The sequence below is a fragment of the Staurois parvus genome, unplaced genomic scaffold (assembly GCF_062004578.1).
Source record: "Staurois parvus isolate SC_StPar_1 unplaced genomic scaffold, SC_StPar_1.0 ptg000303l, whole genome shotgun sequence".
Taxonomy (NCBI): domain Eukaryota; kingdom Metazoa; phylum Chordata; class Amphibia; order Anura; family Ranidae; genus Staurois; species Staurois parvus.
In genome coordinates this window covers 13,663,065-13,735,153 of record NW_028318099.1, presented here as the reverse complement: position 1 = coordinate 13,735,153, position 72,089 = coordinate 13,663,065, and the positions used below count along the sequence as shown (strand labels likewise).

Genomic DNA, 72,089 nt, shown 5'->3' with positions numbered 1-72,089 from the left:
GCAGGACTCTGCTGAAATGGGGAATCTGATAGTGACTGTTATGTAAAGGGCACACTGATGGGCATTCTGATGTAAGGAGGGGCTCTGATGGGGAACCTGATGAAAGGAGAGCCTCTGATGAGAACTCTGATATGAGGGGGGATTCCAAAGGGGACCCTGATGTAAGGTTGGATTCTGATGGAGACTCTAATGGGGACCCTGATGTAAGGAGGGCTCTCATGTTAGGGGGGACTCTGATGTCAGGGGGCACTCTGATGGGGACTCTCATGTAAGGAGAGACTCTGATGGGGACTCTTGTGTAAGGGGGACCTCTAATGGGGACTCTTGAGTAAGGGGGGATTCTGATGGGGACTCTGCTGAAATGGGGGAATCTGTTAGAGACTCTGATGTAAAGGGGACTCTGATGTGAGGAAATTTTGATAAGCTCAAGTTTATTTGGAATGGCTTTGCTTTGTTTTGCTAAAGTCCTTTCTCTATTGCTCTGAATCATATAATGCTGATTATGAAAAAGCTCCAATTAAAATGTATTTGTTCATTTAGATTTGATTCATTCATTTGTAAAACTGATTTTTTTCGGCCCCTGAATATTTGTACAATAGTGGCCCTCATACGGAGAGGTTCAGGGAGTCCTACTTTACAGGGATGGGTGGAGATCGGTGTAACAGGTTCTCAGGTCGCACTGAAGATGGATCTGCTGATGGATTGAATCCGGCTTGTCTCCACCTAATAGGGAGCAAACACATTCTAAAAGGTATTGGATCAAAGACTTTACATGTCCCAACTTAGGAAGGCTTTAAGGAGCCCAGTTATGGAGGGGTTACACCAGTCCCTTACCCCCCGCACTCTGCATAACAATCAATCTGTAAATACAGCGCAGGTTATTACAAATACCAAATGAATTGTCTGAAAACATAGCAGCAGTTGCTCAGAGCCTCTGATTCATATTAGCACCATGTCAGCAAAGCAAATAGCCCTCTGAGCTACAAATACAAAGAAATGCTTCATGTTGTTTTGGCCTCACATATATCAAGTGTCAGCCGAATCCATTGTTACTCTGGGATGGTTCACCAGTCTCCTGGCTCCCTCTGCTGGCTATTCTATAGAAATCAGGGCGACAAAATAAAGTGTATCTCTACTTCTTTTGCAGCCAATAAACTACCAGCCAAAAATAAATACAGGAAGGTAGAGATTCCTGACAATAGTGCATACCAATGAACCTGAAGGGCTCTTTAACATTGGCGGCAGTGCTTACATTATGGCTAAGGCCTTAAGGTTGGGGCAAAAATGCAGCAATTCTTTGATCTGATGGATTCTATTATGTCTTGATGGATAGTGAAATAAGCTTGAACTATTTTATCATCAGCCAAGTCAGTGTCAACTTTTCTAATTTTCTGGTGGCAGTGCATACATTCCTCTAAAAAGTGATCCACAGTGGGCAAGATAGCAGCAGCTGGAAAACATTCAGGAGGTGATCCTACCACCTCCTAACTCTGCTCTTTTTTGTAATCTCAAGAAGATTTTGTATTAAATACTACACAATAAGTTAAGTGTTTGGCTCACAGTTGCAGCACATTCCTATTGACCTCAATGGGCAAGTTTGAAAGGTGGTGCCAAAATTGCTGCAGCAGCAAAGCATCCTGGCTGCAGCATGTGTACAGTCTGAGTAAGTAGGGAATCTCATTTAGTATTTGGGTTGATGGTAAGCTGAAGTTAAAGAATAAGTTCATCTTTGAGAAAAATAATAAATGGACATCTTTTTTCAGGTAAGAGATATGTGCATTTATTATTTTTTTATGAGGAGCCTGTAAAGTATTGCACCCGCGATCAGCAGATCCTGCAGATGGTCAGTGCAGCTGTCTGTCCATACTTCGTACGGGCAGGCAGTTACTGAATGACAGGAAGGATCAATGAATGACCTAGAATGCTCACCTGTGCCCTGAAAGTTCATTGAGAATTAAAACACAGCAAATTTGTACGCCTGCACTTCGGGATGGACTCGGCTAGGGTTATGGTAACATCTAAGATATCCTGGAAAATGCACTCCTTGCTGCCCTCAATGGACCGTGGTAGTCCAATGTCACTGGAGACAAAGAAAAAGAAACAGAGCGCGCACCGGCCTAATGCATTAGCGTAAAAAATGTATTGGAAGGATAAAAAGTAAGTATCGTACTCACAATAGGCAAACAGGTCAATGGCACATCACACTAAACAGCGGTATCCAATCCACATTGCATATAAGTCCAAAAAAAGGAACCCTGGACTTCCAACAAGCTAACACGTTTCAAGGTCTCAACCTCTTCCTCAGAGGCTCTGAGGAAGAGGTTGAGACCTCGAAACCCGTTAGTCTGTTGGAATGTGATGGTAGTTGAAGTTCTTCCATTCACAGAACTTTGGGGGTACCATGTAAGGAAAAGTGAAATTATCATTTAAAACCATGACTCAGCCACCTGCTTTTACCACCTTCCGGCCATTCATGTGATAAAACCCTAAAGTTCAGAAATGCAGAGGGTGCTATTCAGAACACCTACTGAGTTCACACTTGCCCTATGCTACCACAGGCATCTTACTATTAGCCCATCACCATAATGGGTGGTCACACTGACCAATAATGAGGTGTGGGAAAGGTCTGACTCACCAGTTCCTGAAGGCACTATATCAATAATAGAGCATTCTGGGTTTTTATAGCTAACTGCACACAGAGCAGTGCCACTAATGAAGCCCATTGGAGGCAAAGTTGGGCATCAAACCAGCCACTTTGTCCACACACTGAGCATGGAAAAACCATGGGTTCAGCTTTACTGAACTCCCAGCATGGCAAACAAGCAGGCGCAGCGGGCAAGCCTCTTCAGTGATGTAGAGCCTGTTCAGGGGCGGACTGACCATTTGGAAACTCTGGCACTGCTCGAGGGCCCGGGGTCAGTAGGGGGCCCCATGAGATGCCCCTGGTACCTTTTTCATAGGCTTTTTTGAGTTTGGGCAAGGACACAGGGGCCCCATGATCCCCTATTGCCCGGGGGCCCCATGAGTTGTCAATTCGTCCCTGCTCTAAGCACTTGTTCCAGCACTATAGAAGTCTTAGGTAGTAGAGCCAGTGATCTCGTAGTTACTCCTCTGAATGACAATGTGGAAATATCTTTGCCCACTATCACTGAGCGCAAACAGATTCCAAACACCAAAGAGGAGATCCCTACTCCTGAAGCTGCTTTTCACCATTCTCACTTAAAGCACATAGCCAACCAAATACCAGCCCTCAGTGAAAGTGCTGATATCCTGCTGGTACTCAGTCGAGACATCCTAAGGGTGCACAAAGTTCGTCATCAAATCAACGGTCCACACAATCCACCATATGCTCAGTGTCTGGATCTAAGATGGGTCATCATAGGCAATGTCTGCCTAGACAAGGACAGGAGGTCCTACTCAGTCTCTTCCTTTAAAACACATGTCCTGTCAAATGGACGAACAACTGGTTCTGCACAATGACCACATAAATATATCGTGAAAGAAAGACTGTTTGAAAAAGGTGCACAACAGCCCATCATACAAGACAATAAGAAAGCTCTTAATCTCTGGGATGACAACATCATCAACACAGTGCTCGAGGTAACCACTAAAGACAATGAGTTGGCAGCTACCATAGAAGACAAAAAATTATTGCAAACCATGAGTAAAGAGTTCTACCAAGATGATTCCAACAGTTGGGTAACACCGCTACCATTTCTTACCCCAAGAAAGAGACTACCAAACAATAGGGTACACATAGAATCACGGTTTGTTTCTTTAAATCGAAGTTTGAACCAGAAGCCTGAGATGAAAAAGCACTTTGTGGACTTTATGCAGAAGGTGTTTGAGAGAGATCATGCCGAGCCTGAAACTCCTCGTATGGAAGGAGAAGAATATTGGCACCTACCATGCTTTGGTGTCTACCATCCTCACAAGCCTGATCAGATTAGGGTGGTCTTTGACTCAAGCGCTCGTCATGAAGGCGTCTCCCTTACTGACAATCTTTTCACTGGGTCTAATCTGAACAACAATCTCATATGAGTCTTTCTTCGCTTCAGACAAGAGCCAATTGCTGTTATGGCTGACATTCAGCAGATGTTCCACTGTTTCGTCATCCGTGAAGACTACAGAAACTTCCTCAGGTTCAGATGGTACCGCAATAATGATGTCAACAATGAAGTCTTAGACTACCAAATGAAGGTACATATTTTCGGTAACAGTCCTCCTGCAGTAGCAATTTATGGACTCAGGAAAACAGCTCAAGAGGGTGAGAAAGAATTTGGTTCTGATGCAAGACGGTTCATCGAAAGGAATTTCTATGTAGATGACTGACTCAAATCTCTGCCCAATGAAGAAGAAGCTATTGACCTCCTTACTAGAACCCAGAACATGCTTGCCACTGCAAACCTCAGACCTCACAAAATCATCTCTAACAGCGACAGGGTCATGATAGCCTTTCCTTCAGATGACCATGCTGTCAGTGTGAAGAAATTCCAACTAGGATCTGACCTTTCTGTTACACAATGCAGTCTTGGATTGCTTTGGAATGTTAAACAAGACACATTCACATTTCAAGCATCAGCCTGTGACAAGCCCTTCACAAAGCAAGTTTTGTCTACAGTGACCAGCAGTTATGATCCCTTAGGTTTCATTACATCTCTCACCATTCAGGGTAAGATACTGCTGAGACAACTTACTTCTGAAAGCTCAGACTGGGATACCCTCTTACACAAGAAAAAACAACAAAGGTGGGAATCCTGGAAACAGTTTCTAAAAGCATTAGAACAACTCCAGATACCACGCTCTTACACCCAAGCATCCTTAAGGAATGCCACCAGAAGAGAGATGTCTTCTCCAATGCATCAACCGAAGCCATTTCTGTGGTAGCTTAACTTCGAGCTACGGATCTCAGCGGTGAAGTGGATGTAGGATTTATCATGGGCAAGACCAAGCTCACACCAAAACCTGCACATACTATTCCAAAACTTGAACTTTGTGCAGCTGTGTTAGCTGTGGAAATTTCTGAGCTTATAGAACTTGAAACAGATGTTGAAATAGACTCCTTTGACTTTTATACAGACAGCAAAATAGTGGTAGGATATATACCCAATCGCACAAGATAGTTCTTTGTGTATGTCGGCAACAGAGTGGAACGCATACGGAAGTTCTCTACGCCTGAACAATAGCACTATGTTCCCACTAGCCTCAACCCTGCTGACCGTGGCAGTCGTGCAGTACCTACTACTGCATTTTGGGACACATTTTGGCTATATCCTCCATGAAAGAAGGTTCTGCACACTTTTACTTCAGGCCTATAAAGGAACTAATACTTCTTTTGCCCAAAGAGGAAGACAAGTCATCAACTTAATTTACAGGGAGTTAAGAAGGAATGGTGCATGTTGCTATGTTCCCCACTGAATATGGATTTCCATGTCTCAGCCAGGAGTTTCAAGATCAACATCTGCAAGTATTATGCTAAATGTTTGCATTGTTTTCCTTTTTTCTTCCTTTCCCTCTTGTTTTGCAAAAATTGCCTGGAAAGAATCTTCATTATTTATATTGGACTTGGACTAAAATTTGTTATAATAGAAATCATAGATTTTGACGGGGAGTGTCACGTTTCACATGACTGTCATATGCCTTTAAGTGTTCTTTGTATTTTGTCTCTGCTCCTCCTTTTCCTTTGGTTTAGTTCTTGCTGTATAGATAGCCCACCCTTTTTCCCAGTAATGCATTTCAGCTTCAAGCCTCGTGTCTTATTGAAGCAGATCACATTATGATCTTTTGACCTATCCGATGTTCATTGTTGTAAGATTCTCTCAGTTTATGGAATAAACTTCACAAGATCTACAAAGTGTCGTCTGGATTGAGTTAGTGCCTATGTTATTCATCTAAGATTGGAGTTATCGCCTTCTCATCACAACTGTAAGTTACAGAGATCACACTTTCAATGCTTAGATTGGAGAGACAGAACAGGGCAATTTCTAGTCTTTCCTAGTTGGTCCTAACAGGAAATGTGCTATTTAACTAGCAAAAGTGTTCAACTTAGACTAAACTTTCCATCCAACCACTAAATTATTAAGTTTGTTATTTTGAAAAGGGCAATATAAAAGAAAAGATGGTGAGGAAACATTTTTGGCTTTTGCCAATCATTTTTTGTATATTAATCCTTTGAGATCCAAATAGGGGCATGGCAGGGGCATCTTTGGACAGTAGCATTGTGAGTCTGGAAGAGGGGGATGTTAGATTTGGATACACTAACAAATTAAAGCTGAACTCCAGCTAATACTTTATAAGCAGTTACAGTTCTTTTCCTTTTGGAATAAGGTTTTACATAAATAGTGATATTGTAAGCATCCTTGTCAGTAGTGAATGGTTTGTTTAATGAAAAACAACACTCTTACTGGCCGGATCAATAGGGGAAAATAAAAGAAAGAAAGCCTAAAAAGAAAACTAATTCAGCCACCATATCTAAGCATCGGTAGGGTGAAATATAATGTGCACCCGCTTTTTGGTTTAATACGCAAATAGAGGAACTGTAGTTTTAGCCTGGGTTCACACTGATGCAGTGCGGAATTTGCAGCGTTTTCTGTGCGAATCCTGCTTCGCATCACAATCACACCCCGTTCATGCGAACCGCAGCGGGTGTGTGTGTTAAGTTAACAACACCCTGAAATCAGTCTGCAAAATGGGATCGCATGGGTGTGATTACCCATGCAATCCGATTCTAGTGCGGACCAAATAAAGGGTCCTGCACCTTTTTGGTGTAGATGCGGTGCAAATTGAGCCATATAAAATGTATGCCTCCAATCGAGTCGCACACAATTTGCATGTGATTTGCACACAAATGCGGTACTGTTCCTGTGCGAATCACATGCAATATACCGCACCACACAAGTGTGAACCCAGCCTGAAGCAAGTTAGCGAAGTCCAGAAAGATTGAAGTTTTATCTCAGTGCAGGACTGTAACTGTTAAGGGTGTTGGTTTATTTTCCTTTTCTATGGTTATTGTTAATTGTACTATGTTTTGTTAGTACCTATTCTTGCATTATGTCAATGAAAAGAAAACTGAATATGTGTGAGACATTGAACTAACACTGCACTGTGATGATACATAGTTACCATAGTCTTTGTTGGATAATATTTTTACTATTGATATCCCAAGTCTTATTATACAGAAAATACTTTGTTATCCATTTTTCAATATTAACACAGTAAAGACGTATATGTTTAAATAAAGGCAGAAGAAGATTTGCTGTCAACCATAACAACCAAACAGAAATCATCTCTTAAAAGAGCCAACTTTAAAAATATATATAAAAATGTGAACTGACTGTAGTCTGATGGTTGGTTTGAGAGCAATGTATAGATTTTTGGTTTTTTTTTAATGAAATATTAAAAAATAAAATGAATATTTTGTTTTTTTCAGGCAAATATGAAATGCTGCATATATACTAACTAACTAACTAACTAACTAACTATATATATATATATATATATATATATATATATATATATTCATATTCACTATATTGACAAAAGTGTTGGAACACCCATCCAAATCATTGGATTCAGGTGTTCCAATCACCTCCACGGCCACAGGTGTATAAATTCAAGCACCTAGGCATGCAGACCGCTTCTACAAACATTTGTGAAAGAATGGGTCACCCTCAGGAGCTCAGTGAATTTGAGTGTGGTACCATGATAGGTTGCTACCTGTGCAAGAAGTCCATCTGTGAAATGTCCTTGCTACTAAATATTCCACTGTCAACTGTTATATGTATTATAACAAAGTGGAAGCAACTGGGAACAACAGCAACTCAGCCACGAAATGGTAGGCCAAGTAAAATGACAGAGCGGGGTCAGCGCATCTTAAAGCACATAGTCGCCAACTGTCTGCAGAGTCAATAGCTAAAGACCTCCAAACTTCCTGTGGCCTTCAGATTAGCACAACAAGAGTGTATAAAGAGCTTCATGGAATAGGGTTCCATGGCCAAGCAGCTGCATCCAAGCCTTACATCACCAAGTGCAATGCAAAGCGTCAGATTCAGTGGTGTAAAGCACTCCACCACTGGACTCTAGAGCAGAGGAGACGTGTTTTCTGGAGTGATGAATCCCACTTTTCTGTCTGGCAGTCTGATGGACATGTCTAGGTTTGGCAGTTGCCATGAGAATGGTACTTACCTGACTGCATTGTGCCAAGTGTAAAGTTTGGTGGAGGGGAAATTATGGTGTGGGGTTGTTTTTCAGGGGTTGGGCTTGGACCCTTAGTTTCAGTGAAGGGAACTCTTAAGGCGTCAGCATACCAAGATATTTGGACAATTTCATGCTGGGAACAGTTTGGGGATGACCCCTTCCTGTTCAAACATGACTGGGCAACAGTGCACAAATACTTTTTTACATCACAGCACAAGCAAGCAAGAAGGAAGGTAACTTGCACCCCAATTAAAAAGAATAGGACTCATTCACAGTAGGCTAATAGTTAAGCCACTAGGTCAAAGGCTCTGCTGGATAAGCTTGATGTCTGTCTCCTTTACATAGGGAGTGAAGGTGAAGACTGTTTTGCCTTTCCTCCACATAAAAAAAGCCTCCACATAAACAATAGCTTTGGACAATGTTTTGTCATTTTACTTGGTCACATTATTTGAATCACCATACTTGAATAGAAAAAAGCACAATCATAACGGGCCATTAGTTTACCCACAAGACCACATGAACATATTATTTGTTTCATGTAGAGTAAAATTAATTTGTGTAACTAAAAGAGATATGAAAAATTAGGCAGTTGGTATGGAGCTATGGTAAAAGAAGCATACAGTATCACTAAACCATTACTCTCTTTACCGAACCTTCTATCTACCCTTTTTCTTGCAACTGTAGCTCACAGGTTATGTACTCCAAAAGTAAGCATACCCATTATGAGACTTCCTGAAAGACCTGAGTTCTAATCCTATTGCTGGCTCCATGTGGTCCTCAGCAAGCCATTTATTTTCCACCTGGTCCAGCTTCCATGTCCTATGTTTTAGAAAATATAAGACATTAGTAGAAATATTTTATCCAATGGCTGGTGATTAAAAAAAATGTGTTTGTGCTAATGCTGTTTATTAGAGACATATTTTGCCGTCTTAATCTATATGTCTTGAACATACATTCAAAACATTGTCCTCTGGCTATTCTCTACTGACTGGGTGAGATTGTATATTACACAACATGGCCAGGATAGGAATTTACCACCAGTAGCCAGAAATATTGCTAACATCATGTAAAAATAGGCAGAGCATTTAGAGCCAACACCATTTATGAGGGTAACAACTACTTGCTCAGTATAATTGAAATAGTAATAACTATCCTGGCATTGTTCTTAGGTAAAGCTGTGATCACACTATTGGGAAAGAGGTACTGTAAATGGATCTACATTAGTGCTAAGAACATGCAAGGAAAGATTCAAATTTGCAACAAGTAAAGGTTTTGTGGGTTCTCTAATGAAGGTGCCATAACGTGTAGGTCGTTGCGACCATTACAAGATTTTCCAAGAGACCTGGGTTCAAATCCTGGGGGTCAGCTCTTTGTGACTTTTGCAGAGGCCTCTAATCTCCAACTGATTCAGTTTCTGTAACCTGGATTACAGTGGCTATAACAAAGTTGATAGAATTGTCTAAGCCAGGGGTGTCCAAACTTTTTTCAAAGAGGGCCAGATTGGATGAAGTGAACATGGTGGAGGGCCGAACATTTTTCCGAACATTCTTTGAACATTTTCTTTGAAAATAAATTTAAAAAAAACTTACCTGCACTAATGTGAAGGGTGAAAAAGGTAGCTGGAGCTGAAGTCTCTGCTGCAGCCGGGAGGGGAAGAGAAACACACTTCACGCTGGAAGCCCGGCCCTGACGTCACCGCCCTCTGTCGCTCCCAGCGCGGCGCAGTCATGCATGCGCACTGCTCTCAAGCAGAAGACTGTCTGCCACAGAAGGGAGGGCCGTGCGATAGCCGCATTTACACAGACCATGAAGAATGTGCCGCAGTCAGGCATGCGCATTGCCCTCTGCTCTCAAGCAGAAGACTGTCTGCCATAGAAGGAGAGCCGTGGGAGGGCCACATTACACAGAGCAGGGAGGGCTGTTGGAGGGCCGTATTAAACCGACCCCCGGGCCGTAAATGGCCCACGGGCCGGACTTTGGACATGCCTGGTCTTCAGTTGATATTTATAAGAATTGTCTTAACAATGCAGCTTTCCAACTAAGACATCTATTCTCTAATACCTTCTTGAACACCACTGCAAGACACGGTACTCTGCTTAATTGCATCTGACTGATTTTAATTCCCAACCCAGTCAGGACCATATTCAAATGCCAGTACTCATAAAGTTTTATATGTCACAGAAATAGCAGAACATTTAAGATCAGCACTCACTATGAGGGCGATGACTAGCTGTTCAGCTGGCCTTACTCTCAGGAATAATTCAAACTGAAACCACTCTTAAACAGAAAACACATAATGGGCTGGTAGGTTAAAAAGGCTAAGGCAAAGTAAAATAATGTCATATCACTGCAAGAGGTATCAGAGATAAGGTGAAAAGTTTGGTGGGTTCTCTTAAGAAGAAGCTCATAGCTCACATACTTGATTAAATGAACTAAAAGTCTAAGATCACATGGTGGATCTCTTTTCAGAGGGAGGCTAAGCTTCAGCTTTCAGGCATTCATGAAGCGATCGTGTCAACTTCTAAGTCCCTGTTGTTTTATCTTTTTTCCTTAATGCAATTATGAATGGAACTAAGATGCTACAACCATGGGCCAACTAAGAGATCCACCATGTGATCTTAGCCTTTTAGTTCATTTAATCGAGCATACAGTATGTGAGCTATGAGTTTCTTCCTAAGAGAACCCACCAAACTTTTTGCCTTATCTCTGATACCTCTTGCAGTGATATGACATTATTTTACTTTACTTTAGCCTTGTTAACTTACCAGCCCATTATGTGTTTTCTGTTTAAGAGTGGTTTTAGTTTGAATTCCTGAGAGTAAGGCTTGCAGTTACAATGCAGTCCCATGGACTTGAATGGGTGAGTCTTACAGGCAGTGCCACCTGTCAACTTGGCAAGCCCCATTAAATTTGTTATGATGCAAAGCATTGCAAATTTAATATGTGTACAGTCCCCTCCATATGTATTCTATGTTTTTGATGGGTGGTAAACCTACAGCTTGACTGCCTCTTTTGACCAGCCGTGTGAAAGCAGCCTAATAAAGTAATCATAGAGATTGCTGCTCCAGTTGCTGGCATTTATAAGAATTTTACTATTAAAAAAATGTCTGTTAAAGACAACTGTCTTCTAAAACATTCTTGGCTAGTCTTTGCCAAACACCTAATTGCCATGTTATTCTTCTAGTTTACCTGGGTTTATCTAAACAGCTTTTAAGCAATGGAAGCTAACTGGCTAACTTCTGACACAATCTTCATAACTGGATATAAAATACAGTTATAAAATGACATTGAAATATGCTAAAGCAAAATCTGTGCATTCACTGAAAATATGTTGTCATAGACATAAGAATATGATTGTATGATAAAAACAGGTATAATAGGGTAGACTGGAGAGAGAGATTGAGAAACAACTTCTGGATTGAATCACTTTAGGAAACGAGATACAGACTCCCTGTCACTGTAACACCTTTAATGCATATACAGGATTTACCAGGGATCACTACATAAATATTGTTCCTTCTGGAACCTTCATATGACATGTTGAATGCTATTCAAAGTTTTTAAGAATACTATTGTACTACCATTATGCTGTTCTAAATACTTAAAGTGTTACTAAACCCAGGACCCTGCATTCACTATATCTGGTCTCCCACAGTACACAGAACATGGAAATTCAATTATCTAAGTAAACATAAACTGCTAAATACCTTTTCTCAGCAGCAGTTAGAGCAGTCTTGTGACTTCTATCAGTGTTCAGCTTAGTACTGGTTAAAGCTTGTAGGAGGAGTCTTCTTTCTGCTGTAGGAGGGTGCAAAACCCCTGGCCCTCTGTCTGGACAGTGCTGATTGGTCCTGTGCTGATCACATGAACTCCCCCCCCCCCAAAAGAAAAACCTCTCTAGCAATATATACCAAACTGAGCATGTGCAGAATGTCTCCACACGATATGTCTTATGAGGAGATAAGAGGGGGACACTGGACACTTAGGTTTCACAGTTAGTATAACAAGCATGCTTTACTGCATATACAGACTGATTTTACTGTCGTGGGTTTAGTAACACTCTAAATCTGTATTTCTCCTGAATAAGTGGATTGTTGGTCTGGGAAACCCATAGAGAAGTTTCTTCATCAACCACTTAGCAATGAATATGAAAGTTATTATGTGAACTATATTCTGATTATGTAATGATATGTACAAAGAAGGTTGGATGAGTAGGGACATGGATACTAGAGCTTCTATGATATCTAAATATATGGACTATACAGTATATAACTGAACAACAAGAATATTCTATGTACATTGTTTTATACATTTTAATAAGAAATGCTACAATAGCAAGAATTACATTTTTTATAGTTTTTGATGGTGTAGGTAAGTTGGTGGTTGTAAAACCTTACATATACCCAGTGACATGACTGGTTTCAGGTGATGCACAGAGATGAAACAAATCCCCCTACATAAGCTGTACCTGTTTATCTACACCCGTCTTTCCCTACATCCATTCAAGTGCAGAATTTACTCAGAATCTCTCAGCTCTGAAAAGCAGGGGGCTGGGAGCTGAAGTCACATCAATGAGGAGAGTTCTGAGAGCTGATTGGATGGAAGAGACAATCCCCCTTCACAGAGCACACAGGAACAGAGCTGAAGCTGTCAATCTGCTAGAGATCCCTTCCTGTCACCATTTTTCTCTTGGTGTCAGGAAAATTTGTCAGAAGTGATTCATGCTTATAGCAGAGGAATGAGGCAACAGACAGAAATGAAACTTAATACTCTGGATTGAGACAAGCACACACTATGGAGGGATATGCTTTGTTCATATGTCATGTCTTATGTTTATAACCACTTTAATACCTAAAAAGTCCCAAGGACAAAAAGGTTTAAAAGCAGGTTTGGTTCATAAACATGAACATTAGGGTAATCCCAATATGGAGTATTATGCTATAACATGTATGTACAATTCCCCTCCTATTATATCTATGACCACCTGAAAGCTTACTTTTAAAACTTTAAAAGGCTTGTGTTGACAGTAATTGGGCTTTTGTCAATGACATCAGTTTAGGATGCTTTGAAATTATTCACAATTCATTGACATGTGCATTGCTCTGAAGCTTACCTCCTGCTGACCTGCATTTCACCTGCCTCAAGAAGGGTTTGCACCCCATAGACCTCTATGTGACTGCAAAAACCCCGTTGAGATGAATAAAAGCCCACTGACACAGGCTGAATGGGTGCCAACACAAGTGCAGATTATCTCTAGAGAAGGCTCAGAGTAGAGAATCTCTGCAAAAAATATAAACTATGGGTGACTCACTTTCTAAAGGTTAATCCCCCTAGATAGTGTTCAGGCAGGATGGAAATGCTATAATTCAAAGGCTCTTCTACATTTTTCTATAAAATATCGTAAAGCCTTTAAAGCTTTCACCTCAGGAATAGCTCCATAGATGGAGTCTAACCGGACTGTATCCTAAATTAAAGATAGAATCTGTGTCAGTTTGGCCGTTGCTTATTGATGTGACTGGTTTGGTTGCACTTATTTAATTATAAACAACATCCTCTCCCCCCCCCCTTTTTTTTTTCTCCTCTTCCCTATACATTTGTCTTTTGTCTCCCCCCGCCCCATTATGATGTTACTTTTTATATTTCTCCATTTACGCGCTCTTCTCTTTTCTTTCTTTCTCTCACACCTTTTTCATACTCTAACTAATCATATATTTCATAAGGAACATGTACAGGTGTGACGGTTATTTACAAAACTAACCTACATTTTTTGGATACGGATACATAGGACATACATGCCTTTAGATGGCACTTCTGCCTTACGCTTCACGGTCCTGTTATCTGAGATCTCCCTACACAGTGGATTAGTGTCCATCATACTTCTCTAAATCACATACTGTTATCATTATTTCTACTGTTATATATTATGCATCTGCTATACTGTAGGACTTTGTCTCAAGATGATCCACAATTTAACCAAATGTCTTGGTCCCGTCTGCGTTACGGCAGAACATGTAAGAGGTACATGCGCGGACTGCGATCCGTATCTGTATATGACTTGTTATGCCTTTCATATTTCAATAAAACTTTTTTGGAAAAAATAAAAATAAAATATAGCTGGTCAGCCTCAGACTGAACTTTCCATATCTATCAGATTTTGCGAAGACTCATTTTATCTAGGGGACTGATGGCCTACTGTGAGTACAGAGCATCATGAACCTGCCACTCAAGGTGGCGTCATCACACTGCAATGCATTCATTGTGTAATTGTCTAGAGAGCGGTAACAACATCAGTGCTGCTTTCTTCATCAATGAGGACTAACTATGGAAAGGGTGGGCCTCTGAAAAAGAGAAGTAGAAAATAGAAAACCAACATTTTAATGCTGAGGCTCCAAGTGGGAAAGGGGAGCCTGGAATTGGGCTTTTACTTTACAATATAACTATCCATACAATTGAACCTAAAGAGATTATACAGAAAACACTTATGATTTTATAATGTAATGTATTATAGGGATGCTACAATCACAATATAAGTTTGCATTTTAATTGTTTCAAATGATAATCAACACCATGTTTGAATCAGCTCCTTTTATTTTTCTATTCACAAACTTCACGAAAAGATTAAAAATGCTGTGATTTTACAGGAAATATTGGCTATATAGCTTACCTTGGCAAATTGATATAAATCAGAAAAAAGTAATCAATAGAAACAGCAGTTCATTAAACAAAAAGAGACATCACTGGCCACAAAAAGCTAATGGCGGCAGATTCATTGGAAAAGTAATTTAAATTAAATCCTAAATTTAATAAGAGAAAAACAAAACTATTTACCTTCCTGTTGTGATATTAATAGAAAATTCTGTTATATACTAGGAAATAAAAAATGAGATAATTAGGTATCACTTGCTACTATGTTAGTATTATATAAGAGCACATTCAAGGACTTATTAAAATGATTCATGTTCTAGTAATTCTGCTCTTTCAAAAAGGCAAAACACATCTGTTAAAAGGAAAACCCTACACAGAAAAGTTATCCCTTATTTTTCAGAAGGAAATCTACCATGTTAGGTACTCAGTAGCAGGGGCAGACTGACAACTCATGGGGCCCCCCGGGGAATAGGGGATCATGGAGCCCCTGTGTCCTCACCCGCACTCAAACCACACCCAAAAAAGCCTATGAAGGGTACCAGGGGCATCTCATGGTGCCCCCTACTGACCCCGGGCCCTCGGGCAGTGCCCGAGATCCCCAAATGGTCAATCCGCCCCTGCTCTGTAGTCTTCCTTAGTGTGCTAATTTCCAGCTGAGCATGCCAGTGCATTTTGGCTATGTGCTGCAAAGTGCCCATAATAAATAAAAGGGCTCCAGTAATAAGCAAAATATCAATGAGCATCAGTACTGGGACAAGGTCATCCAGCGTCCTAGGCAAAGATGCCAAACTGTAAGCCTTGTAACAGAAGGAAGGTTCCCCCATCCTTACAGTAAACCATTGCACCCAGGGCAGCCGTCCCTCCCGCCCACCCCTTGTCCTGGCCCTGATGAGCATAGATACCATCGTCAAAACTCATCATTAGCTAGGCGCTTCATGCATGTTACTGGCTTAATTTGAAACATATGTGAGCCCAGGTTAAAGATCATTCTAGTGGGCTCCTAGCTCCTAAAAAAAAATAGTTTAATATTTTACCTACCAAAAGATTTATAATTTCGGATAGCCATGCTTGTGATACACATATGTCAGTCAGTAATATGACTTTGTTACTTCAATATTTAACATTACTGATACATGGACAGAGGGGGTTATGCTGATTATACTGTCTTATAAGAAGGCTGGAGGTGACATAGGAAGCTGAATTGCTGAACCAGGAAAGCAAAATTGCTTAATCGGGAAATACTTGTGTCACCTGCCTGGCTGAGCAGTGTGGAAAATCTATGTAAATTTGATAGAAATGTCCTTTGATAGAAAAAAGCTAAACACATACAGTTGTGTTCAAAATAATAGCAGTGTGTTGAAAACAGTGAATAAAGCTCAAAATCCTTCTAATGGCTTTTATTTCCATACACACAAATGCATTGGGAACATTACACATTCTATTCCAAATCAAAACATGAAGAAAAATATATCACATTTGTGTTGTTCCTCTAAAAAAATTGAAGAAAAGTGAATATTAGACTGTTCAAAAAATAGCAGTGTTTGTATTCTTCTTTACAAACTCAAACATTCACTATATAAACTGAAAAATGTTTGAAGATTTTGCTTTCCTTTGAATCACTTAATTAATATTTAGTTGTATAAGCACTGTTTCTGAGAACTGCTGTACATCTGTGTTGCATGGAGTCAACCAACTTCTGGCACCTGTGAACAGGTATTCCAGCCCAGGGTGATTGGACTACATTCCACAGGTCTCTATTTCTGTGTTTTGGCTCAGAAACTGCATTTTTGATGTCATCCCGCAAGTTTTCTATTGGATTAAAATCCGGGGATTGGGCTGGCCACTCCATAACATCAATCTTGTTGGTCTGGAACCAAGATGTTGCACGTTTACTGGTGTGTCTGGGGTCGTTGTCTTGTTGGAACACCCATTTAAAGAGCAAGCATTTCCTCTTCAGCATAAGGCAGCATGACCTCTTCAAGTATTCTGATGTATTCAAAGTGATCCATGATCCCTGGTATGCGATAAATAGGCCCAACAACGTAGTATGAGAAACATCCCCATATCATGATGCTTGTGCAACCATGCTTCACTGTCTTCACAGTGTACTGTGGCTTGAATTCAGTGTTTGGGGGTCGTCTGACAAACTGTCTCCGGCCACTAGACCCAAAAAGAACAATCTTACTTTCATCAGTCCACAAAATGTTGCGCCATTTCTCTTTAGGTCAGTCAATGTGCTCTTTGGCAAATTGTAACCTCTTCAGCACGTCTTTTTTTCAACAGTGGGACTTTGTGGGGGCTTCTTGCAGATAGCTTGGCTTCACATAGGCATCTTCTAATTGTAACAGTACTCACAGGTAACTTTAGACCTTCTTTGATCTTCCTGGAGCTGATTGTTGGCTGAGTCCTTGCCATTTTGGCTATTTTTCTATCCATTCGAATGGTAGTTTTTCGCTTTCTTCCACGTCTTTCAGGTTTTGTTTGCCATTTTAAAGCATTTGCGATCATTTTAGCTAAGCAGTCTATCATTTTCTGCACTTCTTTATATGTTTTCCCCTCTCCAATCAACTTTTTAATCAAGGTATGCTATTCTTCTGAACAATGTCTGGAACGACCCATTTTCCTCAGAATTTCAGAGAGAAATGCACTGTAACCAGCATGTACAACATTTGCTGCCTTCCTTCCTTAAATAAGGGCAATAATTGCCACCTGTTTTTCAAAGAATGAATGACCTCACTAATAGAACTCCACACTGCTATTATTTTGAACATGCCCCTGTTGGATTTCTATTACTCTACTACACCTGCTAGTAAATTATTTGCCATGTAGAAATATCATTTCTACCAAAAACAGTGATTGATCAGGTTAGTGATGTCTGACTGCTATTATTTTGAACACAACTGTATGTTATTCAACTATAATATTTAACTGTTTCTCTTCAGTGTGACTTTAATGCTTTTTTTGTTTTTGAAAAATATATAGCAGCTCTGTTCAGAATCAAACGTAAAATTGGTTGGTTTATAGGTAAAGTACTGTATATGTAAACCCAAATACATAAATCTCAAAGACATTTTACGATGTTAATGTAATTTCAAGATGTTTAATATTATTTAAAACTGGTGATGCTACCATGAAGGCCCATGTGTCAGGCACTTCCTGTTATATGGTGACAACACTTTTCCCCTATCTTTCAATGGTTCTCCTTCCTCGTCACTCTGTCACATGGGTATCCAATGGTGACATAAAAGTGGCTGTTTCAACAAACATTTTGCAGCTATGGGCTATTGTTGTCACCATCAGGAAACCTGCCCTGAGAAATGCCATACAGCCATAGCTGTGACAGCATGTAGACTGGAACTGGATGCAGGGGATCAGCATCACTTGGACTAACAGAGGATGAAAAAATTGGTGAAAACAAGTATTTTATTATAAAAAGGGCAGTCAGAAACACAGAAAATTAAAAATCATCCTTTTTAGGGTTTATATCTACTTTAAACAGTATGCTGTATGTCTTTGTGCAAATAATAGGGAGTATCTAGGATATCATTGATATAAGGGATTTATCCATCAACAGCAAGAGCTCTCTTTGCTGCTTAGAGGACCACCTAATTCATATTTGGAATAAACAGATAGGAAAATGGGATGTTTCTTGGTTTGATAAGAATAATAAATTTGCTTGACGTATTTGATCTTCCTCCAAAAGAGGGCATGCCATGCTAAGCAAGGTTTGTAGTATGAACGCCTGCACAGAAAACCCCTCTAAGGTAGCCTATTTTGACCTGGTAGCTTCAGGTGAACTAAGAACAAATGCTCCATTGGCACCTTGTTAAATTGATCTTTATTGCCCCAAGCAGCATTTTCTTTACCATAGGCATACAAAATACCTACAGTGATTTAAATGGAGAAGCTCTGTTTGTAGAGCCTGTCCTATTCTGCCTCACTATTTTGTACACAGCTAGCAACCATGGTTTGGGTAAATGAGATTGGAGCATCAAGTCTAAATAGGACTCGGACTGCTAGGAGAGCCCTGTATACACTTGCAACACTATAAGGTAATAATGTATTAGAAGAAATCCTCCCTATTGCATAGAGGCTTCCCAATGGAAGCTATTCCATACTGAGGTCTAGATTTTAATTATATTCCACAGGGACAGTGTTATTGTGCCAGTGTCGCTCGTATTATATTTTGTGTGTTGCCTGTGTCCATCACACATAACAAAAGTTCAGGTACAGCAAGCAATAATGACACATTTCACACCAGATTTTTCTTAGTCATATCATGAAATAAAAGATATTGGTATTGGTAAGTTATGAGCTAGAGTGCTGGACTATTTTGGATAATTGTATTGTGCTACTCTCTATTACTCTACTCAGATCTTACATCTTGTATATTGTAAGCAATATTGTGTGGTGACATTTTCATTTTACATTTTTTTTTTCCTGAAGGCTTAGATAAAGAAAAAGTGATAACAATGAAAGAAGCAATATACTGCCACCCCCGAAACTCTGCTGTCTTTCTACTTATCTTCAAGACGTGATATAGACAAATACAATTACATTCTAGTCATATTACATGGACATCCCAAATGATAGTTAAATTACAACAAAGGACCCCACTGGCCTCCTTATTTCTCTGAATCTATACACATTGTACTTAGATGTTCCACTACAAGCTATATTGTACAAAATCGAAAAGCATAACAGTAACTATAATCTTCAGGTGATTCTTCAAATGTTCTTCTGAACTAGATTGTTAACCACCTAATTCATATTTGGAAGAGATGGAAAGGAAAATGGGAAGGGTCCTTGGTGAGATGTGATTAAAAAAATTGCTTGATGTATCTGGTCTTCCTCCAGAAGATGGTTTGCAATGCTAAGCAAGGCCTCTAACCATGGTTCTGATTCCTGACAATGCAAAAGAAATATTTTAAATGCTAAACAAATGTTTGATGCATAATGTTCTTTTTACAGATACTTAAATGCTTAGTCAATGAAGAGGCACACTTTTTCTAGTCCATGCAATACATACAATACTTTTTAGTACCTACCACTAAATGTAGAAAATGTACCAGCTTTGGAGAAACACGAGAGTAGGAGGAGAAACATCCATAATACTTCAATCCATGAATTCAAACAAAATAGTCTGAACTCTGGATTGAAAGTGTCACTTCATACAGGCATACAATTGGAAATGAAGACAAGCTGCTAAAAGCCAATGCTTACTGTTAAAACATAACTTTTATTCAGGCTTCATTGAGTGGTAAGAAGCAATGTGTGCACAGTCCTTAATGTGGGGAAAATAACAGAGACATCAAATCAGATAAAGCCATGGGCCAAGTGCAGCTGGTTAAAATTGCCTAAGGAGGGGCCTGCTTGCTCCTGTTCCAATTCTTACAGAGAAATCAGCCCATACACCTGGTATGCTAAACTGTTTGCCTGTACCTGCGTACCTTAAAAGACAACTCTTTTTTCATGTAAGAAAATAAAGGACAGCTTAAAAATGTTTTGGAAAATACGGTATGGTAGGTCTTTGATTATTTTCTCTTGTCTGAGTAAAAGTTAAAAAAATATTTCCAAACTTTACTCCAGGGGTGGTGTACACATACCTGTTCTTCCCTGCATAGAAAAAGCGATAGATAAGCTTTCAGACATTTTCGAAGCTCATAGAGGTCATCATTGTTATCAAGGCTGCTGGGGTCAAAGCATATACCCTAAAAAATAAAAATAAAAATAGGTTGTTTGGATTTCAAACTACCCATCCATCCCATAAAAAAAAATTATTTAATCATTGTGTTATATACGAACCAACTAAAATCAATCTTGTATGTAAAAATCTCATTATTTTTTTTTTATTTTTGTTAAAATCATTAAAGGAAGATCCCTTCTGACTGGGAGAAGCTGCGGGGGAGCCACGGCCCACCTCTTCAAGGTGGCGAACCAGGTTCTTCTTGGCCACCACAGGGCCAGCAAGATCAGTCTGCAGCCTGATCGGCCCAGTTTCTGAAGTGTCCATGAGATCAATGCCAGAGGGGGAAATGCATAGGCCAACTGGAAATCCCATTCCTGTGCAACACGTCCAGGCCTTTGGATCCCTGCTCCCAAGCCAGGGAAAAATACAGTCTCACCTTCCTGTTTTTCCTGAAGGCTAAAAGGTCTATCTCCGGGCTGCCAAAAACCTGACTTGTCTGAAGAAAGACCTCAAGCTTGAGTTCCCACTCTCCCTGGTGAACTGTCAGCTGAGAAAATATGTTTTCATGTTGACCGGCCGTTTTATGTGGGCCACCGACACCAAAAGGACTCTCTCTGCCCATCCTAGAATCTCCTGAGCTACTATAGGTCCAGGAGATTCCAGGATCTGGTGTCCCCTGATGATTCAGGTTTGCCACTGTCAATATATTGCCTGACGGAATTTGGATTTCTTTTCCTCCGATCCTGACTGCAAAGGCCTTCAAGGCCTGACCCACTGCCAACAGCTCTCTGCAATTGGGCGTGGCTCCCACAGACCCTGGGCTTGCTGGTCCTCTAGATGAGCTCCCCAGATCTACTTGCTTGTGTCCATGGCTACCCGAACTCGGTCCCAATGTGCCCATGGTCTCCCTTCCACCAGATTCTGGGGCCTGAGCCACCATCCCAGTGAGGTCTTTATACTCTCCGAAGGGGAAACCCTCTTGTCCAGTGACTCCACTTCCCAGTTTCAAGAGGATAGTAGGAAGAACTGAAGCTCCCTGGAGTGTAAGTGTGCCCACTCCATAGCCAGAATGCAGGCTTTCATGAGTCCTGGAACTCTCATGATGTGCCTCCATGAGCAATCTGAAACTGCTAACAATGCGGAGAACAATCTCACTACCTTTTCGGTCTTCTCTTGGGGTAAAAAGAGTTTCTGGACTCTGGAATCCACTACATACCCCAGGAAAACCTTAGTTTGGGGGGGGGGGTTGTCAATGAGGACTTCTCCCAATTGACAATCCGTCTCAAAGATTCCAAGGTGAGGATCACTTTTTTCAGGTCTCTCAGGACTTGGTGCCGTGAGACTCGGTAGATCATCAGATCGTCTAGGTAAGGGATGAGGGAAATTCCCTTAAGGTGTAAATAGGCTACTACCTTGGCCAAAAGGGAGGGCTCGAAACTGCCAATGACTGACCCCCTGTTCCATGAAGATGGTAAAAGGTAAGAAGGCTTGGTATTTTGGGGCGATGGAAACGTGAAAGTAGGTGTCCCTGAGATCCAAAGTGGCCATGAAGACTCTTTTGAGCAGATGTTTCTGTACACTATAGATACTTTCCATACGGAACTTCTTGTACTGCACATTATGATAACAGAATAAATAGATGGATTGAAAAGTAGATCATTTATACAATGTTCCAAAACTGTATAATGCATAGAATATATAATTTCCATATCTCAGAGGAAACCCAGGACATTCAGAAGATGACCTGGGGCACATGCCCTGGGTGCCAGGGTCCAACAAAACCCCTGTATCTTTTTATATGCCCTGCATATTTCTTTTGTGAATATGTTACAGTCATACTAGACATATGTGATTCGGTTTGTTCAGATTTGTTTTTCAGATGAAAATTTCATTTTTGGAGATTCAGATGTGTCCAAATTTGTAAATAGGCATACTAATTAATCTGAACGAATACAAAAATAAAAATTTCTGATTCATTCAGATCATATGTATTCATTGAGAAGCAGGTTGTTAAGAATCGGGTGGCTGCCTCATCCTTAACAGCCATGACTCATCTGCTGTCATTGGAATTTCCCACTGTCAGCAGAATGTAAACAAAAGAAATTCCAGTTAAATTTAAAAAAAAAAACCAGTGTGGGGGTCCCCCCCAATTTATACCATGCCCTTTGAGTCTGGTATGGATTTTGAGGTGAACTCCACACCAAAATTAAAAAAAAAGGATGTGGGGTTACACCCAAAATACATACCAGACCCTTAGGTCTGTTATGGATTTTAAGGAGAACCTCATGCCAAATTTGTTTGAAAAATTATGTGTGGTCCCCCCCTTCAAAATGCATACCAGACCCATGCAGCCCGGCAAGCCACGAAAGAGGGGGTGGGGGGGAGCAAGCACCCTCCCCCTTCTGAACCATACCAGGCCACATGCCCTCAACATGGGGGGGTGCTCTGGGGGAGGGCCCTCCAACTTCCCCATAACTTTGGTTGGTAGTTGTGGTGGTCTGTGAGTGGGAGGTTATAGGAATCTTACAGGACCCCAGATCCCAGCCCATCACCCATGTGAATGAGTATGGGGTACAAAGTACCTCTACTCATTTACCAAAAAAAGTGTTAAAAGTTTAAAAAAAAGACAATTTTTGATAAGTTCTTTATTAAAAATAAAAAAAAAATGTCCCCCAAAGTAGATTCAATGTCAGTCACGATGAACAGTGACTTCACCGGGTGACTCCCCACCCCCATGTTTACCTGTCATTCGGCTTTTTTTTGTATTAACAATTTTTATTGGTTTTCATGAAATACAAAAACAGTATATTTCAAAAGGTTAAGAAGAGAAAATAAACATAACAGAAAGATACATCGATGGCAAAATTAAATAGTGTCAGGACCAGCGGAGTCATAAATATCAATGTAAAGGATATCAGGGCCTTGCAACATGGACCGGCATAGAAGAGGTGAAAGTATCCCATGGGAGCCAAATCATCTCAAATACAGCAAACGAACAACTATGTAGTGCAGTCAAATATTCCATCTGTCTCACATCAGCAATGAGTTTGTACAAAATTGACATTGAAGGAGGAGTAGAGGATAACCAACACATAGGAATGCTTCTCCTGGCCGCGGTCAGCACATGGACAGCGAGTTTCCTGGATAATTTAGGTAATCCTGGGAATGGTAGACCCAGTAAAAAATGTAAGGGATCAAATGGGAGAGAGACATGCAGCATTGAATTCAACAAGGAAAGAACATCCTGCCAGAAAGGGGTAATGGAGCTGCATGTCCAAAAAATATGATAGAGAGAACCAGGGTCTCTACTACAGCGCCAGCAATCAGGAGAAGCACTCGGATTATAAGCATGCAGAACCTCAGGTGTTTTATACCATAACATCATAATCTTGTAAATATTTTCCTTAAAAACCACACAGACAGAAGATCTAGATGCATTTTCCCAAATTTTCTTCCATGTTAATAAATCAATGTCACGTTGTATGAATTGAGACCACCTACGCATGTAAAGGTGAGTATCATTGGATAAGGAGGGGGCTTCCATAAGAAGTTTATAAGTATTAGAGATTATACCCCTATGGTGAGGACCCTGCATACATAAACTTTCAAAGGGAGTAGGTTTCCCCAGAGTCAATGAGGGAGATAAAGTGGAAAAAAAGTGGCGTATTTGAAGATAAATATATAGGTGTTGAGGAGGTAAAAGGGCTTTTTTCTGGAGGACTGGGAATGAGTGTAACTTACGAGTCACCGGATGTACCAAGTGACGCAGTTGAAAAAGGTTAGCTACAACCCAATGCGACATCCGGGACATGGCCATATTGTCTGGGAGATTAGGGTTATAGAGGACATTTGTCAGTGGGGAGCAATCAGAGGCCAATGTAAATTTAGCCCTACATTTCCGCCAAACAGTCAGAGAAAAGTACATAGGTCCCAGAAATAAATGGCGAAAGGAGGAGACATCCACTGCTGAGGTCGACCAAAGGAGAGAGCATGGATGAGCTGGGAACAATTGCAAAGATTCGATCTCAGTCCATGTGTTGGGAGGATGATGGGAAGACCATGACATGAGAAAACGAAGATGAGTTGCGTAGTAATATGTTATAATATCCGGGGCCCCCAAGCCCCCCCTAGATCTTGGGGAAAGCAAAACGGAACGTGCAATCCTGTGCCGCCTATTGTGCCAAATAAAATGCAGGAAAGATTTCTGAAGAGAGTGAAGTTTGGACATAGGAATGGGAACGGGGAGGGTCGCAAACAGGTACAAAGTTTAGGCAACACTGTCATTTTTAATACGTTAATGCGTCCTAGGAAAGAAATGGGCAAGGCATCCCATCGTTTCAGAGAGCGAGAAATTGCTATGAATAGTGGAGGGTAATTGGCCTCGTATATGGATTGGTAAGAGGAAGTAAGATTAGTACCTAAATATTTTAAAGAATGGGTACACCACCGATAGGGAAAGGCTTCCTGAAGCGAGGATAATGTGACAGGTGGGACGTGAATTGGGAGTGCCTCAGTTTTAGACGTATTAACTTTGTAACCTGAAATAGCCCCAAATCGGTTCAAGATCTGATGCAAAATCGGTAAAGAAGTATAGGGACTCGTGAGTGTGAGGAGGATGTCGTCTGCAAACAGCAATAATTTGTACTCATGGGTATGGGAATGTATCCCGCGAATATCCGGATTCGACCTAATGGCTGTGGCCAGTGGCTCCAGGCAAAGAATAAACAGCAGAGGGGAGAGTGGACAACCCTGACGTGTGCCATTTGACATCTGAAAAGGGAGTGAAAGAAAAGATGCTAATCTGACCTGCGAAAATGGGGAAGAATAAAGGGCTTTCAAGGCTGCTACAAATGAACCCCGGAAACCAAACTTCTCCAAAACCAGAAACATCTAGGGCCAACTTAACCGGTCGAAAGCTTTTTGAGCGTCCAAGCTCAGCAACACAGCAGGGGTGGAGGATCGATTAACCAGATCAACCAGATCAATAGTTCTCCTGGTGTTATCCGCAGCATGTCTGGAAGGCACAAAGCCCACTTGGTCCCTATGTATGAGTTTGAAAATAATTCCGGACAGTCGGTTGGCTAAAATTTTTGTGAAAATCTTGTAATCGGAATTATGTAGGGCAATCGGACGGTAGTTGTCTACAATAGAGGGATCCTTATCGGGTTTAGGGATAACCGAGATATAGGCTCGTGAAAATTCAGTCTGGGGTGTGACCCCCTTAAAAAGATCTCTGTAAAGAGAAAGGAGATGGAGAGCCAGGATACCAATAAAGGATTTATAATAGGTGTAGGGTAAACCATCCGGACCCGGGGCCTTACGAGAAGGGAGATGTTTAATTGTATCAAGTAATTCCTCTATCGTAATGTCAGCATTAAGAATGGCAATGTCTGAGGGAGATAGTCTCGGAAATGACAAGGAATCAAAAAAATTGTCAAAGGATAACTGTGTGAGAGGCGGGTGGAGGTCTGGGATCAAACAGTTATACAGTTTCTCATAGTAGGAGCCAAAAAGGGTTGCCATGACCTGAGGATCATAGGTAGGACTGCCGTTTGGTTGGATTAAAAGATCAGGCATCGTGGAAGGAGACTGAGCTTTAAGTCGATTGACTAACATAAGATGGGGTTTGTTGGAAAATTCATAAAATTTCTGTTTAACCCACAGCAGGGATTGTGCAGCCTTACTGGAGTCGAGGGCTTTAATTCGGTCACGTAAAAATGTTACCTTCCGGAGCCCAGAAATGGAAGGCTTTGCCATCAACCGTCGTTCCGCCGAAAATAGTTGATGAACAAGAGAGGCCTTAGCACGTGCCGCAGATTTCTTTAAACGAGAACCCATAGAAATACAGAGTCCCCGAAATACCGCCTTATGGGCCTCCCATAAAATAGAGGAAGAGGCTACGGAGCCAACATTGAGGGTAAAATAGGTATCAAGTCCCCGAGACAATTCATCCCTAAGATGATCTGTGGAGAGGAAGGTCTCATTAAGGCGCCAATGACATGGTTTGGGTAGAGCGGGAGGAAAGAAAAGGTTTAAATTCAGAGAGGCCTGGTCAGACCAGGTAATGGGGTTAATTTCAGAAGAGACCAAGAGTGAAAGCAATGGGGCAGAGATGAAAAAATGATCTAAGCGGGAGCAGCTACGGTGGGGGGTGGAGTAGAAAGTAAATTGTTTATGGGTGGAGTGTTTAATCCGCCAAGCATCGAAGAGACGATGCTCCCTTATCAGTCTACGAAAGGATTTTGAAGCGGAGCATTGCCGCTTTGAGGGTGTGGACTCAAAAAGAACTTTCCTGTCCTTATGGGGGGATAAAATCAAATTAAAATCACCCCCAACAATCACATGTGAAGTGGAAAAAGAGTCTAAAGCGGCGAGTGTTTGGGAAAGAAATTGCAATTGACCCGTATTGGGGGCGTATAAATTCAGCAGAACAAGGGGAGTGTTACCCAGCATACATTCCAGAATAATGAAACAACCTTTTTGGTCAACTCTGGAGGAAACAATCCGAAGGGAGCAGTGCGACCCAATCAAAACTGCCACCCCAGCCTTCCCGGAGGGATCAAAGGCCGAATAGGCTTGGGGAAAAAATCTTGAGGCAAAACGAAAGGAGCCAGCTGATTTGAAATGGGTCTCTTGAACAAAAATAATGTCTGCTCCTGAGGATCGAAATTCCCTCAAAGCCATCCACCTTTTTTGAATGGAGTTGAGGCCCTTGACATTATATGACATAAACCGCAAAGCCATTATAAAATAACAAAAATTGAAGCAAATGTGTTAGCCTAAAAAAGAAATGAAATACCATCGATGCAATAGAAAAAAAAACAAAAAACAATAAAGTAACACAGAAAAGTGTAAACATAGAAATTGACATAAGTATCCATGAGGATATAAACTCGGGAACAACCAATTGGCCCAAGTCGTCTAGGCCTATGGCTAGACAAATTCGGGAGCAGCACGACAACCAAGACATCAGAAAAATCGTCATGCCCGGCCAGATAAAACAGAAGTGAGAAAATGCACCCAACAATGGTTCGGCCGGACATAAAAGAGAAACCCAAAAAGAAAAAAATATTATGTAAAAAAAACCCAGGAAGGAAGGATCATCACCGGAAACACATCGGAAGGGCACCCCAGAGAAGCATCATACAGATGGATTGATCTACTGAGGGTGACGTGGACGCTGTGGGGTACGTGTGAGTCTCTTCCGACCTCCGCGGACTGGAGTCCAGATCTTGTTGGGGGTGGCGGATGGACGAGACGGAGTTGGTGGCAGAGGGGACACATCTTCAGGCAAAGGTGGAAGTCCCAGGCGCTTTAAGAAGGAATCCACCTCTTGAAGATCACGAAGCACGACTTGGGAATTATCCCTAGTCACGACCAACCGGAAAGGAAACCCCCATCGGTAAAGGACATGATGTTGTTGGAGGTGTGTGGTGAGCGGCTTCAGGGCTCGTCTCTTGGCCAAGGTAGTCGGAGACAAATCGCAGAAGAGTTGGAGTCTGTCACCTTTAAATTCCAGAGATGATTTGTGGCGAGCAGCTGATAATAAGGCTTCTTTGCTCTGAAAAAAGTGGAAGCGAACTATGACGTCGCGTGGTCTGGTGCCTTCGACAGGTTTTGGGCCCAGTGAGCGATGAGCCCTATCCATTCGCCAATCCGTTTCCGGAACCAATGGAGCAGTTGCGCTAAAGAGGGACAGAAGGTGACGGTGCAATTGCGCATCAGCGATAGATTCGGACATACCGCGTATACGGATATTTTGGCGCCGTTCCCGGTTTTCTAAATCCTCTTGCTGGAGTTGCATTTGGGACATGGAATGCTTCAAATATGCGTTATCCTCTTCCAAAACATGAACGTATTGCACCAAATCATCAAACTCAGTCTCCAATTTATCCGTGCGGTCTCCAATCTGAGTTATTTCCCCTCTGAGATCTAATGCCAGCTTTCCAATTTCAGCGGATATGGATGCGGTAATATTGCGCAGAAAAATTTGCAACTTGTCATCTAGCGCTGAAAGTGTGAGGGAAGGAGACGGTATGGTTTGCTGAGATATCTGGGTGGAGGGAGGATGATTTCCCGATGCAGAGTATTCTGCTGCCCCCTCAGTTATATGCTGGGAATCCCCAGTTATATTATGGGGATCAGAGTCCTCCATCTGGGGCTGAGTCAGGGCAGAGGCAGGCATGGAAGTTGACATACATGAAGATGCAGTGCCCTCCGGGACCACCGGGGGGCCGGGGTCTCTCCCTGGGTTCCTGGGCATACTGGAGGCCGGGGATTGCGGCCTGGACAGGAACCGCCAGGGCGGCGAGGGCCGCGAATCCGGTGGCTGCGAGGAGGGGGGCTTCCAGCGCCCTATCTTCCCCATACATGTTTCTCCCTGGAGCCGGGCAGGGTGCCAAGTGGGTGGGACTCACCCTTATTAGCAGGGAAGCAGTGGCGTGTAGCAGGTGAGTCCGCGCTGGCCGGGGATGAGCGGAGTTCAGCTAGAATGCAGCCGCCATCGTCCCTGGCCGCGCATGCGCCCCCGTCATTCGGCTTTTGTCCCTGGACGGGACAAGATGTGTTCAGCAGATGGCAGGGGGTTCTCATGGATGTTGGATTTGCTTTGGGGGATATTTTTTCTTTTTTTATTAAAATAAAGAACTTGTCAAAAACTACCTCTGTGTGGGCAGTACACCTGTCAAACAGTAATACAGGTGTCCTAAAGCAAGCTCAGAAACGCCCCCCCCCGTGCTGCAGAAGGGCAAAAGCTAGCTTGATCTTGATTTTCAGTATGCATACATTTCGTGAAAGTGGGGCCTTGTGATCCTTTTGATTTTTTAGGGTTTTAAACAGGAGGTGTCAGCGAAGTTGCCACAGGGATAACTGTCTTGTGAATGTCAAGCGTTCATTGCAACGTTGATTTTTGATCTTTCAATGTCTACTCTTCCTATAATTGTGAAGCAGAGTTCACCAAGCGTTGGATTGTTCACCCACTAATGAGGAACATGAGCTGGGTTTAGACCATCATGAGACAGGTTAGTTTTACCCTACTGATGTGTTGTAATAGTAATCCTGCTCAGTATGAGAGGAACTGCAGGTTCAGACATTTGGTGTATGTGCTTGGCTGAGGAGACAATGGGGCGAAGCATAGGTGCATAGGTTGGCTGGGGATATCCGGCCCCCCAATCCCTAGGCAGGGACAGGGGCTGTCGCAAAGCGCCACTCGCCTTGGGACTGGAGTGCAGATGGAAGCGGGCCACCTCTCTCTCTCCAGTGCTAAATCATTCATAGATGACCTGATTCTGAGTCAGCAGACCAGCTAACTCACTGCAATCTGTTGAAAGCCATCCCTTTTCGTATATAAAAATAAAGATACAAAGAAAAATTGACTCTTTTTTTGGGAAATGAGTAAGGGTACTACAGATTTGGGGGGGGGGGGCGCCACACCATTGTTTTTTAATTTTGGCATGGGGTTCTCCTCAAAATTCATATCAGACCTGAAGGGCCCAGTATTGTTCGGGGGGAGGACACCCACACTGTTTTTTTTTAAACTGGCACTTTTGTTTACTTTCTGCTGACAGTGGTGAATCCCACTGGCAGCAGATGATTCATGGGAACTAAAGCCAAAGCTCGATCAGCACTCCTGTGACCCATTTTCAGCTGACAGTGGGCTAAAGTCTGCTGTCAGCTGACATCACTCAGTCAGTCCAAGCTGGGGAAAGATCATGAAAGATCGAGATCCACCCAGAATTCTGGACCAGCACCTGGCTCAGCCACTCACCGAGACACTGAGAGACTGAGCGAGCCGCTCCCACCCCCTCCACAGCCCAGCACTCCAGTGAGCTCTGAAGGAGCAGAGCAGAGAGCTGGTGACTCAACGTCACCACTCTCTGCTCAGAGCGACAGCGAGAACTCTGCACAAATGCCTTAAATGCCTCTACTAGGGAATGAAAGGCCAATTAACTCTCTGAAACAGTATGGCCATGACCAGGATATGACCTGGTACTCAAGGCTCCTAGTAACTATCTTTTACCAAAACAGGGAGGGAGAGGAGATCTTTCAAATTGAAAACTGATGGAAGGTTTTAACTTTATCAACTCTAAAAAGCAAAAACATGGCTTTGATGGCAGCTCTCCAAGAACAGAAAGAACAATGGAAAAGGTAACTAATAATGCATGCAATGGATAAGAGCAAATGTTTATTAAAAATTTAGTTATCCTTGAAATAAGACCAAGTGAGTATTTACTATCTAGCAGCTCCACAAATTAGAAGGTTATAATGTCAATATCTCTGCACATGTTGCTACTTTTACATAGTAGTGGTGGATGTTTCTTGCAGCTCTTCCATGTAGTGTACTAATGGGTTACAATATTAAAATCATTTCCAGAGCTTCCTACCTGTGGGGTATAAAGGATGGAATCTTCTATGTTTCTTGGCAATACGTTATTTATTCTGCAATATCCCAGGAAAACCATTATTTCCCGAATCCTTGCTGGTATGTTTACATCGTACCTCAGTGGTGGCATTCCAAAAGCTGCCAAATAAAGGTGAAATTTACTTAGCTGTACAAATTTATAAAAAGAAAAAACAAGTATGTGAGATTTTTAAGCTAGGCACACATTTGCAGTTTTTTCTAAGAGATATGCAGATTGTAGCAATCAACACTGGGAACCCAAAAAGACCACAGATATACCCCAGACTTGACTTCCACTACTCAATGAGCCCTCCAATATCTAACTGCAGTGCCCACCTGTTGGGGAGGTGACACAGGGCATCTACTCTGACATATTGCATTAGCATATAAAGAGAATTAATCCATTTTCTCAGGGTATTTTAAATAAATAACCCACACACACTGGTATTCAACTTTGCTGAACTTCCCTGTCTTTGGGAAATATTCTGTGCTCCTAGGTAAAGGGGAGCATGTGGCCTCCTCCCCTTCTTCCCAGGATGCAGTGCCCAGGTCTGAGTGGACAATCATCAGAACTGAACACTGTCATGTGAGGAAGGGAAGTTTATTCACCATCTGTAAGCTAAGGCACAAAACCTTGACAGATTTGGGTTTCCTTGGTCCAATGGAAAACAGAGTGGGAAGAGGGAGAATATCAGGGTGTGTGTGTGTGTGGGTGGGGGGGGGGGGGTCTTTTAAAAGAACCTATGACTTCGTCCAGGATTGTCAGTATTTTTAAAGCAAATCTGTATGTGTGATCTCTTTTAGATTGACCAAAACCTCAAACCCTTCCTAAACTATCCATTCAGTTTGTAGCCTCTGGAACTACAGTTGTTGGCAGATTTAAGAGAGACGGTGCAGTTAGATACAGTGAGCATAAAGCAAACATATACTCAACGAGTTATGGGTCCTTCTGTGTGCTACTCCAAAGAACAGTCAAAACAAGAACATTAACGTGCTACTAAAGGCATATTTTTTTTTTTTTTTTTAATAACAAACATGTCATACTTACTTGCTCTGTGCAATGGTTTTGTACAGAGCAGCCCAGATCCCTCTCTTCTCTGGTCCCCTGCCGGAACTCCTGGCTCCTCCTTTCTGTTGGGTTCCCCTGTAGAAAGCAGCTTGCTATGGGGGCACCCGAGCAGGTGCACTCCCATGCCACTGCTCCATGTGTCCATTCACACATGGAGCCACATCTCTCTTCTGATTGGTTCACTGGCTGTGATTGACAGCAGTAGGAGCCAATGGTTCTCAGCAAATGAAGAGAGGGAGTCCTGGGATAGCCAAGACTCCTGTGCACATCGCTGGATCAAGAGGGGACTTAGGTGAGTATTAGGGGGGCTGGAGAACTGCACAGAGAAGGTTTTTTACCTTTGTGCATAGAATGTACAAAGATAAAAAATCTTCAGCCTTTACAAACACTTTAAATCTAATATAAAATATAAAATCTTGCCAAACTTGTAAACATGAAAGTATCTTAATAAATACATGAGGATCAGGGGCAGACTGACAACTCATGGGGCCCCCAGGCAATAGGGGATCATGGGGCCCCTGTGTCCTCACCCACACTCAAACCACACCCAATAAAAGCCCATGAAAGGTACTAGGGGCATCTCATGGGGCCCCCTACTGACCCTTCTGGTAGCTGAAATAAGATTGGGAGAGCTAGGTGAGTTGCACTGGCAGATAATGGTAGCAGGTTAATGGAAGAAATAAACACTTATGCATCTTAGCATGATATGTGTGTACATAATGGCCAGGTTCTCCACAATACAGACACTGGTTGTTTTGCTGAAGACAGACACGCTCCTGACAGTGAGGAATGCATCAATCCCAGTTGCATAGGTTCTGGAGCCTCAGACACAGCATTGGCAGGCACAGGACTGGAAGGAGCTGAATAAGCAGGAGCCTGAACTCTGGGCATCATGCATACATGTTGGGTTTGCTGGGAAGACCTGTTCGACCTGCGTTTGCAGAGCTGACGGTCAATCTGGGTGGCCAAATTTAATCAAGGCCTCCAAAGTATTTGAAACTCCAGCTTGAGCTAGTTCATCTTTCAAGCCCTTAGAAAGATCCAGGTGGAACTGATGTTGCTGTGCAGTGTCATTCCACTGTGTGTCTGCACTCCAGCGCCTGAAGTCTTTAACATAGTCCTTGACCGCTCTGCGGCCTTGCTGGAGTGCATGGAGAGCAGCTTCCGCTGTGGCAGTCCGTTGCAGATTGTCATATAGTTGGGCCATTGCATCGAAGAAGGATGGCATGGTATGCAGCTGTGCATTGTTTTCTTCGAGCAGCCAGAAGGCCCAGGTCTAAGGTTCACCATGGAGCAGTGAAATAATGAACCCTACTTTAGTGGATTCCAGAGAGAAAGTCTGTGGTTGCAAGGAGAAGTGCAGCTGGCATGAATTGTGGAATGCTCTGAATTTACTTTGGTACCCCTAAAATGTTTTGGGTGTGGGGAGCCTGGCATCATCATGGTTGGAGTCGTAGCAGTCTCTGTTGGTGTTGCAGCAGAAGAGGAGGTACTCATTCTTCCAGCTGAACGTATCCCTCCTACAAGAATTTGACAGCTTGAGTGAGGGCTGCGAGGTGTTGGCAGATCTCGTCTATAGGAGAGGCTCTTGCAGGCTCAGACATGGTTGTCTGATACTGTCATGTACTTCGTTGGTGAGCCTGACATTCAGAGGAAGGCCTCTCGTACAACTCCAGCTCAAGGATCCCTGACAGTGGGACAGCAACCACGAGTGCTTGATCAGTCTGGTAGTCTGCACGGAAGAGGTTGGCACCTCGCTGGATGGGTGACAGCAGCAGAGCAGGCTAGCGGCAGGTGGCACCATCAAGCAGCCTGGTAGCAGGCAGGCAGCGGGCAGGTGGAACAGCTGAGCAGGCTGGTAGCAGATGGCTAGCCGCAGACAGGTGGCACAGCAGAGCAGGCTGGTAGCAGAGGCAGAGTCAGACGAGCCAGGTCGGAACTGATAGATCAGGCATAGACGGCAGGCAGAAGAGAGGTCAGGTCACAGGCAATTGGCAGCAGAGGAGGCGGATTAGACAGAGACAGGAGCGGAATCCGAGAAACAAGCCAAGGTCATTGCAGGTAACGTTCAAGCGGGGTCAGGGCAAGCCAGGTCAATCACGAGTATCAAACACAGGAACAGGCACAGGAACACAGGGGGAGCTGCAGATCAGACAGCAGCAAGCTAGTGCAGCTGCTGCACTTATATAGGCCACTTGGCACCAGCATTAGTGGCGATTTCTTGCACACATGCGCATGCATATGCATACGCCTCTGCACAGCTGGATGGGCACCTGCAGGATCGTGCATATGCCTGGACACTTTAACTATGCTATGGCCAGTGCATCCCTGACACACAATCTATATCAATTTCATATTTTTTTCCCATCTGAAGTGCCTGGTTGATCCTGCCAGTCACCTTTCTTTGTTCTAAACTGACCACATATAGCACAGAAGCTGATCTGTGTTAGCGTGCCAGTTTTCATCCTTTGGCTGGCCATTCAGAGTCATAGGACACTGTGCAGACATAAAACATATCTGTATTGGGTAGTCTGTTCAGCCACCACATCCAGGACCGGTGCTTCCACTAGGCAAACTAGGCAGCTGCCTAGGGTGCACTGCCACCTAAGTGAGCACTGCCACCTAGGGGCACCTGGGCAAAACACAGGCCAGCACTCCCTCCCAATCACAGCCTGCCTCTTAAACATGTCCATTGCCCATAGGCTGAACAGACTATGGTATATAGTCACAGTGGTGTATTTTGGTTTTGTGCTGCCCTAGGCAACACTAAAATTGGGCACCCCGCATCTAAATTTGTCCCACTCCTTCCTGTTTAAGATCCACCCTTTCATCTGTAAACTCCATCCCTTCCTATTTAGGCTCCACTGCTTTCTATTAGAGCTCCACCTCTTATTTTATTCCATTATCAGTGTCAGTGGGAGGAATAGTGCCCCATCACTGGTTTCAGTGGAAAGAATAGTGCCCTATCACTGGTATCAGTGAGAGGAATAGCGTCCCATCATTGATATCAATGGGAGGAATAGTATCCCATCATTGGTATCAGTGGGAGGAATAGTGCTCCAGCATTGGTATCAGTGGGAGGAATAGTGCCCCATCATTTGTGTCAATGGAAGGAATAGTGCTCATCATTGGTGTCAGTGGGAGGAATAATGTCCCATCATTGGTGTCAGTGGGAGGAATAGTTCCCCATCATTGGTGTCAGTGGGAGGAATAGTGTCCCATCATTGGTGTCAGTGGGAGGAATAGTGCCCCATCATTGGTGTCAGTGGGAGGAATAGTTCCCCATCATTGGTGTCAGTGACACCAATGATGGGGCACTATTACTCCCACTGACATCAATGATACTTACATTTCTGACCCCTCCTCCAGCCCGGGCTCATTCCCTCTCCCATCCACAGCTCATTCCCTTTTCCATGCACAGCCAGCATACCTGGCTGCAGCTACCCAGATCCCGTCCACAAGGCACAGACACTTACCTTACCGATCAGCTATCTTCCTTGTTCGGCCGCTCTCCTACTCTTCACCGGCTCCGGCTGGTCCCTCACTCTGATCAGCTTCCTCGTGCTGCCACTTGGATCCTCCTCTCTGCCTGTGTGCTTTCCCTAGGCTACAGATCCGGTGGCCAGTCACCGGCAAGGAGACACACCTTGCACAGGGAGGGACAGGCTGCCATAGGCCGCCCAGTGATCCTGGGGTGTGGTCATATAGGAGGGGCCTGTTGGCATGTCACCCAGAAGGAAAATTCCCACCCACATCATTCCGGCATCTGTGATCCATGATCATCCACCCGGGAAATGAGGACACCAGGCACCCTCTCTGCCCCTCCTCCAGCAGCGCCTTCATGGACTGGATTGAAGTGGGACACAGGTAAGATACATAACAGCCCCGTCCTAAGTGTCACTTCTGTGGGAAGGGAGGTGGTGATGTGTTGCCCCCCTGAAAAATGCCACCGTAGGCAAACGCCTTGTTTGCCTTGCGGCCAATACGCCCCTGACCCCGCCCCCACTTCAGGAAGGAGAGATGCATGGTCACATGACAGAACTTTTTAATCTTCTAAAAATGTAAGACAGATCATTTCTGAAACTAAAAAAAGCAGTTTTGGCATCTCCATAACTGTATTAGAAAATGTCTATGACACAGTATGTTCAGAACTAATTTCTTTGAAATAAACTGAAGTGAGAATGAGACTTTCAGTTCTAATTCTATATTTTTCTTCCACTATTCATGTTGCATCATATCGAAACAGATTCATAAATGTTGTGAAACATCCAAACTGTTTACTGAAATTCATATTTTTTACAAAAAGCAGGAATATGTTTCCACAGAAAGTTATTGTGTAATAAGAAAGATTTTTAGGCCATATATGCATGTCCTATATACCAGAGTTTGGATCAGCTGTGTTATTGGGCAATATAAGGGTTACATGAGATCAAACATAAAGAAACAAAATGACTGTCTATAGCAAGCTTAACTGAATGGTGGACCGTGGTCCGGACGGTGTGACAGTCCTATTCACACAGCCAGTTCCCAGTACAGGATTCCAACCCCCACAGCAGTCATTGGTTGCTAGAACTCCCCTCATTAAAACCACCAATGAGATCATGTGCATGTCCTACCCTCTGTAGCCTGCTTTGCTTCCCAGCTCCTGCCCTATGCCCTCCTGGCTTTGTGTATGAATAATACTGGCTGCAGAGCAATACCACAAAAGATAAGACATATCTCTATGGTATGGGTGTGCTTTGATGGGGGCGCCTGATGAAAGTGGGTTCTCTGATGGTGGCACCTGATGGAAGGGGGTATTCTAATGTAGGCACTAGATGAAAGGGTGTATTCTGATGCCAACACCTTATTGGGACTTGATCTAAAAGGGGTACTCTGAAGTGGGCACCAGATGTAAGGGGGTACTCTGATGGTTTCACCTGATGGGGCACCTGATCTAAGAGGGTACTCTTATAGGGGGTACCTGATGTTTTGGGGCACTTTGATGAGGCACCTGATGTAGAGGGTACTCTATTGGGAACAAAAAATATAAGGGGGTACTCAGAGAGGGACAAGTGAAGTAATGAGGCACTCTGATAGGATACCAGATGTAAGGGGACACTATGATTGGAAGGGGGGGGGAGTACCCAGGGGGACCACCTGTTGCAAGGGGGCACTGAGATGGGGACACCTGCTGTAAGGGGGAACTGTGATGGAGACATCTGATGTAAGGGGGCACTGAGATGGGGGCACCTGCTGTAAGGGGGAACTGTGATGGAGACATCTGATGTAAAAGGGCACTGAGATCAGGACACCTGCTGTAAGGGGGAACTGTAATGGAGATATCTGATGTAAGGGGGCATTGTGATGGAGATACCTTATGTATCGGAGTACTGCACTGTGTCTTTTATTTGATAGGCATACTGTACAATGACTACATTTCTACTAGGATATAAATTATAGCTCAAACATGGGATTCCACCTCTGCTGGAATAAAATGTTACTGACAGAATTGAATTAAATACCCTGGTCTATAGGGTAATGTCAGAAAGTTTCAATAACTGTATGTGTAATGGGAAAAAGTTGTGGAATCGAAGTGTGACTGTTGTCAAAATGTTACTTGAGGAACAAGAGATGATCTACAATCTGTGGTTGGATTTAAGTCACCTGGGTCACAGTTCAACAAGGCCCCTTTCTCACTGATGCGGTGTCGTTTGCCATACCAGTGGTGCAGTGCAATGTACCTGCAGGTTTGGCATGGGTTCACTGTGCTTTCCTATTGACTTCTATTATGTCCCGAGGTTTTGGTGCGCTTTCTGAAAGAACACCTAACCTCCTGCATGCAGGCCGTTTGGTGAGCTTTCAGAAAGCTCACCAAAACTGCAGGACATAATAGAAGTCAACAGGAAAATGCAGCTAACCAACATCAAATCCTCAGGTACACTGTAGTGCACCCGCTGTGTGGTCAAACTCCACAGTATCGCTGTGTAAGGGGCTTAAGGGGTCTATTAACAAAAAAAAAATGCTGTGCAAAAGTATCACTAGTCATGCAATTGTCACAAATAATACCCTTGCAAATTATTTGTGCCATTCAGGACCCAAAATGAAAACTTTTTACAGGGCTGTTTTAACACATTAGTGACTGTCCATCCCACCTTTTTATTTAATATAAAAAAGCAAGCCAGTATTAAATATAGAGAAAGAGAGAGCTACATGCTTTGTGGATGCTGGGTTCTACTTGTAGTTGTGCCGAATGGAGATACAAAAAAAACATTGATTTATTTCATGCATTGTGTAGCGCACCCCCTACGGAGCCACTAGTGAATTTGGTTCTATTTCCCTCCTTAGGAGGAGCCAAGACGCCGTGAAATCACGCCACATCACGCCGTGACGTCACGCCAGCGGAGCCACATGGAGGCCCGGCGGCCATTTTTCATTCTGGACGGTCAGTCCAATGCACAACGCTGCTACACTCTGCAATACCTTTTGCTGCATATTTAACTCTGCAAATCTTTATTTTAACTCTTGGAATGTGCAAATATGTGTTATATTACAATAAATTGCATTAAATTACTGCACTATGAGTGCTCTCCATACTCCCCCTTGAGGAGTTATTCATTCATAGAGCCTGCTTGATCCAGCCATCCCAAAATTTCCAGAGAAGGGAGATCCTGTATTCAGGCACCTGCACCCATCCATCCGTTAAAGGGACCTCTGGCCAGCTGGATCTTCATACTACCCTGTGTGTTCCTGATACTACCATCCACCTAGAGGGAGAATTATCTCTGTGTGTTCCTGACAAGATTAACTACCCTGAGGGAGGATTTTCTCCATCCCAGACCAGACCCTTAAAGGAGGCTTCTGCTGATTTTTCATAATGCACATTTACATTGTGCATCTGGTGAGTGCTTAATCTCTCTATAACACTTAGAACACCACCACGGATTTAAAGAAGAACACCTATCACTATATAGACTGTTACCTTTAATTTAAATATTATTGGTTATATATAACTACATGCTGCTTATTTAAACGGGACGTTTGATCATATAATTTATAGCGCTGCACTTTATATATTTTTACTGTTACCTGTATCTGCACCTGGCCTGTATCCTGGTTGCTGCCAAACTTACCTGCTGCTGCACCTACGATCCTGCACCTGGCCTGCACCCTGGTTACCGCCATACCTGCCTGCTGCCACATCTACGCTCCTGTGTCCGTTCCTGGTTTGCATCCTGCTTGCCGCCATACCTACCTGCTGCTGCACCCATGTTCCTGAATCCGCACCCGGCCTGCATGCGGATTTCCTGGGTCTTCACCTGCCTACCATCAGCTCCAGATCCACCCGGCACTCATGCCACTCCTGGCTCCGCACCCTCTGTTCCCACTATCAGGGGCTCCGAGCAGGATTAGTAAGAGGACACCTCCTCTCCACGTCAGGCTCCCCAACCAGGTACGTGACACAAGGAATGTCCCACAGAATCTATATGCTGATGGTGACCTGCACTCCTTCCAGAGTTAAAAGCTACAGACAGTCACTACTCTTTAGTACTGTGGTAATTAAATTACAATGATTGCCTCCTGCCGATATCCACCAGGCTCTTCCTAGTGTAGGAGATGCAGACTTACACCACCAAAGGACAAATGGACTAATTTCCACCAACGTCTTTTTGGCTCTCTCCTGTGAACTTCTCCAGACCCAACTTGATCCTTGGACCTGAACTTGTGAATATGCCTTCCAGCTAAGCCTAGATGGGACCTTGGTGTCTTCCAAAAAGCTTCTTTTAAGGTCCTGCCCCAGGGACAGAGCCCCTGCACAGGGTCTTCTTCTGCAGGACTGGACCCAAGAACCTGCACCCTGCTGCTCAGGCCTTATGTTATTTATAGGCTCTCTCACCACCTACTGGGCACACTTCCCCAAGATTGGCTGGAGTCCAATAAATATTCAGAATGCATGCCCTTTTCTTTCTTCCACTATGGTTCTACAATCCTCTAGAAGACATGGGGAAGTAACAGAGCAGCAGCCTGTGAAACAATGAGCAGCCCTAATTAATCAACATCTTGCTCCTCTGATTGAAGTGGAGCTATCTTAATTTACCTAGCAGCCTACTCTACCCTATTAGGGGTGCTACCTATGGTACTTCAGTTTTTCTTTTTAACCCCTTTCCACTGCCACTGAGATCTAAAATATGGTGACTAGAAAGACTGGTCCACATATTTTCACAATGGGTTCACCAATATATTAGATTAATGCCTTCCCTGACTTTTTAGAACCTGGTACCTTCAGGCTAATGGCAGCATGGAAAACATCCAGAAACAGCCTTGGGTCTGGACAGCCTGGATATACAGTATCAACGTAGCAGCCACATTTACCTATATGGTTCATGAAGCCTCGACTGCATCTATCTAACCTGTTCAAATGTGTGCATTACATTTCCTTTCTAAAATCTGTGCACCATACTAGGTGCCTACATAGCAAAATAGAGGTACTGTGTGAAACAGCATATTCATGAAGATTGTCCAAAATGATATGCCATATACTGCTGCCTATAAAAATCATTATGGAGCTAAAAATGCTGGGCCCCATTTTCCTTTATGCATGGCTATGATTATGGCATTGTGCCAAATGGAAACTATAACTACACATAATAGATGATTGAAAAAATTTTACTTCTGGTGTCCAGCAGAAGTTTGTTCTCCATCAGAAAGAGGACAGAGCCAGTCCTGTTAGTGATTGCTGCATATGGAGTCAGGAGTCTGGGGTGCTCAGGGAGAAGTAAGAAGTTATGTAACTGCTTCATCCAGTTGGAGGTGACAGGAACCTAGGAAACAGAGAAGATCAGTTTTAACTGATTTTAAAAAAAAATGATTTTTATGAGCAAAGTGAGGTTTATTAATAAATTAATGTAGAACTTCAGGTATTAAACTACCTGCTAACAGCTATTTTTTCCATGTTTTGAACAGGTATAACAAAATGCTTTCAACAGTATATTTATTAGACCAAAAGGGAGCAAAAAATAGAAGTGAATGTTTAGAGTGTGCATACACTTTAAAGCAGAAAAAATTTAACATGGCTGGGGAGTTTTAGGTCATAATGTACTACCATGCAAAGTAGACTTAACCTGCCAAACAATCTCCTTCAGCATTGCAGTCTCAGCACTTTCGTCTGCTACCATCTTCTCCCTGTCGTCTTTTTTTGGGTTTCGACTCTTTAACTGCATGACTGGCCAGGATGCAATGACATCACTTTCTCAGCGGAGTCACATCATCAAGGCACAGAGTTTTGCCATAAAGCTGCATGGCTCAGTGTACATTAATGCTCACAGGCAGGATTAAGCACTTATGACAGAAGGAGACCAATAGGTCCTACCTGTCAAAGTTTTATTCCGCTTTATTGCAGAAAAAAATGCATTTTACCAGGCACCATCAGTGTAAAAATAGCTCCAATATATTGGGATTATACAGTATTTTAATATTTTTGTGTTCCCTTGCAGAGGCGGTCATAATTAGGGAATGGCATCAGGGAAAATAATAAGAGTTCTATGCTCGTACTGTGTTTCTATTTTGGATCTCAGTACCAGTGACATTACCTAGAATGACTTGGGCCTTTCAAATCCAGTAAAAGTTTACACAACATTGTTGTCACGTCACTAAATTCACAACACTATACACATATACAGTACTTCATTTTATATATATATTGTTTAAGCTAAGTATTTTAAGAAGCCATCATCCCTGTTGCCACTGTACTCACTGCAAGCTACTGTTAGTGTTACCATCTTCTATCACCCACCCTCAAAATACTACTGCTTGTCTAAATGGTGGTACTCCATTGAAAGGTCATCCAAGTGATTAGCTAGTGACTAAACAGTAAAAAATCTGCTAGGGATAGGGATGAATGATATAATATGCGCCACTTAAAAAATGGTGAAGAGTGAAAATTACAGGAAAACTGATCATTTCTTTGTGAGTGGGCAAACATTCAAAATCAGCATGTCAGCACCTGTGGTAGTGAGATCTTTGATCCACAACTTGGGGTTCCCCAGGGCGCGGAGTCTAAGGTACACCCAGCTTAGGTAGAGGAGACTGCTAGTGGGAGCAGGGTACAACGGGAGTAGACACAGGAAATCCAGTAGGCAAGCCGAGGTCAGGACAGGCTGAAAACTAGCAATGTCGGGAATGAAGCCGGGGTTGGTACACAGATAGACTATAGGGAGCAATGTCAGGAACGAAGCCGGGGTCGGTACACAGATAGACTATAAAGGATTCTCAGTAGAAACACAAGGGAGCTCCAACAACAACACTTCCAAGCATATGTGTATCAAAGGGAAAAAAAGGGGATTATGCACTGGTATGTTTTTCTGGAAGCTGAAATGGCACTGCAGTGATTTGTGGATAATCTTTATTAACAAAATACAAGAAACTTCCTTGTTTCTGAAGACCATAAAAAAGGGTGCAAATGCAGTGAACAACCAATAGATATCTCCCTATTTGACACAATGATGGGATATACAGAACAAGTCTGCTGATAATGAAGTCTTCTTTAACCAACAATGAATAGACTTACAAGTATATGTGTATCAAATGGAATAAAGGGGAGAGTGCACTAGTATGTTTTTCTGGAAGCTGAAATGGCACTGCAGTGATTTGTGGATAATCTTTATTAACAAAATACTTCCTTGTTTCTGAAGACCATAAAAAAGGGTGTAAATGCAGTGAACAACCAATAGATATCTCCCTACGCAACACAATGATGATATATACAGAACAAGTCCGCTGATCCTGTGTGTGGCCAGACGCCATTTTCCTGTCACCTAAGCTGAGCTCAACCAGCACCAGCATACAGTGTCACTACTCACAGAACTCACTTTCTGGAGTATTAGAGCTTAATTTTTTTTTTTTTCAGTTTAGCCCACACTAAGAAGAGTGAAAATGAGGAAAATAGTAAAGAGCATTACCAGGTCCAAGTCATTTTAGTGAAATCTGCAGTTTACAGGTTATATATTTCCTTGCAAACCAAATTATGGGGTCAGCGCACACAAACTATTATGTATAGACACATGCTTATCTGAGGGAAGAAAGCTGCATATTAAAGGACTCTTGGTTCATAGGTTAGCTGAATCTGTTTTGTGTAATTGTCAGCATATTGCCCAGGTGCAGCATACAGCCTGTCATTGATATCAATGGTTGTGTACTGCTGCTCTCATGTACTGTATATGATGGAGCCATTGTAAACATGGATACAGCATATGGGCATATGCAAACAGTAGAACATTTTCTATTTTTGCACAAACCCTTATGCTGTTTGCAAGAGCCCAAACAATGAATATGAAGCCTTTGCAGTACTATCCAGAACTTCCTAATTTTAATAAAGGGGCCTATGTATAAAGCAGTAGTATGGCTTAATCAAGGCTTTACTGCTGTTCAAAAACAAAGCATAAATGTGCATTTGAGTGCGCTTTAAAAAACAAAAATATATTGCTTTTCATCTGTTTTGGTTCTCTGAAGCAAACACAGTTTGATTAAAAATAAGTTTCCTAAAAAAAACGGCCTGGTCATGTCACATGACCTGTCAAAGTCATGTGACTGGCCTCTCCTCCAGTCATTTGCTGAGAGAATTCAGTGCAGGATACCCACCACAGCCCATAAAATGCAGGCCACGATGCGTAGTAATACTGAGGATAGTGGAAAGCGATATCTGCTCTCCATTATAAATGGAGCCCAAGCCTGCAGTGGTTTCTGAACTGCATTAGTCGGACATGTGTTGTCTGAGTTGCTTTGGTGGGTGGAACACAGGCGAATAGAAAATGGAAGCCTCATAAACCATGACAACATGGAGGCCATAATGCTGAGTTATTTACAGCCAGACCCAACTGTGAGTGGCAACCAAACTCTCCACACAGTAACCTGCAGTACATACTGTTATCTGTTCTGAGTCTGTGAAAACAAAAATACACTAACCACAAGTTAATCGAAGAGTCTCAAATTTTAATTACAAATGCTCCCTCCCCCTCAGCCTGCCATACTCCCGTTGGGCTTGAGAATATCTAGAAATGATAGTCTCCATTACCCTGGAATCTGTCAGCAGGTTCCCTTGTTAATAGCAGTGCTTAATATTCATGAGTAAATATTTTAAAGAAATAATGACGGCAAACAGCCAAATGGCTGCTGAGATGAGCAAGGGGGGGAAAGAACTTCCTTTTTGAGCTATCGCACTTGAGACAGGAGAGAATATGAACAGGAATTTATCATGATTAGGGAAATGCAGTGGGGAGATGTAGTTATGGAGGAGGAGGGTAAAAAAGATGAATTTGAGCAATAATTTTAAATAAAGGAAGCCAAGTGGAATTGTTTCTCCTTCTCCGATTCTACTTGCTGAATTTTCTCCTTCAAACAATTTATGATGCCAATTATGAGGTAAACCGTATGCTGGAAGTTCTGCAAAAGTTTGGCCTGTGCAGAAGCTGTTCTCTGCAACTGCAGTGCATATGGCTTCCCTGAGAAGGCCAGGAGACAGCGTCTGAGACATTACCTACACTAAATGTTAGCAAGTCAAGGACATTTGGCTTAAAAAACACTACTTTTACAGGCATTTGGCATTTTTTTAGCCTGTAAAAGCACCTCTATGTTAGTCTGTGTCCATGCACACATATGAGTTTACAGGCATATTAGAAGAGGCTAGAAAAAAAATGATCAAAAGCATACTTTAGACAGGAGCTGCAAAGAAAAAAAAAAAAGCTAAATGCACCTAAAAACCTGTAGAAATGCCAGTCGTGTTTAGGCACATTTGAGCTTTAATGCATTCCAGTGGTGGATTAAATTAATATTGGGGCCAATGGAATCCACTAACGTTCAAATGCTTGACGTGCAATACGCAGCTTTTTTTTAAGCAACTTTTCTTCTGCTAGTCTTCTGTTATGACGTTTAGAGGAGCAAAGCAAATGCCCTGTGTCCGTAAGGTTAAGTCCAGTTTTATAATTTTTCAGGTCCAGCACTAAAATATTAAGAAAAAGTGGCAGCTGAGGTTATGTTTTTAGTTATTGATATATTTGGTGTATAATTTATTTACAACGTATACAAGGAAGGTGCTGTCTTAGCTGAGGCTTCAGTTCCTGCTACAAGCCCCAAAATATAATTTACCTTTTTCATCAGCATAGTAACTTTTGTTATTCGGTCTTGAGCACAATACCAATTCTCACTCAGCTGCTTAGTGATGTAAAAATGTTTTCCCAGCTGGTAGTAGAAGAAAAGCCTTGAAGATGGAGCCAGCATACCCAGCTCAGATCCATCCCTCTGAAAATCAATAAATCAGGTTAGTAGTCATGTATGGCATGAGAAGAGCACAGCAATTTGAATATTTTTACATTATAAATGGCAATTACAAAATAGAATTAGTCACAGCCCATATTTGATGTAGATTTAAATGTAACAGTCTAATGCTTGTTATGCCTGGAGGGGTGGGGGGGGGGGGTTAACAGAAATACACTGCTCAAAAAAATTAAAGGAACACTTTTTAATCAGAGTATACCATCAAGTCAATTAAACTCCTGGTATATTGATCTGGTCAGTTAAGTAGCAGAGAGGGTTGTTAATCAGTTTCAGCTGCTTTGGTGTTAATGAAATTAACTAGCACTAGATGGGCAACAGTGAAACGACCCCCAAAATGGTTTTACAGGTGGAGGCCACTGACATTTTTTTCACTACTCATCTATTCTGACTGTTATTCACTAGTTTTGCATTTGGCTAGGGTCAGTGTCACTACTGGTAGTATGAGGCGATACCTGGACCCTACAGAGGTTGCACAGGCAGTCCAACTCTAGGATAGCACATCAATACGTGCCATTGACAGAAAGTTTGCTGTGTCTCCCAGCAGTCTCAGGAGCATGGAGGACATTCCAGGAGACAGGCAGGTACTCTAGGAGAGCTGGACAGGGCCAAAGAAAATCTCTAATCCATCAGCAGAACCGGTGTCTGCTCCTTTATGCAAAGAGAATCAGGATGAGCAATGCCAGAGTCCTACAAAATGACCTCCAGCAGGCCACTGGTGCGAATGTCTGACCAAACAATCAGAAACAGACTTCATGAGGGTGGCCCGACGTCCTCTAGTGGGCCCTGTGCTCACTGCCTGGCACCATAGAGCTCGATTGGCATTTGCTATTGAACACCAGAATTGGCAGGTCTGCCACTGGTGCCCTGTGCTTTTCACAGATGAGAGCAGGTTCACCCTTAGCACATGTGATAGACATGAAAGGGTCTGGAGAAGCCGTGGAGAACATTATGCTGCCTGTAACATCGTTCAGCATGACCGTTTTGGTGGTAGGTCAGTGATGGTCTGGGGAGGCATATCCATGGAGGGACGCACAGACCTCTGCAGGCTAGACAATGGCACCCTGACTGCCATTAGGTATCGGGATGAAATCCTTGGACCCATTGTCAGATGCTACACTGGTGCAGTGGGTTCTGGGTTCCTCCTGGTGCAAGACAATGCCCGGCCTCATGTGGTGAGAGTATGCAGGCAGTTCCTGGAGGATGAAGGAATTGATACCATTGAATTGCCCCTTATGCTCACCTGACCTAAATCCAATAGAACACCTCTGGGATATCATGTTTTGGTCTGTCCAACGCCGCCAGTTTGCACCTCAGACTGTCCAGGAGCTCAGTGATGCTCTGGTCCAGATCTGGGAGGAAATACCCCAGGACACCATCCGTCATCTCAATAGGAGCATGTCCCTATGTTGTCTGGCATGCATACAAGCAGGTGGGGGCCATACAAACTACTGAGTACCATTTTAAATTGCTGCAATGAAATTTCAGCAAAATGGATTACCCTGCTGCATAATTTTTTTTCACTTTGATTTTCGGGGTCTCTTTGAATTTAGTCCTCTGTAGGTTGATAATTTTCATTTCCATCAAACGATGGGGCATTATTACATTCCTAACATATTATCCAGTACATATCAGTATAGATATCCAGCATGATAATTTTCCCCATTGAGATCTGATGTTTTCAGAGTTTTCCTTAAATTTTTTTGAGCAGTGTATTTTTTTGCTTATCACTCCCTCAGCAGCTGGCAGTCTGCTATGCTTACATTCCAGACCTGGAATGTGAATGGGCCCTCAATGTGCTCATGTACACTGCAGGACACACTGGTCTTGCATTGTACATGATGGCATCACCAAAGGGGTCAGTCAGTAAAGCCATTTTGGGGAACCAGTCATCCAGTAGGAGGAATCTTGCAAAAGCAAGGCATAAGAAATATATATCCAACTTCTATTTTCATAAACATGCTTCCATTATCCTGTAAAAGTTGTGTAATGTATCTTAAAGCTGTTCTTCACCCAACCCTTTTTACCCCTGCTTACCGGGAGGTGGATTCTGTACATTTCTGATACTCACCCACCCATTGGATCGAGCATTGTCCCCTTGAGATCTTCCCATCTTCTGCCACCACTCGGTCTTGTACCGCCATGTTGTTTCTGCCCTGATTGAGAGGCCCACTGGTTTAGCAGGCAAGCCTCCAGGTGACGTGCAGCTAGGCCTGCCCCCACCTCCTCTTTTGTGAATGAAACACTATGCCTCCTGGGATATGTGACATGTACAGTATACTCCATAAGGCACAGCAAGCACTGTGTATGGGGGCATGGCCAGACTTTTCTCAAGGAAAATATGTCATAACATAATAGCATGCCGAGGTATAGGTTTCTAAAGAGATACAATGTGTGAAACATCAATTGGGCTTGTGCTGGGTAAATAAAGCTAAAAATAAAATAAAATAAAGCTAAAAGCTCAGCTAAATATATTCCAGGTGCATTAAAAAAATGTGTTTAGTGTTTTGCAGTTCAATTTTTTTAGAAAGCAGCCACAGTCTGAGTAAAAAAGCCAGTTTTCTGACAACATGCTGCAGAGAAGCAACCTTGCTCTCTGGGTGAAAACAGTGGTCTTTGCGCAGAGGTCAGACACGCCCCTCGCTGACTCAGAGCTGGTAGTCTCCAATCAGAAGTAGTTATAAGATTTGCTTTAATAGCTTAAATATTTAAACTTAATGTATAACCAAACTTTTTTTTAGACAGAATGGGGAATGGTTAAAACTTGTCACAAAGTAAGGGGCATTTTCCTCTTAAGGCTTGTTCACATCTATCTGTTTATGACGTCATGCATTTTTCCTTGATTAATTGATATTTGGTTTTGAATTCATGTCCATCACCATGTTCCCTTGGTACAGTTCTCACAGTTTCAAACTGGGAAAAAAATGGCTGAATGGAGGCTGTATTATTTCATTAAACAAAAATTGTAAATCAAGAAGCCACTATATTCCAAACAGCAGCCACTTTCAGTGACCTCCATGAGCTCAATAGAACCATATGAGTGTTTACTGAATATAAGCAGATCCACTACAGACATAACTACTAGTGTAGTGTGTGTTTATATGTATATGGGGAATGTTTCTCCTTTTTAAATAATTTTATTAAAAATATATTTTAAGATTTTTTTTTATGTTTACATTTCAGTCTTGTTTCACGTGATTTTGTCTTTTTATTTTGTGCGCTGCTGAAGTACCATAAAATTTGGCTTGATCTTATTGAATTGCTTTGTAAGAATGTTGGTGCTTAGATTTTAACTAAGTAACTAACTATTTATTTGGGCTCTTTCAGATTTTATTTGGTGTCTCAAAATACTCTTAGTTAACTTACTTTACATTACCATCTGAATTTCATAAAGGGAACTAACCAGTGTGACAAGAGCAATGCTGTTCTCCACAGTCACGTTTTTTGTTAAGACAATCCCTGAGTCTAAAAGTGTTAAGCCTTGTCCTTGACAGTCTAGAAATATTCTTCTTAGTTCTTCTTGGAATGCATACTCATTCTGCTTGACTAAAGATCCATATTCATCTTGTATTGGTTTTGTAAATGGAACAGAAGAGGCTGATGCGCAATTATATGATGCATCAGGAGAAGAACATGCGCTTAGATTACCTGGACCTGTGGTATCACATAAGACCTGGCTGCTTAGATCAAAGGAGAGATTTTCCCTTTGACTGGATTGATCTTGAGAGGTATTATTGGACTGAAAATTTGATTTTAGTAGAAAGCTTGTGACTTGGTAGGATTGGTCAGGAAAAGAGGCTATGCTCCGGCAGGGAGGATCAGCAAAGGGGGACATTTTCTGGTATGGTAGATCAGAAGAAGTAGTGCTTTGGTAGGGTGGATAAGGAGAGAAGTCAGTTCTATGGTAGACTGGATCAGGAAAGGAGTTTATACTATCATTGCCTGGATCAGGAGAGGACACTGTGCTCTGGTAGGGTAGCTTAAGACAGGAGACTGTGGTCTGGTAAATGGTATCAGCAGAGAAACTATTAGTTTGGTGTTGCAGATCTTCAGAGGAGGTTGCCCTCTGGTATGGCAAATCATCAGAGGAGGTCATGTTCTGATAAATTGGATCAGAAGACTGTTCACTGTAGGATGGGTCAGTGGAAAGGTTTGTGGTATCATTGGCTGGATCAGGAGAAGAAGCTGTGCTCTGGTAGTCAGAATCAGAACAGCTTGTGATCTGGTGTGGAGAATCATCAGAGGAGGTTGTACTCTGGTGTGGTAGTTCATCAGAGGAGATTGTGCTCTCAGTAGCAAGGTTTGTCCTAATATTGGCTAGCTCAAGAGAGAAAGCTGGGTTCTGGTAATAGGAATCAAGAGAAGATCCTGTGATCTGGTGTAGTGGATCAGCAGAGGAGGTTGCGTTCTGATGTGATGGATCATCAGAGGAGGTTTTGCCCTGGTATGGCAAATCATCAGAGGAAGTCATGTTCTGGTAGATTGGATCAGAAGACATTTTTCTGTGGTAGGATGGGTCAGTAGAGATGTTTGTCCTATGATTAACTTGATCAGGAGAGGAAGCTGGGTTCTGGTAGTAGGAATCAAGAGAAGAGCCTGCGATCTGGTGTAATGGATCATAGGAGGAGGTGGTTTTCTGGTGTTGTGTATCATCAGAGAAGGTTGTACTCTGGTGGTGAGAATCATCAGAGGGGATTGTAAACTGGTGTGGTGGTTCATCAGAGGAGATTGCGTTCTGGTAGAATGAGTCAGTAGAGACGCTTGTCCTAAAATTACCTGGTTTAAGAGAGGAAGCAAGGCTCTGACAGTAGGAATCAAGAGAGAAGCCTGTGCTCTGACATGGTGGATCATCAGAGGAGGCTGTGCTCTGGTGGAGTGGATCATCACAAGAGGTTGTGCTCTGTTGTGGAGGATCATCAGAGAAGGTCATGCTCTGGTGTGATGGATAATTAGAGAAGGTAATGTTTTGGTAAGTTGAATCACCAAAGGAGGTTTTGCTCTGGTAGAATGGGTTAGTAGAGAAGACTGTCAAACCAATGGCTGAATCAAGAGAGGAAGCTGGGCTCTGGTAGTAGTAATCAAGAGAGTAGCCTGTGTTTTGGTGTGGTGGTTCATCGTTGGAGATTGTGCACTGGTGGAGTTGATCATCAGAGGAGGTTGTGCTCTGGTGTAGAGAATCATCCAGGGAGATTGTGCTCTGGGGTGGAGGATCATTAGAGGAGACTGTGCTCTGGAGTAGGGGATCATCATAGCATATTGTGCTCTGGAGTGGTGGATCTTCAAAGGAGGTTGTGCTCTGGTATGGTAGTTCACAAGAAGAGATCATGTTTTGGTGAGCTGGATCCAAAATAATTGTGTTGTGGTTGGATAGGTCAGTAGAGAAGCTTGTCCTATCATTGGCTTGATCAGGAGAGGAAGCTGAATTCTGGTAGTAGAAATCAAGAGAAGAGCCTGTGATCTGGTGTAGTGAACCATGGGGGGAGGTGGTTTTCTGGTGTCGTGTATCATCAGAGGAGGTTGTGCTCTGGTGGTGAGAATCATCAGAGGGGATTATACTCTGGTGTGGTGGTTCATCAGAGGAGATTGTGTTCTGGTAGAATGAGTCAGTAGACAAACGTTTTCTAAAATTGCTCGGATCAGTAAAGGAAGTAGGGCTCTGGTAGTAGGAATCAAGAGAGAAGTCTGTGCTCTGGCATAGCAGATCATTAGAGGAGGTTGTGCTCTGCTGGAGTGGATCATCACAAGAGGTTGTGCTTTGGTGTGGAGGATCATCAGAGAAGGTCATTCTTTGGTGTGGTGGGTCATCCAAGGAGGTTGTGCTCTGGTATGATGGATAATTGGAGAAGGTAATGTTTTGGTAAGTTGGATCATCAGAGGAAGTTTTGCTCTGGTAGATTGGGTTAGTAGAGAAAACTGTCATACCATTGGCTGAATCAAGAGAGGAAGCTGGGCTCTGGTAGTAGTAATCAAGAGTGCCTGTGCTTTGGTGGGGTGGTTTATCGTTGGAGATTGTGCACTGGTGGAATTGATCATGAGAGGAGGTTGTGATCTGGCGTAGAGAATCATCCGGGGAGATTGTGCTCTGGGGTGGAGGATCCTTAGAGGAGACTGTGCTCTGGAGTAGGGGGTCATCAGAGTACATTGTGCTCTGGTGTGGTGGATAATTGGAGGAGGTATTGTTTTGGTCAGCTGGATCATCAGAGGAGGTTTTGCTCCGGTAAAATGGGTTAGTAGAGAAATCTATCATAACATTGGCTGAATCAAGAGAGGATGCTGGGCTCTGGTAGTAATAATCAATAGAGGAGTGTGTGCGTTGGTGTTGTGGTTCATCAGTTGAGAGTGTGTACTGGTGGAGTTGATCATCAAAGGAGGTTATGCTCTGGTGTACAGAATCATCTGAGGAGGCTGTAGGTTGGTATGATAGATCACCAGAGGAGGGCATGTTTCGATAAGTTGAATATAAATCAAATGTGCTATGGTAGGATGGGTCAGTAGAGAAGTTTGTCCTATCATTGGCTGGCTCAGGAAAGGAAGCTGTGCTCTGGTAGGAGGAATCAAAAGAGAATGCTATGATATGGTGTGAAGGATCATAGAAGGAGGTTGTGCTCTGGTGTGGAGGATCATCAGAGGAGGTTATGCTCTGGTGTTGTTGATCATATAAGGAGGTTGTGCTCTGGTGTTGTGGATTGTCTGAGGAAGTTGTGCTCTGGAGTTGTGGATTGTTGAAGGAGGTTGTGCTCTGGTGTGGAGGATCATCAAAGATGGTTGTGCTCTGGTGTAGGGGATCATCAGAGGTGGTTGTGCTCTGGTGTAGGGGATCATCAGAGGTGGTTGTGCTCTGGTGTACGGGATCATCAGAGGAGGTTGTGTTTTGGTGTGGTGGGTCATCAGAGGAGGTTGTGCTCTGATGTAGAGGATAATCTGAGTAGGTTGTGCTCTGGTGTTGTGGAGCATCAGAGGTGGTCATGTTTTGATAAGTTAGATCCATAAAAGTTGTGCTTTGGTAGCATCGGTCAGTGGAAAAGTCTGTGGTCTGGTAGGATGCATCAGGAGAAAAGGCTTTGCTGTTATTGACTAGATCAGCAGAGGAAACTGCACTCTGGTAATGTGGATTAACAGAGTATGTTGTGTTCTGATATGGCAAATTATCAAATGAGGTTGTGCTCTGATAGTGTGAAGCAACAGTTGAAGTGGTGCTCTTGTATGGTGCATTATCACAGGGGGTTTTACTCTGGCATGGCTGACCATCAGAGAGCATCATGTTCTGGTAAACTGGATCAGTTTTGTTCTGGTAGAATGCACCATGAGAGACGTCTGTGCTCTGGTAGGATGAAACAGTAGAGGATGTGGTATTGTTGTCTGGATCAGGAAAGGAAAGTGTGTTCTGGAGGCACTGATCAATGGAAGAACTTGTTCTCTGGTATGATGGATAATCACTCGAGGCTGTGCTCCTGCATGGAGGATCAGCAGAAGTTAGGCTTTGGTATTGTGGTTCAGAAAAGATTGTGCTGTGGTAGACTGGATCAGGAGTGTCGGTTGTACTGTAATAAAGTGGATCAGGAGACCCGCCTACTCCCTGGCAGGGTGGATCAAGAGATGAAGCTGTGTTGTGATAGGCTGGGTCAGGAAAAGATGTTATGCTCCAGCTGGATGGCTCAGAAAAGGAAGTTTTACTCTGATAAGATGGAATTTTGAATTGAGTATGGGTGGGGGTTGTGCTCTGGTTGGTCATATCAATAGTGCAGACTTTGCTCTGCAAAGTTGGGTCAATAGAAAAGGTTGCTTTCTGGTACAGTGGATCAGCAAATGTATTAGTGCACTGGAGTGGAGAATGTGATGAAAGACCTGTGGCATTATGTTCTCTTTCCATGGTGTTTGTCCCCATATTGGATGGACTATGGTATAGCACAGATTTTATATTTGGTGTCTCTTTTATGTCTTCCAGCTGAGGGCACTTATCTGAAATTGTGCTATTTTCAGTGCCCTTGGTTTGAATTGTAATTACAGATGTTACATGGTCCTGTAGCTCACTGTCTTTAAGGAATGCTGGCTTTAGAAGTGTAATGTTGTTACCGTTATTAGTGTCACTTTCTGCAGAAGTGGCCATATTTGTGTTGTCTGCAACACTGGATATGCCTGACTGTGCTGTTAGCCTTCCAAGCGTAACACCTTCTTCCTTAGAACATATTTCAACATGTTTAATGTCCTTGTTTTTAAAGCCCATATCATATATGCCCTCGTTTACACTACTGAAGGAAGGTTGGTTCTGTTGTCCTTTTTCTTTAAAAGAATATATTTGATTTTCTTCACAGTGCTTTACTTTTGTGAAGTAGCCCTTTACCAAATCACAATCAAGATCTTTCTGACCTTCAGATCCTTCTCTATGTTGAATATCAAAAGAATCATGATCTTTAATGGGTATGGGACATTGAAGATTCATTTCCTGTTCAGGTGACATTGTTTGCATAGATGCATTTATTTGCTGCCTGGATGGACTACATAAAGGTCCTAAAGGTTTTGTTGTCAAGAGCACAGAATTTTCACAAATGATCTCACCACAGCATGTTTCTACAAATTCTGTGCCACAGGTTGGCATCCCCTTGCAGCTGTTCTTAGGCAGACAAGATCTTGGCACATGCCATACTTTGGCCAGAGAAGATGTATTATATAATTTGTCTGAGACACAATCTTTGATGTGGACATTTTGTATATACTGACTTTCTGCTTTAAAAAGTTGTGGATCGGAGTGTTTTACCGACATACATTTTATTTCTTCTTCAGCTTTTTTAAATTGACATTTATCTAGTGTGCTCATATAAACATCACTTAAATCTTCATTTTCCATATCATTTTGACTGATTTTAAAATCCCTTTTATTCTTCCCCCATGTATTTAATTGTAGAGTTTCCAAATCACTGTAGAGATCAGTGGTATTGTCTATTTGAAGTTCCGAGTCCCCTATATCTGTAGGAAATTCACTTTGTATTGCCAACAATTTGATTGATCCATGTTGATCAGATATTAGGTCACTCATCTGGGTTGCTGCAAAAGGATCTTCTGAAAATTCACTCTTTAAAAAGGCAAAATTCTGTTTGGGGTTGAGGAAAGTTTGGCAATGTATATGCAGATTCTGACCACTTTCAGGCATTTTGTTAAATCTTGTGGTTTTTGTTACATAATCTGTAGGTTTAATAATCTTTGCATAATTTTCCAAATCTTCTGCCATGATAACATATGATTTTCCAGTTTGAGTCATATCCGAAAATGTCTCCACACTAAATGGCATAGTGATATTATCTGTAGGCTTTCCTTGAAAAGAAATTGGTGCAAAAGAGCTTGGTTGCTGATCTATTAAATGATCAAGTATGTTGGTTTGTTGGTCAACATTTGTGGGCTGTTGAGCTGAGGTTTCACTAACTGCTGTTCGAAACACATGAACATGGCTCTGAGTTCCACCAGAAGGCAACATCTCTGCAGTAATATCAATATCAGTCTCGGTTGTTATTTGATGCTCCATTGTTGCACCAATACCCTCTTGAGCCATGGTAGTCTCTTGTTTTTCTTCTTGTTCGATTCGGGACTTTGGGCAAGGAATATGTGGACTAAAACCATGTCTTGAGAGCTCGCTGTTCTTATCCATATTTTCTATCATGATGCTGTAAAAAGAAAACAATATTAGAACAATTTTGTGAATCATTTCAGTTATTTCTTGATTTAGTCAATATATGTTTCAGTAATAACTATTTATAATTAAATTATAATTGGTAAGGGTAAATGTTGAGGGCTTGCTCACACCATCAGTGTTGGCCTTTATTGCCCAACGCAAGGAAATGGCAAATAGCCTTATGTCCTATGGCTTCAGTTCACACCAACATGCCGTATTGGTGTATACTGAAAAAATAGTATGTGTAGCTTTCTTGCAGAAAACAGCACATTCTAACTTTCTGCAACATATCACAACACACTGTAGCGTAGGGTAAAAGCATTGTTAAATAAAAGAAAAACAAGGGCTATAAAAACAAATTGCAACACAGAAATTACACTTAGTGTTCTGGATTGAAGTATACACTATAGAGGGATCTGCTTTGTTCATTTTTTATGTCTAAGGTCTACAGCCAGTTTAAAATTAAAATCACAATGCAAGCATGGTAAATGCTTAGGACTGCATGTCAGGAATGGACTTGCCAATAGTGGTGGGACTCACCTGCCTTGTGGGCTGCAGTACCAGGGCTGGCCAGTGGGTGCTCTCAACAACCAGAGGTTCACTTCGGCAATTAGCCATCACCTGGGGCTGATTGCAGGTGGTGTATTTAAGGGATGGCCAGACCTGCAGTCTGTGCCTTGGTGTGTGTTTTTCCATGGGCCCCTGTATCTTGTAACCTGCATTCCTGTTCCTGTTTCTGCCTGACTTGTTGCTGACCCTGCCTGATCCTGACCTCTGCTGACTTCTCCTGTTTGATCCCTGGCTTGTGACCCTGACCATTCTCTGCCTGACCCCCTGTACCTACCTGTCCGTTAGTTGCTGTACCCGGCTCGTGACCTGACTACTCTCCGCCTGCTCCTCCCGTACCTACCTGCCCGATAGTTATCGACCCGGCCTGCCTGACTACGTTGTGCTCTATATGTGCATGTACCTGTGTATCTATATCAGTTTAGGTTTGGGTTTGTTTCACCTTGTTGTATGTATTTGTGTTAGCTTGGGGTTTGGTGCACTGCGTTTATGTTTGTATTGTTAGTCTTAATAAATTGTCTTATTTATACCATATCTGAAGCCTGTGTCAGTACACACACCTCTGGTCACACCCGCATCCCTGACATTACACCAAGGCCATCCTGACCAGAAGTGGTTGCACAGGGAAGCCATCTTGGCTTGTTGCTGGGAAGGATGGATCTTGATGAGGTTGTGTATTTGTCGCTGCTGGTTTTTGATGACAGAGAATATGCTTATCAGACTCTGAGGGAGTATCCCAGGGATCGACTGCTAGAATGTATATGGGTCGCTCATGTTCTAGTAGATCAGGGCACAGAGTTCTCTGAGGTGCAACCTTTGATTCAGGTTTGTGCAGAGTTGGCTTCATCTGGTACCCCTGAAAGCAGGATTGACTTTTTGCCACCATTTAGTGCAGACCAGGTAGAGTCCCTGGTATGGTTATTAGAGGATGATGTGGATTGCTTCTTGGAGCATTATGCTGCATGTTCACAACAGGTATTAAGGGATTGTATAAACGCAGTGCAGTCTTTGACCAGACAGGCTTTGTGTAAGCTGAGCTTTGTTCAACCCATACTGCAGACATGGTTAGACTTGTTGCACCCAGCCTCAGTCAGCTTACAACGTCATTCCTCCTCTCAAGGCACTCTTCCTGCATCCCCGACAGCACCCCCAGTGACGGCCCAGTATACTCTGCTAACTACCACATATCAGTCCTCTGCTCCCACTCGCTGCACCTATCCTTTCTTTAACCCTGTAAAGAAGTCCTCTGTAGCAACTGCTCCCTCCTCTGTTCCATCCTCCAGCTCTTCTCTGTCTTCAGCTGCTCCATCCGTTTACAAACCTGCGCTTACTTACAGTGCTCCGGTAACTAAAACCAGGAAAAGGAGAAAATTCTTTCCAACCAATACCATCCTGCCAGTATCCAAACCGGTCAGCCTGCCATCTGAGAACCCGCCTTCCGTGGTGCAGCCTGGTGCCTCGGCACCTACAATTCAGCCTGATGTCTCTACCCAGCCTGATGTCTCTACCCAGCCTGATGTCTCTACCCAGCCTGATGATCCTATTATGCCAGATGACTCGGTGCCCGCTGTCGAGCCAGATGACCTGATGCCTGGTGACCCGATACCCGCTGTCGTGCCTGGTGACCCGATGCCCGCTGTTGAGCCAGATGACCTGGTGCCCGCGGTCGAGCAAGATTATCCAATGTCTGATGACCCGGTGCCCGCTGTTGTACCTGGTGACCCGATGCCCACTGTTGAGCCAGATGGCCCGGTGCCCGCCGCTCCATCTGGGGGCCCGGTGCCTGCCGCTCCATCTGGGGGCCCGGTGCCTGCCGCCCTGCCTGGTTGCCCGGTGCCTGCCGCCCTGCCTGGTTGCCCAGTGCCCGCCGCCCCGCCTGGGGGCCCGGTGCCCGCCACCCCGCCTGGGGGCCCAGTGCCCGCCGCTCCACCTGGCTGCCTTGTGGGCTGCAGTACCAGGGCTGGCCAGCGGGTGCTCTCAACAACCAGAGGTTCACTTCGGCAATTAGCAATCACCTGGGGCTGATTGCAGGTGGTGTATTTAAGGGATGGCCAGACCTGCAGTCTGTGCCTTGGTGTGTGTTTTTCCATGGGCCCCTGTATCTTGTAACCTGCATTCCTGTTCCTGTTCCTGCCTGACTTGTTGCCGACCCTGCCTGATCCTGACCTCTGCTGACTTCTCCTGTTTGATCCCTGGCTTGTGACCCTGACCATTCTCTGCCTGACCCCCTGTACCTACCTGTCCGTTAGTTGCTGTACCCGGCTCGTGACCTGACTACTCTCCGCCTGCTCCTCCTGTACCTACCTGCCCGATAGTTATCGACCCGGCCTGCCTGACTACGTTGTGCTCTATATGTGTTTGTACCTGTGTATCTATATCAGTTTAGGTTTGGGTTTGTTTCACCTTGTTGTATGTATTTGTGTTAGCTTGGGGTTTGGTGCACTGCGTTTATGTTTGTATTGTTAGTCTTAATAAATTGTCTTATATCATATCTGAAGCCTGTGTTTCCCTGTGTCAGTACACACACCTCTGGTCACACCCGCATCCCTGACACTGCAGCACTATAGAATATTAGGGTTTTATACCTTGGCACTGGATTATATAACCTTTTCTGAAGAAGATGATCAGAGTTAGCATTGGTATTGCAGATTGTGTGACTAAGTACTTAGGCCTTCAGACATGTGAACATCACTGGGGAAATTAATTTCCCCTACTGTTCTTTATTTATAGATCCTTACAAGTCTGTTAAAATACTTTCACATTAATATTTGCATGTTCTCCCTGTGCCTGCGTAGGTTTCCTCCAGGTACTCCAGTTTCCTCCCATATGCCAAAGACATGCTGGTAGGTTAATTAGCCTTTATCTAAATAAAATTGAGGAAATGGTCTTTCTAGTGTGGCTCCATAGGTCAGTTTTTAGATGAATAGTACTGCCTAGGTTTTTACATATACCAAGGTTCTTGTAAATACCAGGGGCGGACTGACCATTTGGGAACTCAAGTACTGCCTGAGGGCCCGGGGTCAGAAGGGGGCCCCATGAGATGCCCCTGGTACCTTTTTTCATAGGCTTTTTTTGGGTGTGGTTTGAGTGTGGGCAAGGACACAGGGGCTTCATGGTCCCCTATTGCCCGGGGGCCCCATGAGTTGTCAGTCCGCCCCTGGTAAATACTATTATTTTCCAGGCATCTTTTTATATGTGCACAGGGAGCCCCCTAACCAAAGAGCACACTGAGCTATGAACTCTACTTTTTGGTTTGTGAAACCTTACAGAGGTACATGGCATGAAATCCAAACTGTCAATGGTACAATTCAGAGTAAGGCATCAGGGTGCTGGCTCCCTGGGTCACAAAAGTATTTGTAGGTATCATGGGATTATTAAACAAAGGCAGTACTATTGGTTTCAAACTGTTGCTTAGTTGTTAATCCAGTTTGAATAATGAACCACTTTATTATTACTAGCAAAATATATATTTGAGTGCATACAGCCAAGAAATATGTAACACAAAAACTATGTATAGACAAGAGAATGGATATAGTCTAGGCACCAGGTGCCTAACCATGTGTACATAACATACTGTATAATATTGGCAATAGGCACAATACATCAAACATGTAATTACTGTATGTACAATTCGGAAAAGTTTCTTCACAGTGAGAGCTGTGAACATGTAGAATAGACTCCCTCAAGAGTTGGTTCTGGCCAGCTGAGTGGATTGCTTTAAAAAAGGCCTGGATTCTTTCTTAGATAAACACAATATAACTAAATACTAACATTTATAGGTAAAGTTGATCCAGGGAATATCCGATTGCCTCTTGGGGGATCAGGAAGGAATTTTTTTCCCTGCAGGAGCAAATTGGATCGTGCTTTGCTGGGTTTTTTTCTGCCTTCCTCTGGATCAACTGTGGGTATAGGATCATAACTTTTTTTTTTTTTGTAATGGTTGATCTGGATGGACTTTTGTCTTTTTAGCAAGACTAACTAACTATGTGACACAATTCATATTAAGAACATCAGTAATAATTCAAACTCACTGAAAGCACATGATGGTTCTTCATTCAACAGACAAGTCAAAAACTTTTTTGGATATTGACACAGGAACTCAATCGCTTTTAAGAATTGTAAATGAACATTTTAGGCCGGTATGTGTATCGCTAAACACTGTCATGGTTTTCTACTAAAACTGGAACATCCAAAGTCTGGTGCAGCTCTGCACAGAAAGCAATCGACTTCAAGTTTTTATTGTGAAAGCTTAATTGAACAAGCTGAAGTTAGAAGCTGATTGGTTACCATGCACAGCTGCACCAGTTTTAGTAAATCTGTCCCAGTGTTAGCAGCCTAGTCAGTCTAAATAAAAGTTCATAATTCATTTTACTTTTTCCTACAAATGTTGTTACAAATACACTTCTATTATAGTTTCCGGATACCCTCACCCCCCTCCAATCCTATACTCACCTGTCCCCTATCTGGGTTTGCTACCTCATCCCTTTAAAACGGAACACATATTCATTACACATGTACAGTGGCTGATTAAAAACTCACTTAGTGCCTTATCTGCATTAAATTAGCCTCTGAACCTGCGTAATTTAATTTGGAGAGTTGTGCTAGAAGGGGTGATTTAGATGGGGATTTGTACTGGGAGGGTAGATTTTTGCTAGGAAGAGGGATTGGGGGGGGGGGTTGTGCTAATAGGAATGATTGGGGGGATTTGTGTTAGGAGGGGAAACTAGGGAGAGGATTAGTGCTAGGAGAGGGGATTTGGGGGGATTTGTGCTGGAAGAGGGGGATTTGGAGGAGGAGAAGATTTATGCTCAGAGTGGAAATTTGAGGGGTAGATGATATGTACTAAGAGGTGAGATTTGGGGAGGGAGCAGATTTGAGCTGGAAGGGGTGATTTTTACTGGAAGAGGGTAATTGTTTTGTTTAGGGAGAATTTTGACTTGCAAAGAGAATTTTTGCTTAGGGGGTAAGTGTGAAGATTAGTGCTTGAATTTTTTTTTGGGGGGGATGGAGGGGATTTTTCCACCAAATAATGCTCATACATTGGGGGGGGCACTATTTGGCATCTTTGCCCTGGGCGCTAGACGGCCTTGTCCCGGCACTGAGTACAACCATATTTGTTAGATTAGTACTCAATGTCATTTGCATTCAAAGAGGACCTGTGAGCACAGAAATATAAGTGAGTTCATTGCTGACTTGTTTGTAAAGGTGCAGACTCCAGGGATGCTGTTCTAATCTTGTGTTTACATTACAAATCAATGACCTTGGAACGAGCAAGCAGCCAACATAGTCAAAGTCTGTGCTTGGATTTCTGTCCTCATAAGTTGTTATACTAAACACATATGTAATAATATCTTACTCAGTAGAGGAAGCCTTGTTGCAGTTTTCTGCGGAATCTGTGGCAGTCTCAACAGGGAAGCCTTAATGAAAAAAAATATACTTTGTCAGGTAAACTGAGAGTGTAATAATGCAATTTCAACTATTTACCACATGCATAGGCAGGTCTATTACTCTCTCTTTTTAGAGTCAGGTCTAGTATAATTATCACAGTAGCTGACACTTGCCTCTGCCCCTGCAGGATGAACAGGAAGAGCGGGACAGATGTCTCTGACAGTGAAAGGGAGAGGAGGGTCACTGGAAATCCATTCCAGATACACTATTTTCCTAAGGTTTTAGCTGAGCAGCCAGACATTAAAATCCAGAGAGCACCAGACAAAAACAAGCTGATGAATTCCATCGTCAGCTCTCCTGGGTCCCAGCCTGTGCTGAAGTCTCTGTTTTCAACTCCATCAACCAAAAATGTAAAAAAGATAAAACAGAGAAAAGCTTGCAAATGATGTGAACTTAAAAGTCTGAAGTTAAGCAGGCAAAGAGCTATTTTGTATCAGCAAATAATCTAGAACTAAACTAACTCATTTAAGAAGATGGTAGAAACTCCACTGTTGGTTCCCCACTGCACAAGGGTCTCTGCAAATAACCCACCACTCGGCTATGTGCAGAGAATAGTCACAATCAAACATGCAGCAGCACTTTATCTTGATCTGGCTTATTTGAGAATGCTGGAAAGCTGCTGCAGGTGTTACTCTTTTACCAGGCAGATACTGCTGGAGACATGACCAGGGGCAGACTGACAACTCATGGGGCCCCCGGGCAATAGGGGATCATGGGGCCCCTGTGTCCTTGCCCAAACTCAAAAAAGCCTATGAAAAAGGTACCAGGGGCCTCTCATAGGGCCCCCTACTGACCTCAGGCAGTGCCCGAGTTTCCAAATGGTCAGTCCGCCCCTGGACATGACTAGGGCTCGTTCACACTTGGCTGTTTTACCAACGCTTGCCAAACACCCCTATAGCACTTGGCAAGCGCTTGGTCCGGCGTTTGCGGAGCGTTTTTTAATGCTCCGCAAATGCCGCATGCGCGGTTTAGCAGCGTTTGCCGAGCGTTAAAAATGCCCCACAAACGCCTATAATGCAGTTTGAATGGTGTTACCGCTCCGCAAACGCCCCGCAACCGCGTCGCAACCACACTGGAAACGCCGACCCGGACGTTTGTCGAGCGGCACCATAGACTAGAATAGGAGGCTTCAACGCCTCCTGACTCGACCAGAGGCGTCTGTTTTGCCACAACGCGATGCAAACGCTCCCGTTAGAACAGCACCATGTGCTGTAATGTGCAGAATTGTCCGAGGCGTTTAGGAAGCAGTAAAAACACTTCCCAAACGCCTCTCTGCCGCCTGCACACAACACTAGTGTGAACGTAGCCTTAGGCTGACCATACGCTATATAATTTTCTTGAGAATTTTGCTTTAGATTTACCAAAAACCATATAATTTGAGTCAAACCTAAACAACACTTTCAATTGTATCCAATTAGGCAGGCCCTTGCACTACATAGTGAACGGTAACTCTAAAGGAAATTGGCCAGAAAATTGTATAGTGTATGTCCAGCCTAAGTCATGTGTTCAGCAACATCAGAAAAACAAGAGGAACACAGAGAGACCGGAAATGACATCATAACCATGTAGTTAACCATGTAATTCTACTAAAGAGAACATTACATTATTAATGCGTTAAACATAAAACACACATTCATCTAGGGGGAGGACTAATAATCACATTATAAAATTTTCGGTTTACGAATGAAAATCCATTGAAAATAATGCCTCAGTTTACAAATTTTTTTCGCAGTATGAAGTAAGTTTCCCCAGGATGCATTGCACCTGGGAGGTTTATAGTGCCAGCCCCTTGACTTTAAAGTGCACTTTATAAAGAGTTTTGAACAGATAAGACTTTTTTTTACTTTTTTCTGACCTCCGGAATGGATTAATTGGTTTTCAATGCATTTACAAATTTTTTAATCATGTCCCTGTACAGTATTTATGCCTTTAAAGTGCACTTTATAAAGAGTTTTGAACAGATAAAATACTTTTTTTTTACTTTTTTCTGACCTCCGGAACTGATTAATCGGTTTTCAATGTATTCCTATGGGAAACCGCTTTTCAGTTTATGAATTTTTCGCAATACGAAACGTCTCGGAGAACACATTAAATTCGTAAACCGAGGTACACCTGTATGTCTATATAAATAGCATGCTAACAGAGGAAAACAGCTTTGGTGTGGTAGCTCAGCAAATGTAACAGGTTTATTACCTACTAGCTGGCAGTTAAATCACATACTGTACATGCTTCTTATACCTCTCTAGCACTCAATTGGTAAGATGCTTTTTGGTAGGCCCAGAAGGGGATTTAGTACATTCACCATATAAATGATAAGAATATGACAGTTGAAATATAACTTTGAGATGAATAACCATCATTTTATTACATATCTCACTCTTCGACATGCTGTTCAGGTTAAACTGGTTTTGCAAATTTTGAATATACAAGTTTCTCATCTTGAAAGGCTGCTACAAGCACTAACTCCTAAACTCACAAAAAAAAAACTCCTAAAAACATGAACTGAACCTAACCTGCACACAATTTCTCCTAAGACAAAATAACATAAGCAGTAATAAGCTGAAATAGGAAAACGGATTTTGGAAAACAATAATATAAGTGAATATTAAATAGAGTTATGGAAATTAAAAAATCCTAAACATAACTTAGGTCATGCTGCTACAGGAAAGGACATTCCATACTTACCGTAACTAAAGAAGACTTTCAAGAAGTGAAGGAACCCCTTTTTTTTACAGTTCTTAGCACACAAAATCTATGTTTGCAATTCTACTTTATCTACTGCGGATTATTCACTCGGCCCAATGTCACCATTGCTTTAAAACACTAGCAGATTTTCTTCCTGTCCTTTGGTCATGCTCTTCCTTACTATCGTACTGGCAAAAAATACATTACTTTGTAACAAAAACCCACTTCTGTGTGCAATGTGCGCAACCTAGAGCAGATTTTGATCATCTAATTTGGGCTTGTCGAGTCATTTCCCAGTTTTGGAATCACATTATTAATCTGCTCCATTCTTTGATCTCCTCACCAGTCCCATTCACACCAGAAGTTTGTCTTTTAGGCTTGTATGATGAAGAACCATGGCACAGGTATGTCAGAATTTTTAAGCAAGAAACTTTGTTTCTAGCTCATAAGCTGATAGAGTTTAAATGAATGCAAGCCTCCCCTCCTTCTGTATTATTATTATTATTATACAGTATTTATATAGTGCCAACAGTTTGCTCAGCGCTGTACATTATAATGGGAGACAGTACACGAGACAGTACAGTAACAATACAATACATGAGGGGTCCGAGGGCCCTGCTCCTTGGAGCTTACAATCTAGGAGGGAGGGGAGAGTGGTACAGAAGGAAATAGCTGTGGTGGATGGAGTGGTGGGAAGAGCGGAGGAGATCGGCAATTAGCTGAGGGCGGGGTAGGCTTCTCTGAAGAGATGGGTTTTCAGGGTGTGCCTAAAGGTGAGGAGGGTAGGTGACAGTCTGATGGATTGGGGTAGTGAGTTCCAGAGGATGGGGGAAGCCCTGGAGAAGTCCTGGAGACGGTCATGGGAGGAGGAGACCAGGGAACTAGAGAGTAGGAGGTCTTGTGAGAAGCGGAGAGTGCGTTTTGGGTGGGAAATGGATATCAGGTCGGTGATGTAGTTTGGGGCAGTGTTATGAACAGCTTTGTACGTCAATGTTAATAATTTGAATTTTATGCGTTGGGCAATCGGAAGCCAGTGGAGGGATTGGCAGAGGGGGATGGCGGATGCGGAGCGGTTAGTAAGGTGGATGAGTCTGGCTGCAGAATTCAGGATAGACTGGAGCGGGGATAGTCTGTGTTGAGGTAGGCCAGCGAGGAGGGAGTTACAGTAGTTACGTCGTGATTTAATAAGGGAGTGAATGAGTTGCTTTGTAGTTTCTGGAGTTAGGAACGTGCATATTTTGGAGATGTTGCGGAGGTGGAGTCTGCATGAATTTGTCAGCAATTGGACATGGGGCTGGAAAGACAGATTGGAGTCTAGAATGACACTTAGTACTCTGGCTTGCGGGGTGGGGCTGATGGTGGCGTTGTTGGTCGTGATGGAGAGGTCGGGGGGTAGGCGCGGGCTGGGGGGAAAACTAGGAGCTCGGTTTTGGCAAGGTTTAATTTGAGGAAGTGGAGTGACATCCCGTCTGATATGTCGTTCAGAAGGCTAGTGATTCTCAATTGTATCTCAGTGGATTGAAGCAGTCAATCCAATTATTCCCAATGAGAAAAGTAATATATGACTACAGGGGTTGTCCCTGTAAGTATCACCAAATTTTGACACTTGGTGTAACTCCGCACTTACTCTGAATACTAATAGGAGTTTATTACATTTATTTTACTTTGGTTTTTCACGATGTGAAGCACTAGGCACACATACTTTGATATTATGCTTTAACCCTTTTATAACAATGTAGAAATAGAGGCAACTGTTTGATGTTATATGACTGTTTATTGAATTAGCAGTCGACTGATATAGCTCAAAACTGTATATTCTGTCTTTATATCTTTTATGCAATAAACAGAATTAAAAAAAAACTCTGGGCCTTGACCTACCATAACTACTTGAACTTTATGTACTTGCAATACTACCAGACCATATAATGGGTAAATACATTAAACATCTAATATGGCTACTACTCTTCTATGCCACCAGAAACGTAATCTTACTAAAGTGTAAGAAAACTTTGGCTCCAAATGTGTAGACCTTTGTTAATATTAGTAGTTGCATTCTACCCAATACATATGTTTTATTAACTGGGCACGTCTCTTCACAAGACCAGTCCTCAGGAGGCCACTCCTCTTTGCTGCTGACTGGTCACGTCTATCTGATGTCATCATGTACAATGCAGAATCAGTGGTTCTTTACTGTAAGTAAGGATTCTGTTGGCCCTCCTACAATATGGGAATGTCTGCCAAGGAAGCAAGGAATAAAATGTGTTCCACTCAATTAATCCCCCTGTAATCCGGAGAGACCAGGATCACCAGCCAGCCCCTTGTACATGGAAATAGTCTCCCAAAATAAGCAAACACATATAGCTTTCTTCAGAAAAATAAAGGCAAACAGTCCTCAGTCCTGGTAATAATGAAAACCACAAAAATGGCTCACTGCCAGTATCTCATTCCCAAACTTTGGATTTGGGTTCCCGCTGTTTCAGGGTAAAAGACAGGCCACAGTAGCTTAGCAAAGCTGGATCTCAGTCACCAGACAATCCACATAGTCTCAGAACTGTGAACTACTCCACTCCATCTCATAGACACCCGCTGATTACTTCCTGTTGCTTTTTAAGCCTTCCTTGCAGGTGGGTTAACCCTTTTGGGGCCAAAGTCCCTTTCATTAAGGTTTGGAGGCTCTTTCCCACCCGAAGTCTCTTCAAGCCTCCAAATTCTGGGCCCCAAATAAAGACTTACCAATCCAGAAATGACTGAAATCGGTCCTCTCTGACTGGACTACCCATGAACTCCTCCCCCTGTATGGGTGAGAACCCCTGAGTACTAAAACCCTTAAAAATTACCACAATCCAAATACCATGGAAATAGATCTCCTTTTCAGGACACATCCCTGACTTCCTGTACACCCCTAGACTAAATGAGCTTTACAGCCTTCCTTTTTGGGGTGTGGGAGGGGGTTACCAAATGGGAATTTTTTTTAAATAAGCCTGCCCAGATCCTCAGAGCATCACAAAAAATGTTTGCTGCTATGGGAATGAAGAATTTTGGAAGTATTGTGCTTATTCCCATCCCCTTGGATGAGGCAAGCATTTAATCCTAGCAGTGAGGAAGAGAAACACTGCAAGGGTAATATTTTCTCCAGCCCAAAGCAGTAGGTTTGTGTATATATGCTGTTAGAGGTAAGGCATATAGTCAGACTACACATTTTGTTCCTATCTTTAGAAGAAATATAGGTATCCCATATAAACCTATTTAGATATTGTTTCTGTATTCTAACCTTGACCAGGTAAAACAAAGAATGTATGTAAAAGAGGTAATCCTAGCAGAGGGGTGTTGCTTTGGACTCCAAGGTTGTGTGCTTTCAGGCACATGTGATACAAATCTAGCCCTGTTAGGCAGTGAATGTCATGAGCAGTGTAACAGTGGATCTACCTTACTGTTAATAACAATAGCAACTCAAAAGAAGCTTGAAACAATCTCTGACTACAGACAAAATACAGGTAAGCAGCCATGTTATCGCAAGGATTGCACAATGTCATGCTCTGTGAACAGAGCATCTGATATGGCACTATTCTTAGAACAGTCATATCAGTTTTCATATTTCTCACCTAGGTGAAAGTTAAGTTTATTTTAACAATGAAAAAAAAGAAAAAAGTGTGTTGTGCTTGAAAGCAAGTCAAAAATAGTTGCTATATAAAGCTATACAATCTCACCCTACTATAGGATCTCATAAGGAAGTCTTTATGGAAAGGGATATTTCACCACCTCCTTCTCCTTTTTTACAATTTTGTGAAATCCTGCCTTTCGCCCAGGCTTAGATGATCTAGATCTTCAAAACTTGGAGAAGCAGAAATTCTGTTGATCCCAACATTTCAAGGTGGGCAATGAATGGCCAAATATGGTGTTTAAGGTATTTACCCATTATATGGTCTGGTAGTATTGCAAGTACATAAAATTCCAGTAGTTATGGTAGGTCAAGGCCCAGAGTTTTTTTTTTATTCTGTTTATTGCATAAAAGATACAAAAACAGAATATACAGTTTTGAGCTATTGTATCCAGAAGCTTTCCAGGTCTCAAAGTACTGCTAATTCAATAAACAGTCATATAACATTGAATTTCTTCACTTCCTCCAGTGTTTATTTTATGTATGTATCTTTACTCAATTTGAACAGCTTTGTGATTCCTTAGAACCTCTTCAGCATGCAGTTTCCTTAACTTGCATCATGCATTGCTGGGTTCTAGACCAACATATGTTACTAAATAGGAGTGGGATCTTCAGATCTCATTAATTCCTGAACAAATTAATACAATTTTTTGTTTTGCATATAAAACCTCAATATGTGCCAGGTACCAGGAACTGGGCTTTAAAATTCTTACCACATGGTCACAGAGATCAAATTTTTGTTGGAGCTGTGGAAAGGCCACAGTGGATCTGCTGTATGTTTTTTGGTCTTGTGATAAGGTGCACCCTTTTTGGATGGAGGTTCATCATATTATACTGAACTTAACAAAGCAGCTGCTCCAATTGGACACTGCTCTTTTCCTGTTAGACCATCATACTTATCCAAAAACATTTTACAAAGGTTCTATACTCCCTTTGTTAACTGATGTGGAGCGTAGTTGTATTCTGGTCTATAGGAAAGACAAGCCCCTTCTCTGACATAATGGCTGGTTAAAAATTATTTAAATATACCGGGTGAAAAAACTGATAGCTACAGATAAGAGTACCTGTGATAATTTTAGACTGAAATTGTCCTACTGGCATACGTTTGTACTTACAGTACCTGTGAATATCAATCTCTTTAAGATACCATGGGAGGTCCGATAAACTAGTGTGGAGACTTATTGTATATATGATATTGAGATACTTTCAACTTAGTAGGAAAACACCTAGTTAACAGGTATCTATTGGTTCACTAAGGGTTTAATTGCTTTTGTTTGGGTTATATAGTATGAAAATCAATAAAATAAAGAGTTTATAAAAAAAAAAAGAAAATCTAGCCTGGATAGGCAGTGAATGCCATGAGTAGTGTAATGCAGGATCTACCTCACTGTTAATAACAATAGCAATACATCAAAATAAGCTTGAAACAATCTTTGACTACAGACAAAATACAGGTGAGCAGCTATGTTATCTCAAGAATTGCACAATTCCATGCTCTGTAAACACACAAGGGCCTGGCAGCTGACAGGGTGCTACTCTTAGAACACTTCCTCATACCACTCCATTTTGGGAAACTCATATCAGTTTTCATATTTCTCACCTAGTTGAAAGCTAGGTTTATTTTATCAACAATAACAAATACAATAAAAAGGAAAAAGAATAAACACGGTTGTGCTTGAAAACAAGTCAAATATTATCTTTGCATGAAAGAAATGTACATAAGGAAAGCCAGCATGGTAAAATGTTACAAAAATGTGGATTAGTGTATTTGTGTGCAAAGAAACAATAGTGAAATATGTGACAATAGTTACATAAAAGATCTGTGTAAAAAAATGTAGCGTGCATATATCTCTGAATGAAAGCTACTACTACTACTGTAACTTTCATAAGTTATTGTTATGTATAAATATTAACCAGGACTTTCTTCCTTCCAGGTGGACATCATATGATGTCCTCCCGGACTCACCACTCGTGTGTGCCCCTGTGCAGCTCGGCGATCAGTGGTGCACTGTGTCCCTCGGACACAGCTTATCACCATTCAGGGTAAAGAGCCAGTGACAGTGGCTCTCTGCCATGTGATCACTGTGTCCAATTACTACCAATCACAAGTGTAAACTAAGACCAGTAACTCGCTTTTACCGGCTTCTTCTCCTCACACACAGATCTTGTGTGAGGAGGGGAATCTGGGAACAGTGAGTTACCATTTTAACCCCTTCTTTACTGTGCACAACATAGCCCTGATTGCTCTGGAATAAAGCGTACCTGTCACAGCAGCCTATCAGTATAACTGTCACAGCAGCCATCAGTGCAGCCTATCAGTGAACCTATCATAGCAGCAATCAGTGCAGCTTAATCACAAACCTGTCACACAGCCGCCATCACTTCCGCCCAACAGCAGTGTACCCAGCACACAGCCACCATCAGTAGTTTACCCATCACAGCCACCCATCAGCAGTGTACTCATCATACAGCCGCAATCAGCAGTGTACCTGTCTAGGTATCACAAGAGCTACTATGTCCAAAAAATGTTATACTAATGAGGAGGTATTTCAAATCCTCAGTATGATGGATGAGAGCAGTGGGGAGCTCTCACCATTTGATTTTGATTCCGATTCGGAGTCTGAACCCTTTGAAAGTAGTGGATCAGTAACTGAATTGGAGGAGGAAACAGTCCCTCCTAAAAAGGAGGAAACCGTCCCTCCTGAAGACCAGGCAACCACCAGCAGCACCATACATCCCAATGGTGAATCAGCAATCACCAGTGGAGCTAGACCCCTGGATGAAAAGCCCAGTACTAGTACTGGAATATCACATCAGACCCCAAAAATTAGGGCCCATACATATCTCCCAGATGCATTTGTAATCCCATTATGGCTGTCTTCCAACTCAGGATCAGCTACAATTCCTCCTTTTACCACACAGCCAGGTGTTCAGGCCAACACAGGTCAAATTTTTTAATAAATTGATTTTTTTTTCCCTGACAATTTATTTCAGTTGATTGTGGATCGGACCAATATTTCTGCCCAGCAATATATCGCAAAACAACCCCAATTCATACTATGCCCATCCGTTTGAATGGAGACGTCTCACAGTGGAGGAGTTCTAATTATTTTTTGGCCTCACAATTCACATGGGGCTTACACAAAAAAAACAAATTACATGTTTACTGGTCCACCCACCCCACCCATCACATGCCCATTTATTCAGCTGTAATGTCCAGGTCACTCTATGACATGATCATGAGCTTCCTTCATTTCAGTGACAATACATAGTGCCCTCCCCAAAATCAGCCTGGGTATAAGCTCTACAAAATCTGCCCACTAATCAATTTTTTTTTCCAAGAGATTCACTGAATTGTATGTCCCTGACAAAAACATCTGCCTGGATGAATCCCTCGTCTGCTTCACTGGCTGGCTGGGAATCAAGCAGTACATTCCCAGTAAAAGAGCCATATATGGATTGAAACTTAACAAGCTTTGTGAAAGAGCCACAGGATGTGTTCAAAGATTCCCATTTCCAGTCCTCTGAGTGCGCAACCTAAGTGCGCAACCTACATCGGCACAAGTGGAAAAATTGTCTGGGACCTGGCATTTCCACTATTCAGAAAGTGGTATCACATCTACCTGGATAACTATTACACAAGTCTGCCCCTTTTTTGCCACCTGTACCTCCAGAAAATCTTGGCCTGCGGTAGCACCCAAACAAACAGGAAGGGTTTCCCACAAACTCTGTTGACCACAAGGCTTCAAAGAGAACAATCAGTGAGTCTGAGGAACAAAGAGGTGTTGGTCGTGAAGTGGAGGGATAAGAGAGATTTATACATTCTGTCCACCATCCACAATGATACTTCGGTGGAAATTCATGGAAGACCCATTCAAAAACCCGAGTGTATTCATGAATATAATCAGTTCATGGGGGTGGATTTCAATGATCAAATACTACAGCCCTATTTATCAACAAGAAAGTCCCTCTACTGGTATATAAAAAGTTGCAATTTACCTTTTCCATTTGGCCATTTATAATGCATATGTCACCTATCACAAGTCGTTGGAAAGATCCATCACCATTCTCAAATTTATAGAAGATGTCACCACTGTCCTGATCTACCAGCAAGGATCTCTGCCAGAAAGCATTCACTTGGATTCTGTGAGCAGACTTCATGAGCAACATTTTCCAGAGAACATTCCACCCACAAAAGCAGACCAGAGACACCAAAAAAAATGTCAGATATTCAGCAGAGAGGGAGTTAGGAGAGACACCAGTATTTATTGTCCCCAATGTCCCTCCCAACCAGGCATATGCAACGGGGACTGCTTCAAACATTACCACACATCACTAAAATATTAGCTATAGTGTCCATATTTATGATAGCCCATATTTATAATAGCCTGCCACTTTCGTATGTCTAATATTTGTGCTGATCATTTGTCTGCTGCCTCCACTGACCATGCCTCTGCCTTCCACCTAACTGACTCTGTCCTGTGTATTGATGATGCCCTTGCCTCTGCCTGCCACCTGGATTGTTTATCATCTACATTTCTGCCTTCTACCTGCACTGACTTTGACCTGTTAATCACCCATGTTTTTTGCCTGCTGCTTGGACTGATCTTTTGCCCTGCTACTGTAGTGGTGGGATTGAAGATAACACAGGGGTCTCACATATGTGAGGGACTTCAGAGTAGTGTTACAAGTAGAAAAAAAACTATTTTTGGTTCTCTCCAGGTTTTGTAATTATCAGATCAGGATCTGAATTGCCAGAGGCTT

The 72,089-nt window shown here is 42.6% G+C and overlaps 1 protein-coding gene across 1 annotated transcript; it reads right to left on the bottom strand.

The window, feature by feature from the left end:
- Positions 1 to 15,725: 15,725 nt before the first annotated feature.
- LOC149457807 (uncharacterized) lies at positions 15,726 to 54,948 on the bottom strand. The gene is made up of 6 exons (XM_089683272.1): positions 48,707 to 54,948; positions 45,118 to 45,270; positions 40,649 to 40,799; positions 30,913 to 31,049; positions 20,448 to 20,552; positions 15,726 to 19,746 (listed from the first exon to the last, which is right to left on the bottom strand). Exons 1-6 carry the CDS (start codon positions 54,941 to 54,943, stop codon positions 19,603 to 19,605), a joined length of 6,927 nt encoding a protein of 2,308 aa, XP_089539398.1. The 5' UTR covers positions 54,944 to 54,948; the 3' UTR covers positions 15,726 to 19,602.
- Positions 54,949 to 72,089: the final 17,141 nt, after the last annotated feature.

Coding starts and splice junctions, on each gene's coding strand:
- LOC149457807 (XM_089683272.1), bottom strand. CDS start 54,943: ATGGATAAGAACAGCGAGCTCTCAAGACATGGTTTTAGTCCACATATT. Junction 45,271..48,706: donor GCATTGCTCTTGTCACACTG/GTTAGTTCCCTT, acceptor ATTGATTTTCAG/AGGGATGGATCTGAGCTGGG. Junction 20,553..30,912: donor CCATCCTTTATACCCCACAG/GTAGGAAGCTCT, acceptor TTTATTTTTTAG/GGTATATGCTTTGACCCCAG.